The sequence below is a fragment of the Lygodium microphyllum genome, chromosome 6, assembly GCF_053477565.2.
Source record: "Lygodium microphyllum isolate KBCC chromosome 6, Lygodium_microphyllum_v1.1.10, whole genome shotgun sequence".
Taxonomy (NCBI): domain Eukaryota; kingdom Viridiplantae; phylum Streptophyta; class Polypodiopsida; order Schizaeales; family Lygodiaceae; genus Lygodium; species Lygodium microphyllum.
Window position 1 is genome coordinate 25,228,649 of NC_141140.1, and position 72,089 is coordinate 25,300,737.

At 38.9% G+C, this 72,089-nt stretch overlaps 1 protein-coding gene across 1 annotated transcript; it reads right to left on the minus strand.

Moving 5' to 3' along the window:
• Positions 1–23,946: 23,946 nt before the first annotated feature.
• LOC148034388 (uncharacterized) lies at positions 23,947–49,406 on the minus strand. The gene is made up of 7 exons (XM_087679334.1): positions 48,889–49,406; positions 33,427–33,510; positions 33,210–33,284; positions 32,765–32,845; positions 25,577–25,744; positions 24,782–24,919; positions 23,947–24,693 (listed from the first exon to the last, which is right to left on the minus strand). The coding sequence occupies exons 1-7, from the start codon at positions 49,345–49,347 to the stop codon at positions 24,082–24,084; spliced, it is 1,617 nt and encodes a 538-aa protein (XP_087535460.1). The 5' UTR covers positions 49,348–49,406; the 3' UTR covers positions 23,947–24,081.
• Between the last annotated feature and the right edge of the window lie 22,683 nt (positions 49,407–72,089).

Here is a 72,089-nt window from a genome sequence, read left to right on the forward strand (position 1 = left end):
GCTCATCGTTGGTCACAACCTAAGGAAAATAGGTGCCATGCATCTAGGAGGTTTTTCTGATACCTTTTAATTATTATGCTTAATGCAAATCATGTATGTCTATGTGCTCAGACAAAAGAAAGATCAGCATCGTGCATGGTGCATAAAGCATTCTTCCCATGAATTTTACTAGCGCGTGCTGCGTTGAAAGGAGGCACCAAGCCATATGCTCATGGTACCATCCTCTTTATTCAAATTGTTTCCTATATGCCAAGTGCAATGCATAAATCAAATTTTTTCTTTATCTTTCAGTGTTTCAGCCCCTCTTCATCCAATTCTTAGTATTTTGCATCATTGATCGATTAGATAGGGTTTCTATGCATTTTTCCCTTTTCAAAGAACAATAAATACACACAAAATATAGAAACGGGGACAAAACGAGGCCAACCTCGTGCTTTGCCATCGTTATACATTGCACAAACATAGGTATAATTTTTCCTAATTTTCCTCAGTCCATTTCCTATTTTCTCCTAATTTTAAACCCATTTTTGGGCATTTTTTCTATTTTCTTTAATAAATAATGACTAAAAATGAAAGTTGATTGTGGGCTGTGGTCCTTAGGTTCATTGACAGCAAAAACTCAGATTTAGTTTGTGTGACATATCATATCTCTCTTTTATATAGCAAAACCCCCAATTTTACCCTTAAAACGTGTGTTTTTCATGTATTTTGACACTAATTCCATCCATGTAGCCTTATATTTTTCTGATTTTCAAGTTGCAAACAGTTGAAACTCATGGCAAAAAATATTATAATGAACTTTCATCCCATATGAACAAGGTTTCATAAAGCAAATAGCATAAAAAGATCATTTTTCTTTATAAAAATAGCATTACCGCTTATTTTCAAGTCTCGATTTCTTGGTCTTGATTACGAGATTGATTTCCAGCATGTATTTAATGCTCAGCATCTTCAAGAATAGCATCTTCGAGTCTTCTTCTATCCGGAAGCAATCCGGTCTCATCCGGACAAGCTTTCCTCCACCATTCTTCATTGTCTTCTTCCACACAAGAACAGCCCCTTAAGGGAGAGAGGAGGAGAGAGAGAGAAAGACTAGAATTGGCTCTCTTCATTCAGGCCACCATTGTACGGGTGAAGACAGGTGATAAGATCGGCCAAGAGGGAGAAGATCACCCCCAAGATCGATTGTATGGGGTACTCACAGCCTGCCATCTCCATCTCCATCCATGGAGGCGCAAAAATGGGGCTGAAGATGGCGCCTTCATCCCTCATTCTCTCTCCACGTTTTTTGATGTAGGATGCTTAAAATTTTGAAGGGAGGGGGTCCAAACTCAAAAGGCATGCCCAATTTTGGCCTCCCAAGTGTCCACCTTTTCATATCTTGATCATTTTGTGGCCATTTCCCCGTCCGGGCTCCAAATCAAGCTCTGAAAAATCTTGGGCGTCCGGTTTGACATCCCTCATTGGCTAGAAACTCCTAACAACCCGCACGGTAGTCTAAAAAATTATCAAAAATCAACAAGTGTCGCTCGAGCACCTTTAGAGCACTTGACACTTAAAATCGTCCTAGCTGGAGCCGTCGCCTTCGACGTTGAATATTTTTCCCTTGATATTCGTACTTTTTAGCTATTTTTAAGCACTTCTCGGCATCAAAACTCCGCTCTCAGATAGGTACAATCTCTTCTTCTTTGCTGAACTCGATAGGAATACTTGTAAATAATCCTTTGACAATGGTGGCAGTAGACCTTAATATCCCACGTAAAAGATCCCTCTTGCCACTTAATAACCTAATAATCTTTACTTGACTGGATCACTTGACCTTAGTGATAATGTTGCTCTAAATGCAGATGTTCAAGATAAGGAATGATCCTTTCCATCCAACCATCATGGTACCTATTGCAAGTTAAAGCTAAATCATGAAGGACCTACATGGGCACTAAGTCTGATGTCAACACTTACACGTAATAAGGCTTTAGCTTATTAAAATTAACTTTATTCTTAAACTCTATCCCCTATAAATTTGCTAAAAGGTTTGTAGAGACATTCTTGCCTATACGAACAATTTTATATTGCCCATCCCATTTGGGGTCTAGTTTACTAGAAAATAGCTCATGATAAGCATTATAGTATAGCACCATCTGACCCTTCACAAGTTTGTATTTCTTAGCTTGAAGGTTGTGGAGTGCTTTCATGATCTTTTCCCTACCTCTTGATGTAATAAAGCCTATAATCGAATTTCATCAAGATGCACAAGAGAAATAAATCTTTCATGCAATGCTTCTACCTCGCCCAATGAATGATTGAGAGCAAATCACATAGTGGGTAGCTCTATTTCCAATGGTAAGGCACACCCTTTCCCATACACTAGCTTGAATGGGGTGTAGCTTGTAGCTCTCTTAAATGTTATATTGTAAGCTCCAACCGCCACATACAGTTTCTTATCCCGGTCTCGTTTACTTTCAAACACTATCTTGGATAAAATCCCTACAAACTATTTATTCGTACTCTCAACTTAACCATTTTCTTGCATATTTTATAGGTTAGTTTTATTGTGTTTAATCTTCAGAGCTTCCATCAAGGCTACTACAATCTTATTCAAGAAGTGTGTCTGTCAATCAAACATTATCTCCTTAGGTGGACCAAAACGAAACACAATTTGCTCCATAATAAAACTGGCCATCTTCTTAATGTTCTCCTTCATCATTTCTCGAGTCTTAGATCACTTTGTAAATTAGTCTGTCGCTATAATAATATAACGTTTTCGTGTAGTCCATGAAGGGTATATTGGTCCAAAAAAAATGATACCCATTTTTTGAAGGGTAATGTAACTAAAATAGGATTTAGTAGCCGCTTACAATTCTCTCTAGCATCATGTCTTTGGCAGATATCACATCACTTAACATAACTGATAGCATTGTGGAAAATGGATGGCCACTAATATCTAGTATGGAGAGCTTTTTGGGCGGTAAGCCATCTAGCAAAATGTCCCCCACATGCTAAATCATGGCATTTCTCAAGAATGGATACCTCATCATGTATTATGCATTGATGATGAATCTCGTTCACTCCTTTTCAATATAAGACACTTGCTATAATCGAAAAGCATAGTGCTTGCTACTTAATCTTTCTCTTCTCACACTTTGATAGTGCAGGCCCAACCTCTCCTGTAGATAGATAATGCATTATATCTACATATCAAGAAGGAATGGAAGCTCTATTGATTTTGAATAGACCTTTGATGTCACTTCTTTTACCCAAAGTTTCCTTTTTGGCTCCCCAAAATTCACAAGATATTTCACAATACCCTGCAGCTTTCGTGGCTTACTTCTATTTTCATAATCAAACTCCTGCAAAGTGATTAACCACTTTTCTATACGGTTAGGTGGCTGCAGCTTGTTCATCAATAGTCTAAGTCCTTTCGCCTTTGTAAAGAATACCACCTTCTCATAGGGAATATAGTGCCTAAATTTCTTTGTTGCGAAAACCATTCTAAGGCACAATTTCTCCATATAATAAATAGTTGACTTCAAATATTTCCAATTTACAACTAGAAAAGGCTATTGGATGATACCATTTCTCCTCCCAAATTTAGGCTAAACAACAGCTAATACTATGCATTGTTGTTATTGAAAATATATAAAAAACTTCACCTCTTTTGGATGCTTTTAGGTTTGGTGTTGTAACGTGCTGCCTGAGCTATTCCTTGGAGGTACATTCTTAGTATCCCATCATCAAGAGATGTCTTAGAAAGTGCCCTCCGGGATTTTAATAAAACCCTCAGAGTTTGCTAACTAGGCTCGCTTGAGTCTACCCGCAGTGGTAGTCTCGGCCGCTCCCATGATGTCGACCTGAGTCTTTTTGGTCAAATCTATTACTAGCAGCTAATTAATATTAGCAAATTCTAAAGTGATGTGAGTCAATTTTCTAGTTTCTAGTGGTCCATCAAGTGTGATTTTTATTTCTTCTTAGGAAAGCTCTCAGCTTACCGAGACCACCTAGCCATAGTTCTGGATCCCATCCTCTCGCTTTCCTCGATAGAGTAGTTTTAGTTATTTAATTACCTACCACTTTAAGTTGAACATATAAAATCAACTTCCTTGAATTATCTCCAGATACGAAATCATTACATGCCTTTAATTTATGACACAAAAATAGAGTAAAGCAATTTCTTCTTAATAGTTCCTTTCAGAAAAATGACTTTTACAATGTTTTCTATTCAAAATATTATTCTCTCCAAGTTTCGTTCCCCAACTAGTATTGAAACTTCCATAAAAAAGTTTGAAAATCGAAGGGTAGTTGGTGATTTCTAAGAGCCTAAGGAGTTTATGATCAGAGCCCCCTGGTATCCTCACCTCCTCCTGTCAACTAGAAGTCCTACGACAAGACCGTTCATATCATGATTGGTCTAAACTCACTAACACGAAACAAAATAAGAAAAACCCCTTGAAGTAGATTTTAATCATGCTGGCCTTGGGGAGGTCTCGCGCCATCAAGAACATTGCCTTAGTCAGCATTCTATGTTCACCAGAATACTAGCTTAGTCGGCAATCTAGACTCAGTCATCCATCTTTTAGCCCGATGATTTTAGGAAAGATCGGTACCTAGCTTACAAATCACAAACATCTTATTTCAAATGCATTATACATAAACTTTTAACAAGTTTATTTCCAAGACAAATCTTTCCAAGCTATCAGAGATTGTTAAGAGAAATTTCCATCAAGGATTCAAATTCAAAACTCAATACTTAATATTAAGATTTTTCCATAAACTAGAAGCTTGCCTATTGCAAGACAAGACTATGTATTCCTACAAGTCAAGCACTTAAAAGGAAAATACTTTGGGAGGCTCATGATTCTCCATTTTCGGGTCATCCTGGTTATGCTAAGACTCTTAATACAATCAGAAGAAGCTTCTACTGGGAAAGACTCAAGGGTGATGTACTCAAGTATGTCATCAAGTATCTAAATTGGCAATGAATTGAGGCCGAGCGGGTCAAGTTGTCGGGAAAGCTTCAGCCACTTGGACATCCCTAAAATGAAATGGGAGTATATTAGCATGGACTTCATAGTTGGATTACCCCTAATACAAGGAGGATATAACTCCATAATGGTAGTCATTGATATGCTAACAAAAGTTGCACACCATGTTCTTGCAAAGACCAATTACAAGGCTTCTAATATATCGCTAGCCTTTTCATTAAGGAAATTTTTAGGTTACATAGATTACCCCAAAGAATCATCAGCGACCCCGATTCTCTCTTCACCTCAAAATTTTGGAAGAGTTTGTTCGAAGCTTTAGGAACCCAGCTCTGCTTTAGTATTGCTTACCATCCCCAAACCGATGGTCAAACAGAGCGGGTCAACTAAGTTATTGAAGACATACTAAGAGCTTATTGTAATAGGGAGCCCAAATGGTGGATCCAATACCTACCCTTAGTTGGATATTTGCCTATAATGCATCATACCATCAAAGTATTCAAATGACTCCTTTTTAGACACTACATGCGCAAGATTGTCTTACACCATTAATTTTTTCCGATCCTACCCTACGAGTAGAAGCATCTAGGCAAATGTTGGAAGAAATGGATCAACAAGTGAAGACTATAAGGCAAGATATTCCAGCCGCCAAGGATTGAAAAAAGGCATATGCCGATCAACGAAGGCAAGAACGCATTTTCAAAGAAGGTGACATGGTTTTCATACGAGTTCGTCCAAAGAAAAGTGCCTTGGAAATAAATTTGTTAAAAGTTTATGTTTAATTTATTCAAATTAATATTTTTGTGATTGTAAGTTAGGTAGTAATCTTTCCTAAAATCATCAGGCTAAAAGATGGATGACCAAGTACAGATCACCGACTGAGGCAGTATTCCAGTGAGCATAGAAGGCCAACTGAGGTAGTGTTCTTGATGGCGCTAGAACTCCCCAAGGCCAGCGTGAATAAAACCTATTCCAAGGGGTTTTCTTTTGTTTATTTTGCATTAGTGAGTATAGACCAATCATGATGCGAAAGGTCTTGTTGTAAGGAGCTCTAGTAAGCAAGAGGAGGTGAGGATACCAAGGGGCTCTGGTCATAAACTCCTTAGGCTCTTACAAACTGTCAACTACCCTTCAAATTGTAGACAATATCTTGGAAGTTCCAATACTAGTTGAGGAATTGAACTTGAAAAGAATAATACCTTAGAGTTGACATCATTATAGTTAGAACAGAAACCATTATAAAAAGTTATTTTTCTTAAAGGAGCTATTGAGAAGGGATTTCTTTACTCTATTTTTGTGTCATGAATTAAAGGCATGTAACGAATTTGTATTAGGAGATAATCCAAAGAAGATGTTTTTATATGTTGAACCTAAGGTGGTAGGTAATTAGGCAATTAAAAATACTCTCTCGAGGGAAGTAGGAGGATGGACTCCCAAGGGATCTGGACCTATGGTTGGGTGGTCTCAATAAGTCAAGAGCTTTCCTAAGAAGGAATAAAAATCACATTTTTGATGGACCATTAGAGATCAAAAAGCCTAACTTGCATCACTTTAGACTCATGGGTAGAAGGGATCAGAGTGCCACACTTCCCTTCGTCTTTGATTCACTTTGAACCTAACACAATGTAAGATTGTTTTAGGCAGTAGCTTCTATAAGGAGTGGTTACTCAAACTGCTGATACTAATCAACCGTTAGTAGTTGATTTGACCAAAAAGACTCAAGTCGATCCTCATGGGAACATTGCATAACCACACACCATTGCATTAAAGGTGATTACTATGAAAAGAGAGGACATCAATCGGAGAAAGCCCCATTATCTTGGCACTAGTTGTGAGATTGATGACTTGAGCAGCAAGAGTAGGCATAGGAGGGTTTAAAAATGGTTACTAAAAGAGGAATTTCAATAGATCCCCCTCCCTCGAGGAGAATAGTATAGTATTACAAATGTAAGGAATGTGAGTGCTTTGCTAGGGAAGAAAGATTGTTATAGAAGAAAAGGTAGGAGCTTTAGGTAAGCTACCAACTCCACTAGTTAGAATGGCCACATAAATCATAAGATAAGGAAGAGATGGGCATTACCAAAATTATTGAAAGGGACCCATAGTTGGGAGAACAAACAAATATTGGTGGCAGGGGTAACAAACCAATTGGTATTCAAATGACTACTTTATGAGATGGAGCCGAATACATCCATTGCAACAAAATATTCAAAAACCTTATTGGGCATTCAAAGAGACCAAATTGGTTGGAAAAATATAAAATAGGTTAGACCAACCACAATTAACAACCAATCTAACAAATATTGATTAGGAAAATTTGTAGAGGACACCCAATGAGGATATGAAGAAAATGAGAGTGGCATTAATCTTTAGGTTCCCGCCATTGCAGAAGGAAACATCTCTTTAGAAGAACATTCCTTCCAAGACTTGAAACCTTGTACGATAGTCACGTCACTTTCCTCTCTCCCCCTCAAGGGAGAGGATATTACTTTTCCTTTCCAAGCCATGATAACTCATTACAATCTCTCACCCAATTAATGTCCCTTAGTTTGGAATAGTACCTTTAGAGTGATCATGCAACACAGTGGCTTATCATATCACCACAAGTGGGTGGGACTACTAGATTCATTAAGAGCATCTTATCATGGAGCCATTGCCAATACACTATAAAACCAACATATATTCCAAAATGCCAACAGGGTCATGGCATAGTGGATCAAGTGTGGGTTGAGTTCTAGGGGTGCATGAGTTTGATCCTTGCAACCCACATCCTTTGAGACACATTACCAATACATTCACATCAAAACTATATTCCAAAATGATCAGGTAAATTTGAACCTTCCCAACCCTATCATTTGGTAAAACGTTTCATCAATTTCCAAAAGGAGAGAGTTGGGGACTTGTCCCTAGAAACTAGGGCATGCAAGAGCACAACGTCTTAGTAGAAGGACCTAAGCACACTAAGAGGCCTCAACACTCAAGTACCACATTGCAAAGGGTCAATTGCAACCCTCACATCCATCCCCATGCTGCACCAATTGGAACTTAGTTAGATGCTCCTGAGTAAGGCAAACAAAAGATTGAAGGTAGAGTGGTGAACGGAGGAAACCCAAAAGAATCTACATAAACTCAAGTCTAAGGTAATGAAGAAACTATAATAGCATTTGTTCTAGTAAAAATCTTCATATGTGGAACAACAAATATGAAAAGTATGCATTGATAGGATTATGCCACAAAGCATTCCACCATCTAAATAACTTATGGCTTAGAGTAGAAGTAATTGGGAGTCATCGGGCTATAGGTTTATAGAAATTTAGTAAATGTCAAACAATGATTACTCTTTCTCTTTTTGAAACCAAGGAAATGATGCTCAATACACTTAGTATTGGATAGTGGATTTTGAAAAACTCCCTATTGTCTTTGTTCTGATGGAAAGACCACTTTAAACCCCCAAACCAATAAAGATGCCAATATGGGTCAAGTTGATAGACCTCCCTAGAAACCTTTTTCTAGCCATTTATCAGATTACTAATTGAATTCTAGGGAGAAAGACCCACAAACTTGACAAAACCTAGGTGGTGCTACTACCTAGTATTAATTGAAATGGATATTAGTTTCAAATTGCTAGATTTCTTATTTATTTTGAACTCCAATGGAAGGGTTCTCATTAAGTTTCATTTGATATACAAGAATCTCCCTACTAATTCTTGCTTCAAAATATTAAAAGTAGGCCATCCATGACTACCCCAAAAAAAGCCAAAGGTGGCTATGCCAAAGCATGACAAAGAAAAACTGAATGCAAACATCTTCCAAAATGTTAACAAAAAGTATAGAAATAATAATACCAACATAGTAACAATAGCAACCAAAAAAAAAAGTCAAACAATAGATATAATTCCCTATTGTTTGATGTTCCCAAAACAAGATTGAGGGATCAAGGATAATTGAAGAGAACTTTAAATTGGAGCCTCCCAAGAGGTCAGTCAAATCATTTGAGGAATTATGTGATAGATTTTTGAATGAATATGAAAATAAGGTCCCCATGACTTAGGTCTTGGGACATCTTATACACATTCGAAAAGAGATATATATCTCTGTCAAATAGTACAGGAGAGCTTTTGATGACATTTTGAAGTTTTGACCAAGGAAAGTCTGTCAATTATTAGAAGATGTGCTTGGTGAACTCTTTGTTAGTTGCTTGGAAATAAATACACAGTTCCAGGTTGGGATGAGAAACCCAAAGTCATTGAAGGAGGCAAAGGTTCAAGCAGATGATTATGAGAGATATGTTCAAAAGTGTTGGGAGAGCTATTGGAGTTTTCCCCACACCCTTGAAATCCATAAGGATTGGCAGCATTTACTGAATGTTATTCATGTCGGAGGTGCAAACGACATGTACACTAGGGAGCCTAGCATTAATTACAATGATCCTAAGACCCAAGAACCCTGGCATCCTAGTGCATCCAATCCCATGTTCCAAAGCCATAAGCTAGATGGAAATCAATGTAGACCTAATGGGGGAAGCGAAGTGGTTAAGCAACCTCTCAATGGTCTAAGTTTGAAACAAAACCATGCCAATGAGATGGCGCTCTAAAATATAGCTAATATATGTTACCATGTGGAGGCTACCTCAACTATAGAGAGCCAAGGTGATAGGAAATCTAGGGTTTACAATGGTCAAGATCCACCTAGAGTTGAATCTAGTGAAAGGATCCAATTTAGAGAAAGTGATAGATAGCAAGTGAGCCACGACAGATCGGTCATCATGAAAGAATATAAAAATAGGACTGGTGGGAGCCAATCAAGCCATGCAATGATAAAAATGAGATGGATTTGCAGGCCCAAAATCTGTAAAAGTGTGGTTGGTGTGCTAGATGAAAAGTAAAGAGTTCCAAATGGATATACTAGGATCAATCCCTAAGTGGATGAGAGCAGAGGCCATAATGTTACATCTAACAATATGCACTGCTTTGGGATACATCGATATGATGGACCTAGGATTCGAACCCTACCTAGTTTGGGTGGTAACAATGACGCATTCAAAAATCCAAATAAGGAAGGGTCAAATGAGCCAAAATCCATGGATCTCTCTATAGGAGAGGCCTTTTTGGGAAGCTAGAAACAACCAATCTATTTGAATGATATGCACTCGAGCCTAAGGAGGCCATTCATTTAGCTAATAGCACACAAACAAGAATAGCCCATACTAAGGTTATATCAGTAAGGAAGGCTTGGACTTGTGGATATACAAAAAATCTAAGTTTAAAACTCAATAGTGGAATTATAGTGAGTTGGCATGCATATGTGGTATGATGCTAGTCTTCACACCTTATGTCACTTTGATTTAGCTTGGTTAGTCTGATGCAATGCAATATACATGCCAAGTACACCATATTTGGTTAGGGAAAAATGATTTATCTTTTGTTAGGCCAAGAGGGCCAGTTTTTATGTCGGGCTATCATTTATCTTGTTAGGCCGGGAGGGTCATGTGTCTGTTTGGTGCGGATACGGTTGTCTATTTTAGATATTGCATCAAAGAGGTTTGATGACATGCCTGGTGGAAGCCTTTGTTGCGCATGATCTTCTTATGGCCATTCCAGGTGGTGTCGTCACCTTTTTGAGTTTTCCTCTTAAGCTGATAGTGTTATATGTGTATGTGGGGATTATTTTCTTTTCATTTGTTGGGGACCCGGTAGTCAAGGCATGAAGTCGTAGGGTTAGATTAGGTCTATTTGGAAGAGATTCGAGTAGTTGTTTACCTCCTGTAACCACATTGTCACAGGCATTAAAGATCTCTTTTTAGAAGACAATCCTAGTGACCCTATTGTTATACTAGCCTGCTAGGCAAAAGTTCTAGGAGTCCCTGCTAGTGTGAGGCTGTTAGAGAAGCCTACCAAAGTATAAAGAAGAGACAAATCTAAATACATCTTGAAATAAAACAATACAAAGGTGTGCAAAAAGGGATTCTAATCCCCTAAAATAGAAAAGAAAAGAAAAGAAAAAACCTTAAGAGCAGTTGATCATCACCTTGTGAAGACCTGGTAGGGACGAGCCAAACTTGAGGCCGATGTCTTATCTTCTTAGGAGCCAAAATAAAGAAATAAGGATTGTTGGAGCGAAAATAAAAGTGAGCGGGAAAGAAAAGGATTAAGTCTTGCCTCACAAGAGCTTGGTAGGTTCTTAGGTACCGAGCCAAGACCTAAGACCGATGCCCTATTCTCCTTACGTCACTCTACACTCAACTCCCTCCTTTTTACATGTCCAAGTATGGAACCTTTGAAAGAAATGTGTGTTAAAAGATAATATATATTGACCAGGCTATAGGAGTCCTCACCTAGTAGGGGGTCCTGGTTGAGTAGTTCTAGTTGGGTAGGTAGTTTAGACCACCACTCCAGACAACTTCTTTGATGGTTCTTTTAGTCAGTCTCTATGTTGGAGCAGTTGGGTAGTGACTCACTCTGGATTTCTATCAAAGTATGATGGGTCTATCGCTTGAGGGTTTTCATGCCTTGATTTTGTCAGGAGGTAGGGTGTGAGTTGTTCTTGTACTTTGTTGAGTATTTTTGTTGTGGCAACTTGATGCTTTTCTTATTGTTGTTTGTGCAGATTAGTTCATGGGATTTGACAAGCTGAGTCACCCTATCCCGTGGTTGTCAATGAGAGCATATTTTAAAAGCTTGTTTTTGAAGCGAAAAAGAGCCCGAGAGGTCGTAAAAGACCAATTTTTCATGCAAATTGAAATGGTTGTGGATCAATGAGATGGAGTTCGATGTCAGGAACCCAATGCAAGTCTTCGTTCATCGATTGGATTTTTTTTTTACCCTCCATTTAATCATCGCAAGGTTTTGCATTATGAAGCAACTCTGTGATTCAGGAGTCTGAAAGTGCATGATGGAGGCCAAGCTTATAGATTTCAATGTTGTGAAGCTGACCATCTAGAGATGGATCTTGAATCTGACCTCATTTGCCCTACCAAAATATAAAGAATACAAAAATTTGAACTAGTTTTTTTAAACCAAAGCCTAAGCTTGTTTAGTGGGAAGAATGAAGAGACATGAATTTTACGAAACATTGAGGGAGGATATATTTTTTCAATGCCCCTAAATTTCAATTTTTTTTAAAATGATTTTGTTGTTATTGATCATCAAAGGAATGCTTTGGGTAACAAGATCTCTGATTTCCTCGCTCTCTATCGTCACAAAAATGAGCAGAAATGATGCATTGAATCAAAAGATCTGATTTTAGTCTCTCTCCTCTCCTCTCTCTCCTCTTATTGTTTGTTCTCATGGATTAGTGCAAGAGTGCAAAGGGACGTGAATCAAGGTTGGACGAATCGTCAACGAATATAAAAGAGCATCAATGAGCCTCGAATTTTGAATACATACGTCATAAGGCACGATTTTATCAGTGAGTCATAGATTTCATCGTTTTATGATTAATTTTGGTTGAAAATGGTTACAAATGATTGTATTTAATTGCCAATGTTTTAATTCATCAGGCATGTTGAAGAAATCACAAAAAATCTATCGTATAATGATTTTATACTAAACAGACAAAACCCAAGACTATGCGGTTTAAGGGAAAATATATGATTTTTGGGTTTTTGTCATGCATATACTATTCTTATGGGTTGAAACATGATAAGAACATCATTCTCAGTAAGGCCAATCAATCTAAACTAGTAAATCAATAAATATCACTAATTTTCTATAAATAAATAGCAAAAAATAAAAATATAAAAAAATTAAGTTTTTTACATCCAAAAAATAAGCAAACATAAGATTTATGTTTGTGAATGTATGGTAGAGTTGAAGCATGAGGTTTAGTATCAGTTCAACCCTATCTCCATGTTAAAGTGGGTTTTTATTGCTTTTGTAAAAAAAAATTACATGAAAATATGCCTTAAACCTACCAACGAATGCATAACTCTAAACGGTAGGAAGAAGGGGATTGTTGAGTGTTTAAAGTACACTAAATTCTAATATTTCATGATGCATGTCATATAGGATGCATTTTTTTCTAAAGTTAAAAGGGTCTAATAGCACAAGAAAGCTTGGTACTAGCTCTAAGCAATGAAGCAATTGCGTATTGGAAGAAAAGCATGAAAATAATTATTTTCACACTTTCACGATATTGATTGTTAATGAATAAACTTGTTAGAGCACGGTAGTCATACACAATTGCATTGTACACACCATATGGTATCATATCCTGGATACATATCGCCTATTTATATGAGAGATTCAGTTCCTTGGGGAATATTCAATGAGGACTATCTATTATCTCTAATCCATAGTGAAGCCACGGTGATCAACTGAGGAGGTGTTCCCTTTGTGTGTGCGTACATGGTATATAACACCAATATGTTTAGGGACTCCCTCTGAGGAGTGTGGGAAAAGAATTATTCATTGCACTACAATCCGTACAAACACAAAGGTTCTGTAAATGCTCCTAGTTGCGAGGTCATGTGGGGTGGTTTGAGGTGAGTAGCAGAGGAGCCAGTGTCAGGCCCATTTTAGGTCCCAACAACTGCTTTCATCAAGGAGAGAGAGTTCTTCAAGAACTTGGATTTCAGGGTCAACATACTTCTTGAGTTGAGATATATGAAAGGCATTGTGGATACACGTAGTTGAAGGCAAATCAAGTTGATAGGCAAGATCCCAAACTCGCTTGAATATTTGGTATGGACCATAAAACCGATGAGAAAGTTTATTATGTCCTCCCTTAAGAGAAGCATACCGAGATCCATCAAGAAAGCCCATTCACCTTTGTCAAACTCCACATGCCTTCTTTTCTCATCCACACAGGCTTTCATTGTCTCTTGAGGTTTTCTAATATTCTCATTGCATTGCTTAATAAGAGCCTCCATCTTTTCCAACTCTTCACGAGCATGAGGGTTCACATCATCATGAAATAGTGCGAAAGGCACTTGAACTTTGTAGACATATAATGTTTAGAAAGTAGACATTCCAATACTCATGTGATGAGTATTATTATAATAAAACTCCACAAGGTGAAGCTAGTGATCCCATGCATTTTGTCTATCATGAAAAAAGTGATGCAAGTAGACCTCTATCCATTTATTGACCCATTTGGTTTGCCCATCTATTTGTGGATGATAATCCATACTAGGAGTCGAAATAATTCCCATAGAAGAGAAAAAACTCTTCCAAAAGCTATCCATAAATTTAGTGTCACAATCCAACACAATCTTCAATGACATTCCATGAAGCTTAAAGACATATTCCATTAATTGATCAATCACTTGCTTTGCTATAAATTGAGCCTTGGTTGGGATGAAATGGATTGATTTAGTCAACTAGTCTACCACCATATAAATGCTATTCCACACAAGTTTTGTTGTAGGCAATCCCGCTATGAAATCCATGCTAATATCAGTCCACTTCCCATAAGAAATAGGTAGTGGTTGGAATCCACCGGGTAGAAGCCTTGAATTCTTATTTTGTTCACACGAAAGAGATCTCATGGCATAGTCTTTAACATCTCTCCAAATGCCCTTCCAATAAAAGCTCTTATGGATATTATCAAATGTTTTGAATAAATCATGATGTCCCACTAAAGGTGAAGAGTGCATCTCTCGCAAAATGAGGTCTCTGAAAGACAATTGAGGAGTTAAGAAGACATGTACTTGATACCATAAAAAAACCATTGTACCATTTATAATTGGGATACTCTTCTCCTTTGCCTTGCTATAATTCCTTCATCATTTTGGGTGCTTACTCATCAAGAAAATACTATTCTTGAATGTCATGGATCCAATCCTTATGCACCATTAAAGTTGTAGAAATGGAGCATGCCCACATTCTTGATAAGGCATATGTTACCACATTTTCTTTTCTAGCCACATAGCACATCTCAAAGTCATATACTTGAAGAGTAGCTAACCATCTTCATTGCTTTTAGGAGACAAATTTGGTTGTGAAATAAAGTATTTCAACACACGATGATCGCTTTTGACTTTGAAATGGCTACCATAGATATAGTGATATCACTTTTTGATAGCATGAAGTATTGCCAACATCTCTTACTCATAAACATGTAGTTGACACTCCTTGTCATCAAGATTTCAGCTTTCATAAGCTATGACTCCATAATCTTGACACAAAACAGTCCCAACTCCTCTTCCACTAGCATCCGCACATATGATAAACTCCTCAGAGAAATCTGGGCATACAAGGATAGGTGCTGAAATTAAAAGAGATTTTAGCTCATTGAAGATTTTGTCAGTGAATCCCCAAAAGAAGGCTTCTTTTTTAAGCATATCCCTGTCAATGGAGCCACCATATGAGCATAATTCTTAATGAACCTCCTATAGAAAGAAGATAATCCAAGGAAACCTCTCAAAGATGTCAAAATTCGTAGGAGTAGGCCATTATTTGACGCATTTTACCTTGTTGGGATCCACTCTAATGCCTTGCTCTCCCACAATATGACCTAAGTGTTCCACTTCATCTTCCATGAATAAACACCTTGCCATCTTGGCAAAGAGTATCTTCTTAATGTGTCATAGACCTCTCGTACATGCTTTAAATACTCATCCTTAGATTTGCTATGCATCAGGATATTATCAAAAAAACAATGACTATTTTGAACAAGAAGGGCTACAATATTTTGTTCACGAGAGCATGAAAAGTAGCGGGTGCATTGGAAAGCCCAAATGGCATAACCAAGAAGTCGTATAATCCCCTTTCTGTCCTAAATGTTGTTTTGAACTCATCTTTTTCCTTCATTCAAATTTGATGGTAACCCAAATGAAGATCTATTTTGGTAAATACCTTTGCATCTTTAAGTTTGTCCAAGAGATTGTGAATGCAGAGAATAGGATGCCTATTCTTGACTATTGACTTGTTTAAATCCCTATAATCAATGCACATGCGAAATGATCTGTCCTTCTTAACTAACAGCACAGGAAAGGCAAACACTGATTAACTTGGTTGAATTAAGCCCATTTGTAGCAACTCTTTGACTTGTCGCTTTACCTCTTCCCTTTCAAACTTAGATAAGCAATAGGGAAGTTTGTTGATCGGCTTTGTGTTAGGCAACAAGTCGATAGGATGGTCAACCTCGCTTTGGAGGCAAGGATGATGGTGGCTAAAACAAATCCTTATATTCCTCCAATAGCTCTTCCAATCTTGGATTCCTTTTCTTTGAAAAAGGAGATGGTTGATTTTGTGGTTGGTCTTCATCTACTTTTGCAAGCAAAAGAGTGAAGATGCATGACTTGGCATTGATTTTCTTTTGTAATTTCTTCATGGAGATGAGCTCTATGTGTTTGTGGTCTATGCCTTTCAATTCTATGTGTTGTCTTTTCTCATTAAATTCCATTTGTATTTGTTCCAAATCCAAAGTAAATTTGCCAAGATTTTTTAGCCAATTACAGCTGATAACAATGTCAATAGGTCCCATATCCAAAGTAATCAAATCCACTTGTATTATGTAAGAATGTGATAGTTCAATTGGAGTACATGAACACACTTCTTTACTAGACTCATATGCACCATTTGCAACTTGTATCATGCAAGGATGATTCCATGTCAATGGATAGCACCTTCAGCCCCTGCTCAAAGATTTTGTGTTGATGACGAAGTTATGAGTGATATCCATATCTACTAAAATATGTACAACCTTACTATTAATGATACCTTTGAGTCTAAGTGTACTTTCTCCTTCTCATATCCTCCATGCATCATGTGAAATAGCACACAAGAAAGAATGAGAACCATTGGTGCTACTGAGATCAAATAAAAACACGTCCATAGGATCATAGAATCCTTCATTCGTGGCATTCTCTTCTTCATGAATTTCTTCCACCATTGGATAAGCATCAACATGCAGTAAATTGCCCTCTTGTTCCTCTTCTTCTTCAACTTCCACATCTTGAGTGATTACCATATTGATTTTGGAATTTTTAGCTTTGCACTTCAGCTTATGGTCTTGGGATCAGTTCCCCCCCACGTTTAAAACATAATCCTTTAGCGTCCATTTCCCTAAGCTTATCATGAGGAAGGAAATTGCTATTAGAATTGTTTTGGAAAAGTATTGAAGAACTTTTAGCCCTTGAAATTTTACATTTTGTCTCAGTCATATTTATGAAATTTTTCCCTTACTTTGTCCATAATTCCCACCTTGTTTTGAGGCATAAATAGTAGGGAAAGTTGGCACTTTGTTTTTATAACTGTTATGACTGTTATAACCATTGTCTTCTTGCTTGAAAGTCTCTTAACTGGTTGGAAACTTGGCCATATTTTATAGGCTAATTGAAAAAGTTATTGCCCAAACTCCTTTGCTAGAAATTCCTTGAATCTCTCTTGTACTTCAAAGAATATCTTTTAGCCAATTGTATGGCCTCATATAAGGTTTTCTATTGTTGAACTCCCCCCTCTAATGACAAGGCGGGGTGAAGACCAAAAATATATTTATTCAGCTTAGCAAAGTCTAAAATGCCTTCAACATACATAGAGAGATTTAAGTAGGTATTTTAATCATCTCAACAGATGTCCCTCTTTGAGCACATGTATATCATCTTCTTTGAAGCCTTTCTTTTTCCAAAGAGAAAACAAAAACATCAATCATTGCTTGCTTGAACTCCTCCCAAGTGAGAAAGGCTTGCCCAATCTTATGCATGTATTACCACTACGTATGGGTGCAGCCTTAAAGATGAAGAGCCACAAAATAAATATTGGCTTCATCACTTCAAGGATAAAGGGTGAAGTACAATTCAAGCTTATTAATCCATTCGTCCCTTTCCAAAGGTGAAGTGTTATCCCCCTTGAAATTAGTGATACTGATCTTTTTCTTACACTCATTTTCATTGTAAGATGGCTATCCATAAGAATGTTGCTTCCATTAATCTTCATTCCAAGAGAGTGCTGCCTAAAATTAGGTTGACCATTTGAAACATACTCTTTATTTGAGAGATCATGGGCTAATATTTTTCCATCGTTCCTTCCACCTTCATGAACTTGATTGTCAATTGCACCCCCTTTTTGCACATTAGAGGGCTGGTGGTAAAAGATTTGTAAAAGGGATCACATCCATGATAATCAGTATTCCATCTATTGTTATCTTGTTCCCCTTCATGTCTAAGACCATCTTTTGGGTTGCTGAACTAAGGCCTTATGGTATGATTACCATGAGCTTGTGAAGAGTAGCAGTTACCCCTCACCCCTTGAGGGTTCATCTCTTTTAAGATTTTACATAATAGCCTGAGAACTTTCTTTATTTGGATGGGATAAGTTGTCAACATAAAGGACTACATGTGTGTCTTCAATAGATTGAGGTTCCCTTTGTGGTTTGCTACTAATTTCTCTTATGGCTTAAATCAGTTCTTAAAATAAGGATTTGTTACTTTGTTACACATTAGTGATACCCTTATTTACTTGTGTCATGCCTTGCAACAAACCTTGATTTATATGTGTCAAACCTTCATTCAATATCTTCAAATCCTTGAAAATACCATCGTTCTCATGCCCCAACTCTTTTAACAGTAATAAGTAGTGATTGATTATATGTACTTCATGTGTATCCTCCATTTCTTGATGTGTGCTATATACAACTCCAATGCTTAAGTCTTCATCTCTTTGCTCAAAATTATTGGCTTCATTTGTGTAATGTTGTTCCTCTTGAAAGTCTCTAATATCATCATTCATTGCTTCTATAATAGGGCCTTTCTTCTTGTCCTTGGCCATTGGGAAAAACATGATGTATTAATAGACTGTTTGTCAGTAAATCCTTGTTTCTCTCAAAGTATAGCTCTAATCTTGATGCTAATAGCTCAATAGAAATCTTATGATGTGGAAAAATACCAAATTTGAAAATATTTTAGCTTGGGTTGAAGGCTTTAGGTGAAATAATGACAAAACAGTGTTACCTTGTATGCTATCTAAGTGTTGTCTCACTATAGCTACTATCAATAAATCTGTAATAACTAGAGCTTTCAATATTGAATTGATAAAAAAAATTTATTCAAAACGGAGCCTAATATTCCCTCTTTGTAAGGAGCTATCAAGCTCTCAATATGGATCGGTAGATAATTTTCTGTAATAAGATCTTTAGTGTTGTATAAAAGCTTCTTGCACCCTGTTCATAACCTATAAGTGCCATGTTTGAACCTATGGGAGTTTCCTATGTGAGAATAAACCCTACAAACCCTTGTACCAACCTGGAGAGGGTTATGGGATACCTCTAGGGTTCAAGAATGACCTATACAATGGTGGGTACATGCTGTATAAACCTATGAAAAATTGTGACCGCATGTAGGTATCAAGAGAGCATAAGATGCCCTACATCTCTTCCACTATTTGTTCCCATGGAACTTCAACCACTCCTAGCTCTCTGAATTGGACTGAAACACTATTGTACCACTCTCAAGCTCTATCAATGAGCATGTACATCCACCTAAACTTGAAAATTACATGGGCTCCAACACTTGAGGGGTGTGCAAAGTTCCACCTCAAGCCGAGTTGTGCACCTCATCATCAGGGTCATAATCAAGAAGAATCACCTCACTATTGTCTTCTCAACTCACTTGGCTTTTGATTTTTCCTCGCATGAATCGACATGGCAAGTACATGCTATTGGCTAATCAAACAAGGATGTTATGCATTAACTTAAAAAAAGTATTTGGATTCTTTAATGAAATGCAAGTGTGGGAATTAGGAAATGACTGAGTTGGAAAGGGCTAAGGATAGGGCATTACCCTTTTGAGTGACTCACTATTTTTACAAATATCCCACTTACCATTTTCATCATTATTTCAGTCCTATAGCATCAATGTTCAATCATCCAATCAAATTCCAAGTTAGGTAGACAGTAAATAGCACTTTGCAATCAAATTGCCATCAATTTATGAATGGGCAAGAAAGGAAACTCATAGAGCAATCACAATGAGCCCTAAGTTGAATCCTACATGCTCTTCAATAGCAGTTTTAGAGTATCTCTTACACTCAATCTCTCTTTATCAACAATAGAACTAGTTCAACAATAGGATGAAAAGAGAGATTCAACTGAAAGCAATAGGATTACCTCTTAATGTTGATGAAGAGTAGGAGATGAACCGCAACCAATCAAGTCTCAACACAATCCATTACCAAATGGACCAAGATTTGAAAAACATAAGGTCAGCTTTAAGAAAAAATTTGCCCCATGATGATTGCTTTCATGCTACTTCAGCTTCTAACCATAAAGAGTGCTCCAATGAATCAAGGGAATTCCATGCTTGAGTAGAGGTCCACAATGATTATTGGAGGAGGCCCTTTGAGCCTTGAAGAATCCAAATTCTTGATAGGATCAAGAACTCCAAGAATTTCCATACATTTCCATATTCAAGAGGATTAAAGTACCATCAATCTTGATGGAATGCTTCAATGTAAGCCAATCCTTAATGAAGTAGCTTCAATCTAGCCTTCTCCGAGTCATAGACAACAAAAGCACCATGGTTTAAGCCTCAATCAAGCAAAATTTGATAAAATTGATGGCTGCTTGTTTTGCCCCAATTTGAAATGAAGATAATGCTTCCAATCTTACTATCAAGCTCCAATGTAGGCCAAATGTCAATTAAAGATGCTTGCCTTTCACTTCTTAAAGCTAAAAGGCATCAAAATAGACTCAAATCTTTAAGAAATCTTTGAAATTTTCATACTGTCTAAGATATGTCATATCTAGGGTTTTGATGAGAGCCCAAAGGTTCAAGAAGAGTGAAAGATCAAGTGAAAGATTATAAGTACTCCATATTAGAGCTTCAATTGATCAAGCAAGTGAGAGCATAGCTTCTTGACAACAACGTTTTTTTTTTTTTCAGAGTACAAGAGACTGTAAATAGTGCAAATAGTCCAGAAACATCCTCTTTTACCACATGGATAAAATGAGATGAAGATGAAGCATATATGTACTCTATAGCTTACTCAAGACCCATACAATAATCCTCAATAGGTCACATGAAGAATAGAATCCATGGGAAAGAGGTAGGAGAAAAGATCTCCATGGAAGCTCTCACAAAGAAGGTTGGAAAGAGGAAAGAGAAGCCTGCTTCAAAAAGAAACCTGAGTTTAACTCTTCCAAACCATGCTTTACTTGTGTTGTCCTATGACTAATTATTGTTCTCCAGTTACCCTGTTCCTAGTCTTGTAACCAAATCCACCATGAAAATGATCTTCCTTGGATCAAATATTTGCTCTAATGCCAATGTAAAAAAGCTAATTCCCACAACAAACTATAAAACTGAAAATACAAGAAAATAGAATAAATTACCAAAAAACCATAATCAAGGTGGCTAGGCTAAAATCATGTTACTATTAATGATTAGGAATATATTGATAAGACTTTGCAGCATGGTATACATCCCAATGCCATGTTGGCTAAGAATATACACCCTCTTAGATGGTGGGAGGTTGAGACCTCAAATATGAAATGTTAGAATTGGCCAAAAAGATACTTTGCAAATTACACCTTAGCCTTTTATACTTAACCCTAGTAGGCTAAAAATATTAACTAAGGCCATTCTACTTCATTACACATAAGGCATAGCCAAATTGGTGCGATACAATTGTAATAAGTCAATGCTTGAAGATAGCGTAAATAGACTATCAAAAAAAATGGATTCCCAGAAGCATGGTTTATTTCAATCCTACGTCAACGACCACTTTGTGGAGTTTCATGTCTCCAACTTCAAAGATGAAAAAAGGGTTTTCAATTTTGCTCAAATTACTCCATGGGTTTGTTGGGATTCGTTATAGTTTTCGATTGTATTCAAGGATTGCATCTCAAGACATAAGTTAAGCCATATCCTCAATCAAGCCTTATCACAAAGGAGATACTAGAGGTTTTGGTCACCAAACATGGTCCTTTAACAAAAACTACCTAGCCTTCCATAAGGGCAACAAACAACTTACACTTTAAATGAACCCACCAACGAACTTACTACCCATTCTACTTCAAATTGTCTACCTGTGTTTGGCTATCCAAAATAATAATAGATGACACCTTACTTCATGGATAATGTGGAAGCTACAATTCTACATACCAACAAGATATATGCCCATCAAGATTATCAATATTTTGTGTCTTATTCCCCACGAAGGAAGATGTTAGCAATATGGGTCCATTTTAAGTTGCTATGTATGAAGAAAAAAAACATAAAGCATGTGGCTAGCATTCTCAAGCATAACTAAGTTGCAACGTGTCTTCTATGTTTCACAGTCTTCTTCTTGTTTTTAAATCATTCTTCTAGGATTGGATGTGCTCACATAATAGTGCCTAAAAACAATCAAGGTATAGCAAGTTGAATCAAGAAATGCATGACTATTCCGCCATAGGACCTAAGGATTCATTAGGCACCAAAATAAACAGCTTTGTTTTTATCAAGGCCACATGTCTAGGACGATAAAGTTCTTTAGTGTCCATTTCAACATGTTCTCTTTTCAATTCAATGCATTCCCAATGAATCATTGTATGATTAATAGCTTAATTAGGGTGACTTATTTACAAGCTTGTGTGGAATGAGAAAAGCACTTACCAATGCACACACCAAAGAATGTATACTAAGGATGTTATCTTGGAAACTCTTCGCATGCAAGCTAAGCAAGCCAATGAGACCCTTCTCTAAGAGTCGTGAGTGCAGTGTAGAATATTGTTCAAGAGTGAGCAATGAAGCATCATAATTAATGGCATGGACCCACGTGAAGAGATGATGGGTAACACATACATCATCTTCCAAAGTTGAAGAAGCCCAGATCACCACCTTTAAGGTCATGAATTAATGGATTCTAGAATACAACCTTCTGAGCCCCAATTTTCATGTGCTAGTAATTTCTTCAACAAAATCATATTTGTACACGTAAGAGCACTAAGTGGGTAAACCCACAATATGTAATAGTAGGGTAGAGGGGCTAATAGTATCTTTAAAAAGGTGGAGCTTGAATCTTGAGATTATGAGCATCAATGGAGGTCGCAAATGTCTATGGTCAGGTGAAGGCAAATGATATATCACCAAAAAGATTTGGTTTTGCATAATTCAATGATCAACATAGCAATAGCAAAAAACTGCAAAGATCAAAGAAAAAATGCTCATAGATCTAAAACTTTTTCTACGACTGTCCAATGAAGTGACTATACATTTTGCCAATACCCTTATCAATATGTTCAATGTTTAGCGCATCAACAAAAGCCAACCATCCACCACTCATATGTATGACTCTTCTAACTCGGTTTTGGGGCGCTGTCACTTTATTGGCCCTTGTGCCCTAGAGAGGAATATTTCAGTGATCTTACACAACAATTAGTAAAATAACAAGGAAAACAAAGCATAGGCCTAGGAGAAAACCTAGTCCTTCTAGACGGTAAGAGTTGGGTTGCGCCTGGCTCTAGTGGGGGGGGAAGAAAACCCAAAATAAGGGGGAGTGGGGTTTCCATAATCCTCCACAACCCCCACAAGCCCATGGAAAAATGGGAGTTTCATACGAGGCCTAGCAAGGTTTGTAGTAAGCAATGATTCCTACTGGCCTGTTCAAAGGTCTTTCGGTCAAGCGTACTCAGCCGACCCAATTGAGTAATTTTATGCTGCTCGTCGGCACCATTATTACCTATTATCATTCCTTGCATTTTCCCCTTCAAGCCATGGCGTGACCTTAACATTCGTTGGGCATGAGTTTTCGGCATTTGCCCACTCGCTCGGGGACGACCCAGCTCTTAATAAAACAACAGAAGACCTAAAGCCAAGACCCTTGGAGAAACCCAGAAAGGACCCAACATCCTTCAAAAACTCAGTGCTTACCAGCCACTGCTATACAAACCCTGACGAGTAATCTCCACGACTTTGGCGCAATAAGGGGCATGCAGTGCCTTTATCCCGCCTCTTTGACAGGGCCTAAACATGAGTAAACATACAGAAATCAAGTAAGCTGATTCCATTCATTTGAATAACCTTGATTTTAATGCAGGAGAGATTCCCAAAACAAGATCAAACTATAAAAACTGGGCAGAGAACTTCATTGAATGTGTACTAAACAATATTCATTTGCATGAAGAAACATGTGCAGGAACGTGGAACATCAGCTGCCCAAGCAATGGTGGAAAGGCTCATTCATGATTAGCTTGAATTCTTCACGTTGACCAGATCAGCTCCGCTGACATACTTAGCTACAAACGTGAATAGGCGAATAGGAGCACCCATGATTGGGGCATCTGAAAAAGGCTTAGGCTCAAATTGCTTCACAAGAGCATCATCACCTTGTTTCGCATCGTGTAATCCCTCATCTTGGGAGGGAGGAACAGAAACAATCTCGTTGCTGGACTCAATTTTAGACCGACGGTCCAGGTCAACTGCAACCACAGTGTCTGCGAGACCATCACCTGCTAATGAATCATTTGAACTACTTTCAAATGCTGCAGAGACTGCATCTGCAGCATTGTTGTTGGCAAGCACAACATTTGCAACAGTTTCATATGGCTCTGACCTAAGGACTTCCTCCTTCACTATCTGGGACTGCTCCTCCAAAGTCAGTCGAGTCACTGCTTCTCCTCTTGGTAATTCATCAAGCAGCTCGGGTGGTTTTGGGTCCACAGTCATTTGGTGATTTGCAGAATTCATTTCCTCACATTTGTTACCTTCAATGGTCATCAGACTACCATCCTTGTGCAACTCCATGGCATGATTGTCACTGCTACTTAGTCGATCAATCAAAGCACTCTGCTCATTTACCTACAAGCAGCATATCAGGTATCGGAATCAGAGAATTGCCAAGGAATTCACTGTTTTCTTCCTTTTTAATCCCTTATAATGAGCTTACTTTATCAACTAAAGCTGCATTCTCAGCAGAAAGCTTTTCAATCATGGTGGCTGCAGCAGCCAGCTGTACACGTGAGTCTTCTGCAACAGCTGCAGCCTCTGCAATAGAGTCCTTTCTCGAAGACCACTTTAGCCAACCCTGTCAACAACCAGCACAAGGTAAGGCATGAACCATTGCAAATTTCAGATATAATTGTGATTATGCCATTACTAAATACAGCCCTCTAACAAAAGCATAAAAGTCAGATCCTGTCATGTTTGAAGAGTTTACTATGTACTGAGCATTTATTATATTCATGTATCCTACCATATCCAGAAGGCTCTGTATTTGTCAATACCAACGCTACTAAGTGGCAACCACTAAAGAAACCCTAAACGGGTCAATTTAGACCCCATGAAAGTTGAAGCACAGATGAGTAACCAGCTAGCATTACATCAATAACCATCAGTCAATGACGCTGATTCCATACTAGAGCGATATATGCTGGGTGATAACCTCTTGTTCAAATGTCAAACAATCAGATAACCAAGCATACATTCTTATAGCTCAAATATATACACTAGATTTTGAGGTCGATTGGATGGTGATCATCCAGTATGAGTAGATATGAAAAATAATGATAATGGCCACACAGAGCAGTTTAGACATTAGTTCTCTTACACAACTTGTTCAATAGGAGAGGAAAAATAGAGATTGCATGTATCTTGAACCTTCACACAAGGATCAAGTAGCTTTGGTGTAACACACAACGATCACAATCAAAAGACAATTCGGGAAAGCCTCAAGAATCAAAACCTTTGAAGATGTTGTAGCCACAGCCTCAGCAAGCTCATTCCCAACACGGGCACGGATTGCAGCCTCTCGTTCCAGCTGGTGCATGCCTGTTTGCAATGCTGCCATCTTAGCTATCAGCTGTCTACGCTCTAGCAAGAGTTGATCGATGTGCCTCTTCATCTTTTCAACCTGTCAGGCTTCATGAATCATACCCACCATTTTCCATCAACTCCCTCTATGCATACATTCCAAATAAATGACACATGAAGGACATAATTAAATAATGGGGACCAGCACTTATTAGTTGATAGTGATTAAATAGTACGTAAGTTATGCACACAGCAAATAACTGAAGTTCAAAGCACAGATAGCAATACAAAGTCTGTACAGAATGCGAAGTTGCTTTCAATACCAGGTAAAGGGAGGAACATGGTGTCTGTAACAATGCAAAAGAGTGTAAACAGAAAAAACAAGCCACTGATGATGATGATGATGATGAACCAAAAAGTGACGGCGATACAGAACACCAACAAAGCCCACACCCTTTAACAAACCTTTCCACTCAACCAGATCACAAAGAGACAATCCGTCCAACAACACAGGCACTTGACAAACTTTTAGATATCAGTCCTTTACATGTACAAAAGATCCTAACGAGGCTGTGAGCTGATAGCAGTTCCGTGCAATCGTGAGAACGGTAGCAAGTTGGTGTGAAGATGGAACAGCAAGGACAGGAAACAGCAAGCTAACGTAAGTAGACAACAGCACCTTTTTCTTTGAATTGTCCTACAGCTGTGGAAGCAATTCCTTGAGGACCAAGAATGAACAAATAATAAAAATGAGCTAACATTCATACCCTTTTATTCACCCAACCTTCTAACCCACTACGGTAACTCTAAAAAGTCAAAATCAAAGTTCTAAGTTCTAAGCATTTGGTTACACAAGTTCGTCATTACATGTACCTCCACTGCAGCAAAATGAAAGCAAGTCCCTTAAATGTTGGGTGTAAAGCCCCTTCGTCTCTGTGTATAAAGTTATACGGGTGTGAACACACCCTTATTGTACCCTAACACATAAATACATTCTTTATTCTTTGTGTACCATCACCATCTAATACACCTATCTCTACGTTCACTCTCTCTCACACTCAACACTGCTGCTCGTACATCTGACCTGCACTTTTATTGTGCGCACTCCACTTCAAACCAGTAGCTTGCACTTATTTCGTGAAATTTTGGGCTGAAATTAGCTGAATATTCAGCCTGTTATTTGTTGTCATAAAATACAACATTGGTACTTGGCACTTTGCTGAAAAATGGCCACTAATACTTCTAGCAGCAGTGACACAAAATCCCTTCTTGAAATCAAGAGGTTTGATGGCATTGGGTTTGATCTATGGAAGGACAAGATGCAAGGCATTTTACTTCTTAAGGATTGCGAGGTTGCTCTCTTGGAAACCAAGCCTGCAGCTATGACAGATGAGAATTGGGCTAGACTTAACAAGAAGGCCATTACATACATTAAAATGGTTGTATCTGATGATGTACTTACAGACATCAAGCGTCTTGATACAACTTATGCCATATGGAAAAAGTTAATGGATACTTATAAGAATACAACTCCATTAAATCAAGTGCATCTCATACACAAGCTTGTGAACATGGAGTTGGATAAGTCTAAGCTAGCATCTGAGCATTTGAGTGCTTTCACAAGGATTTTGAGTCAGTTGCTAGGACTTTGGTTTGCAGCCCTTCAATGATAAACTGCAGGCTATTTTCCTATTGATGACTTTGCCTGATAGCTGGGAGTCTTTGGTTGTTTCACTTAGCAACAACCCTGCTTTAACCTTTGATGATGTTAGGGGCTCTATCCTCAATGAGGAGATCAAAAAAAAGTCCAGTGGAGAAAGCAGTGGTTCAGCCTATCATCTTAAAGGCAGGTCAAAGAAAAGGGGTATTGCAACAAATAAAGGCAAAAGCAGGAGTAAAAGCAAGGGCAAACAACAGGATGTTACTTGCTATTAGTATGAGCGTAAAGGGCATAAAAAGCCCAATTGTTGATACTACAAGAGAGAGCAAGAAAGAAAGAAACGGCAAGAAAAGAAAAAGAAGAATGACAAAAAAGATGATGATAGCTCTCCCTCAAAAGAAGTTGCAAAGTCAAATGTTGTATCTAGTATAGTCATCGAAGAGCTCTCTGACATTGAAGAGATACTTGATACAACCTCATGCAATGATGTAGATATTATGGCAGTAGGGATGATATGCACATCACCAAAAAGGAGATAATTGATACCTTTCTTTCAGCTCATGATGGGCTGTCCCAATCATGGATAGTGAACAACGATTTCATGTCACTCCCTCTTTAGAGTCTGTTTTTGAATACACTACAGGTTGCCTAGGCAAGGTTTACTTGGGCAATAACTACGCATGTGAGATAGAGCGTGGAGGTACCATTCACTTGGCCGAGAGCTGATTTTGCAGGATGTCATATATATATCTGGCATAAAGAAAAGTCTATTGGCAATTGGGCAGCTTGATGCAAGAGAATATTTTACTACCTTTGGTGATGGATCTTAAAAGGTCCACAAGGGCTCTATGCTAATTGCCAAAGGCAGCAAAAAGAGGACTTTATACTATTTGCATTGTAAAGCATTATCTGGCAAGTTCTTGGCTATGGGTCATCCACAAATGGAATTTTGGCACAAAAGACTTGGCCATATGAGCCAGAAAGGCCTTTAGGTTCTCTCCTCATTAGGAAGATTTGATGTAAAAGGCTGGAGTCTCAAATTTGTAATGATTACATATATGAAAAACATGTGAAGTTTCCTTATTACTCTGGTGTCATTAAGAAGCCCAATGCTCTTGATTTAGTACACTTTGATGTGTGCACTATACATGTTAATTCATATGGGGATACACAATACTTTGTTACTATTATTGATGATTTTAGTAGAAAGTCATGGGTGTATGTGTTAAAGAGCAAAAAGGAAGTGTTGGATACTTTTAAAAGGTTTCATGCTTCTGTTACTACACAAAGGGCTTATGTTAAAAGCTATAAGAACGGATAATGGGGGTGAGTATGTTTTTAATAAGTTCAAAAAGTTTTGTGAGATGCATGGCATTAAGAGGAAGTTAACAACCCCTTATAATCCTGCATCAAATGGCGTGGTTGAAAGATATAATCACAAACTTTGTGAGAGAGTCAAATGCATATTGTCCATAGCTAATCTCCTACAACAGTTATGGGGAGAGGGTGTCTTAAAACTGCAATTCATGTATGCAATCGCTCTCCAAATCGTGCATTAGAAAATGGCATTCTTGAAGAGGTTTGGTCTGGTAAACTTGCTTCATATGACCATTTGTGTGTCTTTGGTTGTGATGCCTTTATGCATGTACCTGTAGATCAAAGGACCAAACTAGACATGAAATCCATTAAGAGTATCTTCATGGGATATGGAGATAAGGGAGAGATGGGTTATAGAGTTTGACTTCCTCAAAAAAATAAGGTAGTACCCAACCGAGACATAGTATTTAATGAGGCAAAGTTGTTGAAACATGCTACACACAGTAACCTTGACAAAAAGAAGGTCAAATTTCAACATGAACAGCCAGCCATTCAACAACCATTAGCTGAAGATTCTGTTCCTTTTGATGCTGAAAATGAGCACTAACCTATCGTGCTACAGCCAAAAGATAATGCACAGCAAATAGAAGCATAGGATGGAATAGGACAGCAAGAAGAACATGTTGAAAACAAGTTACAACAGCAAGGAAATGCTAAAAATCAGCCCCACTGGGTGATGGTGTGTACATACCTGAGGATATAGGCCCATTGCCTAACGATACAAATCATTGGGTAAAAGGATATAGACCCATTGCCTAACAATACAAATCATTGGGTAAAAAGGTCTACACGTGTCAGAAGGCAACCACAAAAGTTTCAACCATCTTTGGATTGCATTTTGTTGATTGATGAGGGTGAGTCTCTGACATTTAGAGAGGCACAATCATATGAAAACAAGAGAAAGTGGGAGCTTGCTATGGAGGAAGAGATGAAGTCTCTATATGCAAACAACACATGGGAGCTTGTACCTTTGCCCAAGGATAAGAAAGCTATCCCTAATAAATGGATTTGCAAAGTGAAATGTATTATTGGAAAGCCCAAGTACGATGCATGTTTTGTTGCTAAGGGCTATACATAGAAGAAAGACATAGACTTTCAAGAGGTCTTTTCACCAATGGTGAAGATGACTACGCTCCGTGTTTTGTTTGGTCTCACTGCATCCTTGGATTTAAAGTTGGATCAGATGGATGTGAAGACTATTTTTCTTCATGGTGACTTAGATGAAGAGCTGTACATGAAATAGCCACATGGTTTTGCTATTTCAAGGAAAGAGCATTTGGTTTGTAAGCTGAAACGCAACTTATATAGGGGCAATGGTACAAAAAGTTGGATACCTTCATACTTAACCATGGATTTAAACGCAATCATGCAGATCACTACTTATACACTAAAAAAGCTGATGATGGAAGCCTCATTGTGCTCGTCTTATATGTGGATAACATGCTGATTGCAAGAAAGTATAAAAGTACTTTGAATGCTCTTAAAAGACAGTTGAGTTCACCCTTCTCAATGAAAGATTTAGGGGTAGCTGAACACATTTTGGGCATGTGCATTAAAAGAGATAGAGAGTAGCACTTGTTATTATATTCACAAGACAAGTACATTAGCAAAGTACTTCACAAGTTTAAAATGGCTGATGCTAAGCCTCTTGGTGAGCCTTTACTGTCACATACAAAGCTTAGCAAAACTAATTGCCCAAAGAATGATGCAACTGCTAGTGCTATAAAGTGCATACCTTATGCAACAGCTTGTGGATCTTTGATGCATGCCATGGTTACAACTCGCCCTGATATTGCTCATGTAGTGGAAGTTGTTAATAGATTCATGTCTAACCTTGGCAAGCCACATTGGGAAGGAATGAAATGTATCTTCAGATACTTAAAAACCACACAAGAGAAGTGTATATACTATGGAAAGAGTACACTAGAGTTGCAAGGATTCTGTGATTCGTACATGGCAAGAGATCTTGACACTAGGAAATCTACCAATGGGTATGCCTTTACTTTGGTTGGTGGGGCTATCTCTTGGTGTTTAAGGTTGCAGAAAATTGTAGCACCGAGTACTAAAGGCTGAATATATTTTAGCCATAGAAGCTTCTAAAAAAGCTATTTGGCTTGGCCGTTTGGTCAAGGATCTTGGTTTTTCTTCACGTACTCCATACTTCGTTGTGATAGATAGAGTACAATATGTCTGGCTAAAAATCTCCCATCTCGAATCTATTCCACCTTCTCAATCTCGAGTTTACTTGCGGACAATGGCCTCCAAGCGAAGAATGTCGCATGAGGATGACAATCCTACAACCAGCAACAGAGCTTCAGGCGAAGGCATCACTATCATTCCAATTGCGGTACCGGTCGTAAGTAATGTATTTTCAAATTGATAGATGCTTGTTTTAATGCTCGCAAGAGATGCATTAGGCTCTGTACCTTGTGGTGCTAGAATAGGTCATTAAAAAGGCTAAATCGCATCTCAAATATTCAAAGATGAAGTTTGTGAAGTGCTTGTATCAAAAGGAGTTAAATTGCACCTAGTTGCTATGTGATGAATCCATGCATAGCATAAGCCTAGGACAAAAAGCCCAAAATTTGCACAAATGTTGATGAAATTGTGCAATGTTGACATTTCCAAAGAGAATTCCCATATGGGACTGCAAATCGGGCTGAAATTTCTTCAAATTGGTTGTCAATTTGAACTCCGGAGGCAAAAATTGACAAAACCCCAAATTTTGGATGGTGCGAGCTGAGATTCAAAAAGAGAGAGCCAAAATGGATGAGGAATTGTAGAAATTTCAAAAAAAACCCAAATCTGAGGATTAGGGTTTCTGCACTTTTTAGAGTTTGCAAAAAATCACACGTGTAGGACTGAGAATATGGCAGGCAGAGGTGAGAAAATAAGGGGCAAAGCTGAAAACAATAGTAGCTCCTATAAAACAATATCTCCTCATACGGGATTGCGCGCAGGCTGAAACAGCAGCAACTCATCCTTCTCTTCCTCACGCAGAGAGCTAACTGACACAAACAGGACCTTGGGCAAGGTGGAACTGGCTAACGGTAGCTGAACTGAATCTGTGCGTAGAACCTGCTCTGATACCAAATGTTGAAAAATGACAGCCAGCTATGGAGGAGAGAAAAGAGAGAGAATGAGAGTGTGCTGAAGCAAAAGAGTAGAATGTACTTGCTGAACTAAAAGAATGAGAATGAAAGATACAAGATAGGTCTAAGGTAGACCTAGCTCTAACTCAACTAGTGTTGACTGACTCTAACTCTAACTCTAAGAGTGGTGACACAACTTATAACTTTAGTTGTGTTCGCACTAAGAACTGAAAAAGAACTAAAGACTAAAACATTGGGCACTGCCCATAGAATTTGCAAATTCTAACAGAAACTTGACACTTCACTCGTAGTAAATCTTTCAACAACTAATGAGCCGCTAGAGATATACACAGTTCATTGGACTCACAACTCAGTGTTCATAGATCTTTTCATAGCTCATGTTCCAACAGATAAAGCTCCTGCTAAAAGACATACGGATTCTAGTGTTCATCTCAGTATCAGCTTGTGTGTGATCAATCCTCAGAATAGCGAACTCCTGCTAAGAGACATGATGAGCATGATAACAATCACCATTCTAAATCTTAATATCTGCCTGAATTCCTTCACCGGCAACTTGCAAAACATGTACATTGAAAGCAACATTGTGCAGTGAGATACAAGCCCATATAGACCCTGTTTTCAACTGTTGTCGAAGAAGACTGTTCAGATGCTACTACGTGTCTACTTATTATTTTTTTTTAAAGGTTGATGTAGGGATGGTCAACATTTCTTGCATCAAAGGATGGCTTACAGTGCCCTGCTAATAAGCTCATGGATGCACCTCAAAAGTGACCTCCAACAAGGATTTAAAAAACCAGTTCACATCAAATAACAAAATCAATGATGTGATATCATATTTAGACAAGTTCAATATGTATTATCCAACTCTCATGAATGCTGTATTGTCAGAACTATTGCATGCAAGTGCATCACAGAATAGCTATCTCAATAAAATTACAAGCAAACCAGATAAAACAGACTCAGGTTTTACCTCCTCCATCAACTGAACATTTTCTCCTCTTAATTGAGCATTATCATTTCTGACCTGTCGAACATCTTCTTGCATCAGTGCCTGCCAGATTTGAGAATATTCAGCACAGGTATACACAGGTATACCTTGGAAGGTGAAGAATGCTGAGCTAGATGACAAGCTATAGACCATGCCTGTGAACACTCAACAAGTTTCAGTCAAAGAAGACAAGGAGCACAGGTGACAGAGGTTAAGCAATCTTCACCTCCAGATAGGTGCAGAGGTATACTAATATATTATGCCCTCTGCAATCTTCATATGTATTTCACATGTACAATATCAAATTTATGGAATGCCAAACATTAGTTAAGAGTCCTCCATGTCATGCAATGAAACAATGGCTGTGGCATTTTTAAAGGAGATGGTGGGTTATTTTTCAAGCCTCAAAATGTAATGATCCATGCACCTCTTTTTTCTCTTTTGCGGCTCTCAGCTGCATGACTTCACTGCTTAAAGACAGTATCTTCTCTTTCAGCTCAACCTGCATTCAATGAAAGAGGAAATTTTTTCAGAGCCGCAATATACAAGTCAACTTTGTCCCTAGCATAAAGTGTTTTATGATTAAGCTCGCACGAAGTATCTTGCTGTTTGCTTTATCAAGTCTCCTATATAAAATCCATTACCTCTACATCTTTCTGATTGGCCTCCCTTTCTTTCAGCCAGCCCACCTCTAATTCCAATTGGTGGATATGTTGCTGAGAGCTTGCCTGTGTAGAATTCAAATAATCTACTTTTATTGTAAAACAGCATTCTAGCAAACCTCTGAATAGACACCAATGTCAAACTGCAAAGAATCCTAGCCTACACTTTCAGGAATACAACTTTGTTTGCATGGAAGGCATCAAGCATGTTAACTTTTCAAGAAGACACATCATGAGGAACTGAGGAACTTGTCATTTTACAATCCATGTGTTACTACTGCCCTTAGACAAAAACTACAAATGGTTCAGGGGATCAAATTTTGAGCAGATGGAAGATCATACGGCACACATTTCAGACTTCTAACAAGAGAAGGAAAACTTTAAGGAGATGCATCATATGAAAAAAAACACTAGTTTCAGTGATTGTGCATGGGCTCTAGACAGCTGCAAGTTGCAAGCCAACTGGACATGACCAAACATGGGTGAAGTGCTTCACTGGCAGTCATAGGTCTTTCCGCAGCACAAGTGGCACAACAGTGTCTACAGCTGCCAGCATGAGTGACATGGTTGGCTGCAACAACTTGGTGAGACTTAAGCTTCCTTTTCTCCATCCCTCATATACATATGTCATTTGTCCTTATTTTGAGTGGCCCATTTTATATCTTAGGCCGTACCTAGAGTAGTGTATCAAGTTCATCTATGTATGCCTGAAGTATAATACCATCTCATATTAGTCCTTATTTGTACACTGTACTTTCTTGCACGACTTGATTCTCATGTATCAAGCCAGCAAGCCACTGAAGGTAAACGTTATCTTTTTTCTTAGAAGTTTCACATATATCTGAAGATCTTGCAGGATCATCGAAGCCTCCATTAGGGATGGACCCTCATTTTGGAGAAAGAGATCCCAAGTATGTTCCATTCTTCAATACAATGCATCCACTCCAATGCAACATACACAAGTTTCTACTTCTGACCCTTCTTCTTTTGCTTCTACATCCATGCAAGATTCTAGAACACACTATGAGGAAGATAGAATTCAATTTGTTGACTATGGTATAGTCTTGAAGCAGACCAATTTTTGTAGGTCAACACCAAAAGAGGTGTGTATAAGAAAAACATAAATTTTTCCTTCAAGTTTTGTTTTTCAAAGTCACAATGAAGTTGGTACGTCATCATTTAAATACCCATTATAGTAGAATACTTGTGCACCGCTTCCCTAATTATTTCAATTTCCAAAAAAATGAATTTTCATTCACTTCTATTCCATCTATACCACAATTTCCAATGACATCCATCCCACCCTTCTCTCTGCCCACATCTACACTCACACCATTTTCCCCATCACCATTCACCATTCTGCTTGTCCAACCACACCACACTAGGGGGTTCTTCAAACATAGGCACATCCTATCCCTTTAGGTCCTTTCCTTTTGTACAACAAGGTGATAGAGGTGCATCAGAGGGGGAGGATATCCCCGAACCCAACACATGGATATCCCCCCCACACATCTCAAGCCCCACCCTATTTTCCCATCTCCTAGGTGCCCACATAGTTTGCCAACGTTGCAATACCTAATGGGCTTTTCTATACCTTTTCACCATGTGGACCATCCACAAGTCGGTCACCTACTGTGTGGCACACCTCTAGTCACCATGCCACACACTTCAATGCCTCATGTAGCACCTAGTTACCCTCCTCTCTATCCTATGCCACCCACTTATCCCCCTCCTCAAGCCATCTATCCATCTACATCAACCAAGCATATGTTTACAAATAAGACTCGTTTCAACATGCCTTCATGGTCTAATTTGATGTGGCACGTCTTGGAATCCCAAGGCTTGTGGAAACTTGTTCAGGGGCACGAACCCCTGCCCGGCCCCCATTGGATCTCATAAACACCATAGCCATAATCAAGTTGATGCAGAGTCTTATGCCTAAATTTCACTCTCAACTCCAACACTTTGACCTTGCATCTAAGCATTGGTTACATCTCATTGATTGCTATGTGGTTTGCGATCAAGCTTGATGAATCGACCTTGACCATGAGCTCCAAGAGTTCAAAATTACGGAGATGGATGATTTAACTATCAAGTTGTCTGAGTATCAGCAATTGCTCATCGTTGAATTCACCACCATTCATTTACCCAAGTCAGCTAATGATCAAGCCACTTTGGTCATGAAAAAATTACCACAAAGATATTTCAATTTCATCCAATAAGGTACCTAACAGCCCCACTTACCTAGTCATTATGTGTTTTGAGTGTCAACTACTACGTTCATAGAAACAGGGAACAGCCATTCCAACGCATAGGAATGGATTAACGTGTTCCGGGAGGTCCGAGGCCAGGAAACGCCAACGGAACATTCCAGGCCGTTCCATGTCCCGTTCCATCCCATTCCAGGCCGTTCCCTATTTGTTCCAGGCCCGTTCCCTGTTTGGAACGGCCGTTCCAGCAATGGAAATTAATTTTTTTGAAAATTGTTTGTTGTTGGCACCCGTTAAGGCGATTTGCTACCCGACGACTTCACCTCTCCTCTCCCGCCTATTGCACCTGTCACCTACCTGCTTCGCCTACTTCGCCTGGCCTGCCTGGCTCGCCTACATATCCCGCCAGCTCTCGCCTGTCGTGCCAGCTCCCACCTGTCCCGCCAGCTCCCGCATGCCCCGCCTGCCCCGCCTGCTTACTCCCGCTTGCCTCTCTCGCCTACCTAGCTCCCAACTCCCAATAGGACCATTATCTCCCCCAAATTTGGAGCATTTTGGATCAATTGTCAGCAATTGCCCCAAAATTTGGAGCTTTCTCAAGGATTGGGGTCCAAATTTGGCTACAATGTCCCCAAATTTGGGGCATTGGGATCCATCATCCCAAGATCTAAAAGAGCCCCCAAATTTGGGGCATTTTGAATCAATCATTACTCCAAATTTAGGAGCTGAAAATGCGCCAAATTTTGGGGCATTTTCAACAAGGGAATGCAGGCTAGAATGCCCCAAATTTGTGGCATTTTGAATCAATCATTGCCCCAAATTTGGGAGCTGAAAATACGCCAAATTTTGGGGCATTTTCAGCAAGGGAATGCAGGCTGGAATGCCCCAAACTTGTGGCATTTTCAGTAGAAGGAATGCAGGCTGAAGTAACACCAAATTTCGGGCATTTTTAGCAAACATTTAACACATGCATGTTGAAATTTTGGTGCAAATTTCTGCAATTTCATTGAACTTTACTAATTATTTGTCACTTTTATATAGATGGCAGCATTGACATCTATGGGATCTTCATCATCCTCAGCAGGTACTTCGTCAACAACTGGACGAAGTCGAAGCACTACTTGGTCATGGTGGGATGAGGTAGATGCAGAGGTGCCATTGAGAGGTGGAGGGGCTCGCCCTTGGAAATGCAAACTTTGCACTTATGCTCGCACTAGTGGGGCTGATAAAGTGAGAGCCCATCTTCTACATGAGGAGGGGAAAGAGGTGCGTTTTGCACTAATGTATCAATTGAGAAAAGGCAAGAGTTACTTGAAAGCATAGCCACTTCTACGGGGAATTCACATGCCAGGAGGACGCCAAATATAGCAATGGATCCAACAACCTGGACTCCAAGGCCAACAGGGCATGGTGCTTCATGCAGAAGACCACCAGGATTAGTGGCTACGCAGCCTTCTCGTGGGCCATCAATGGCAGCAGGTCGTGGTGTTAGACAAAGTTCATTGCACACTTCATGGGAACCAAAGAAAAAAGAGGAAACAGATGCAACAGTGGCACGCTTTTTTTACCATGACCATATTGCATTCAAATCAGCCAGTTCACCTTATTTTTTAAATATGGTGACAAAGATTGCAGAGTATGGACCCACATATAAGCCCCCTTCATCAAAAACTATCAAGACTACATTGCTTCAGAAGAAGAAAGCAACCATAGAGATTGCAACAACAAATATTCGTAATCAATGGGCAAGAAATGGAGTGACATTGATAGCAGATGGATGGAGTGACACACGCCATAGGTCCATACATGGTGTTGTCGCATATTCTCGTGGGGATGTATACTTCATTGGTAGTCATGATGCTTCAAAGACTGGAAAGAGTGCAGATGTATTGGCATCCGAGTGGTGCGAGGCAGTGTAGGCTACTGGGGCAGAAAATGTAGTGCAGTTTGTGGCAAATGGTGAACCTACAAACAGGGCAGCAAGAAACATTTTAATGGCAATGTATCCACATATCACCTTTAGTCCATGCATGGCGCATTGCTTGAAAAACTTGTTGAAGGATATTGGGGACTTGCCATGGATTGCATCTCTTGTTGCAAAAGGCAACAAGATTATCACATTTATATGTAATCATCAGTACTTGCATGTTGAGTTTCGCAAAAGAAGTGACAAAGAACTTCTCAAAGACTCGGATACACGATTTGCATATAACTTTCTTATGCTTGGTCGATGGCACTATTGCAAAGGTGCAATTAGGGAGCTATTTGCTAGTGATGAGTATGAAAATTGGACTGGGGCTGCCACTGCTACTGCTGTGTTATGTAATGCATATGTCTTTGATAGAGATTTTTGGGATGAAGTGAATCGCACCAACCAAATGGTTGATCCTATTATGCACATGTTGAGACTTGCAGATGGCATGGATCCATGCATTGGGAAGATCTATGAAGGTATGGATCGCATGATTGAGAAGTTGGAGAGTTTGGAACCAAATGCAGACAGGTATGAGCACATCAAGGAGTTATGCATTAACAGATGGAATGAGTATGACTCTCCTATGCATGCTGCAGCATATGTGCTTGATCCTGAGTTTCAAGGAAAGATGCAAGAAAGAGACCTTGAGGTAGTCAAGGCTTGGAACACATTGCTTGCAAGGCTTTATCCTAGCCATGAAATGCAACGCAAAATTAAAAATCAGCTCTATGTGTATCGGCAAACATTAGGGATGTTTGGTACAGAGGATGCACTAGAGGACAGGACAAATATTGGGGCTGCTTTATGGTGGGAGGACTACGAGGCAGAAGCTCCAGAGTTGCAGAGTTTGGCTATTCGTATTCTTAGCCAAACAACTAGCTCTTCTTGTTTAGAGCAACTATGGAGCTCATTCAATCACATTCACTCAAAGAAGAGAAATCGTCTTGGTACAATGAAGACGAATGAGTTTATGTGAGCTCCAATCTTCGCTTGCTAGCTCGTACATCAGTTGCAAAGGCTGATTCTTTTATACATTGGGAAAAAGATGACGATGATGGTGATGGTGATGGTGATGGTGATGGTGATGGTGAGGATGTTGTTCGGCAAGATGAGAATTCAGGCACAGTGGAGCCATCTTCCATGAATCAGAGCACTTAGTGGCTAGCCTTTTAGAACTTTAGAGTATTGACTTAGAAATTGGAGCTCTTGTAACTTGGATCTTTAGCCTTTAACGTTTAATGCATATTTTGTGTCTTTGCAATGTACACTTGTTGGACTTATGCAACATTGTTGATTACAATGTTGAATCATGAATGCGACAATCCATTGCTGATTACAATGTTTTGAATCTTTATTATTGTTGAAACTTGATTATTATGTCTCTAATTTCACGAATTATGGTTAATATGACGGCTAAAGTGGGGGATTGATTAAGGATGTGGACTGTAGTAGCCATAGCCTCAGCCCAAAAACACTGAGGTGTCTATCTCAATCACACTTCGGTTCTTCCGCTCCAATATGCCATTTTCTTGAGGCGTGTTTATGTTTGCAAACCCTGATGAATACCACAATCTGCAAAAAACTTAGCAAGCTCATTAGAAACAAATTCTCCTCCCTTATCCGGTCGTAATGTCTTTAATTTCCAGCATGATCGGTTCTCGTCAAAGAGTAGCCAATCCTTGAAGTGAGAGTTCAATCAGTTTCGTGGGACATCCTCCATAGAGGGGGTCTTAGTTGCACCTTCTCCGAAGGGGCAACAAGGGAAGGGCAAGCAAACTCGACCTTCTAATCAACATCCACATCCAAACCAAGCTTGTGAGTCACAAGGCACTTCTCCATGAAAACTCAAACCCGGGCAGTAGAATGTACCAAAGATAGTATTGTCACATGGTAGCTAATTCTTCTACTCTCTCTTCATTTGAGGAGTTGTCTTATGGACTTCAGTTATCCTCAAGCATGTGTTGCCTCTCCTGAGGACAAACTTACTGAGTCTCTTTCCCGCTCGGAGTTGCCCTCTCTTTCGAGTTTGTGGCCAGAAGCACTTGAGCCCACTTTATCTAGAGACCATTTGACCCAGTAGATTGTGAAGCCTTCCTCCGATTAAGCTCTTTGTGATACTAACCGCGATTCCTTTCCACTCCCCACCTACACATCACTTGATCCTTGTAGGGCACGCTCTAGTTTGTCTTCTCTTGTCCACTGCACATTTGTCCTTTTACTTTCTTACATTCTTAGCGTGTCTACCTTTTACTATGAGGAATCCCATTCACCTTTATCCATAGAACTCACTTGCACTTAACATTGAAGTCGAGATTTGCATGTTTTATGATCTTATGTAGTTGTTTTCGCTTCCTTTTGTAGGTTGACATTTGCTTCTATAGGATCTACCACCTAGCAAAGCCTTGGATCCTTCGGCACTCCTTCCCATGGTTGCATCTTTTGGTGGCGCTTCTTTCCCAAGATTCGGCATTGCCTCTTCAGAGGCCACCTTGGAGACTATTCATTCCATAAGTTTTCAGCTCGACATGTATCCCACTCTTCTTCTTTGGGTGCTACTCCTTTTCCCCATCGACATCAACATTTTGGGAACAAAGGGGGTGCTTACTTCTCCTTCCACCATCCGATGGTGAGAGAGGACGGTCTGTCAGTGATGAGTGCGCAAGGATTGAGACACAATGATGAGAAATGTACACTGAGAGAGTGTGCAGAGGAGAAAAAGAGAGAGAGAAAGAGGAAGCAAACGACTTGATGTGAGTGCAATCACTTAGTGTACCACTTTAGGTTTTTGATAATATATATAAAGTACATGTGTAAGGGTGCATGCACACCCGAACACCATAAAAAGGCACAGTGACCCTTTATTCCCAACAACCTCCCACCTAAAGGCAACATGCATGAAGGTAGAGAAAAGAATCAATTAAGTCTGTATGTACAAAGCTGAAATACACATATACTATCCCATCCCCATTATCTAGCAACAATGAGCAAATTACTCTACCGAAAGATCCTTTGGGAGGTCTACAAGGTTATCATCGGTATGTACCTTCATAAGCTCAATACTCTTGCTGTCAAGTACATCCCTGATAAAATGATACTTCACCTGTATGTGCTTTGTCTTTAAATGAAAGTTAAGATTCCGTGTTAGTATGACAGCACTCTCACTATCACAATAATGGAGGATAGCAACCTCTATAATACCAAGCTCTCACCAAACGTGAAAGCCATAAAGACGCCTTGCATGCCTCAGTGGTGGCAGTCACATACTCTGCCTCTGTAGTCGACAATGCAATACACTTCTGCAGTCTAGATATCCAAGAGATTGCTCCCCCTATGAACGTGAACGCATATCTTGAAGTAAACTTCCTGCAATCAGGATGACCAACATAGTCTGCATTCGTGAAGCCAGTAACAAATGACTTTTGCTTCCCAAAGCAAATGCACAAATCCTTTGTGTCCTTTAGGTATCTTACGATACCCTTAACTACTTCCCAATGCTTTATGCCAGGATATACCATGTACCTGCTAACCACTCCCACCGCAAATGCAATGTCGGGACATGTAGCAACCATAGCATAGATCAAGCTACCAACAGCTGAAGCATAAGGGATCTTAGCCATCTAACCCTTTCCATCATCAGATATAGTGCTATCATTTGTACTAAGTTTCACATATGGAGGCAACGGTACACCAATGGCTCCCCCCCCCCCCCCCACATATTGAAACACTGCAAAATCTAAGTAACATACTCCTATTGTGATAGATAGAGAAGACCCTACGATCTGTCCTTGAGTATACGAATGCCAAGAATATGATTGGCCTCACCAAGATCCTTCATATCAAAGCTACCGTGTAGGCTTTGTTTCAAGGAGTCCAAAGCATAAACATTCCTGCCTGCAATCAACATGTCATCCACATACAAAACCAAGAGAATAAGGTTGCCATCTACTGCCTTCTTGGTATATAAGCAATGATCAACTTGAGATCTATGGAATCCTTGAGATTGCATAAATGTATCAAATTTATGATACCATTCTCGTGGTGCCTGTTTCAGCCCATACAAACTCTTGTTGAGTTTACATATCATGTGCTCCTTCCCCTTTGACAAAACCCTCAAGCTGCTGCATATACATCTCCTCATGTAGATCACCATGTAAGAAAGCTATTTTTGCATCCATTTATATGAGTTCCATATCTTCACATGCAACCAAGCCCTAAATGGTTCGCAAAGTGGCCATTTTGACTACAAAAGAAAAAATTTCATCAAAATCAATTCCATGTTCCTACTTGTATCCTTTAGCAACCAAACGTACTTTGTACCTTAACAAAGAATCAAAAGTGACTTTCATTTTGTAAATCCATTTACATGTTAGCACTTTCTGCCCTTTAAGCAAATGGACCAAATCCCAAGTGCCATTTTTCATGAGAGATTCCATCTCTAACAACAAAGCCTTATGCCATATCTTGCTATCTTTTCTATCCATTGCTTCCTTAAAGCATGACAGCTCACCACAATCTATCAACATGATATAATCAACCACATAATTGACACTACGAGCAAACCTATCCAACTGTCTTTGCATTCTAGTTGACCTACAGACCCAATGATCAAGATTTGCTCGTTGTTCAGCCTGTAAATCTATATTAACAACTTGTCGTTCTGTAAGTTCAGTATGTTGTACAGCTGGTTTTGGTTGTTCCAAAGGCATCTATTCTTGTTGAAATTGTGGTACATTATGGGCAATATCTTGTTGATCATTTTCAACATCATTCCTTGCATTTTCAAGACCACTTATAATAGGTATTTGTTGCTGTCTAGCGGGCATTCTTTGTTGTCTTATCAATACACCTTCCCGAAATACAACCCTTCTGACTTCCTCAGTCTTTTCAGGCTGTTTGTGCATGCGATTTTCCCGAAAGATAACATTGTTATTGCGTACAATTTTTGTTTGTTCGGGATCCCATAACCTATACCCCATTTCACCCTCTCACTATATCCTAGAAAAATACATTTAAAGGACTTTGGCTCAAGTTTGCTACGTTTTTCCTTGCGAATACTTTGCATGTGGCATCATTAACAAAAGTAATGAAATACTTCTTTCCCCCTAGAGATACCTCTGACATCTACCATACATCTAAAAATACCAACGCTAAGGATAAAGACTTTAGAGAAAGAGATTTTTTATGTGACGTTTGAGCATGCTTACGATAAATACAATGATCACATTGTTCAAAATCAGCATTACCTCAAAGACGGCGAATAACCCAAACAAGGAAGAACTTTCAATTCAATTTGACTCGTGTCCCAATCGGCTATGCCACAAAGAAACACTTAGCTGCTCGATTATGGTGACTACATAGTCACACACACTAGATACATACAAAGGATACAAAGTATCACTTTTAGAGTCCTTGACAACAATGCAAGAGCCCTTACAAATTTTCCATTGGCTATCCCCAAAGGTAGTATGATAGCCTATGTCATCTAGCTACCCTATGCTTATCAAGCTCTTCTTGAGCTAAGGTACATGCCTCACATTATGCCAAACAAACATGAAACCATGTTGAAATTCCAATTCACATTGCCAATACCTGTAATGTTACATGCATAGTCATCTCCCAAGTGAACAACACTATGTATAACTCCACTGTAGTCAAAAGTAAGGAGTACATCACCGTCACTGTCATTCTCATGAGTGACTACATTTACCTCCTCTATCTTCACACTACTTTTCTTTGCATGTTGCCTGTCCTTTTTCTTAGCCTTATTGTCTTCAACGTTTTTGCTTTTGCCTTTCTTTCTTCGATTGAAAATAATCCCCTTTATAGTGCCCTTTCTTGCCACAATGATGACACTCCACATTTAGGCCACGAGACTTGCTACGTGCTCTATTTTCAAAACTTTCCTTTTGTTGAAATTTGCCCCTAGTGTGCAATGCATTAGAAGACTTGTTCGTTGAATTATTTTGCATGTTGAGTTCTTCCATCAGCACCACATCAGAATATAACAGCTGAGCACTTAAGTTACTTAAAGCTGTCCTAAAAATATCCCAACTTTCAGGCAAAGTGCATAGCAAGAAAGTAGCCTTGAACTCATCATCAACGTGTGAAAATCCAAAGCAATCAGCTGACTGAAAATTGAGTTGAACTTGTTCAAATGTACAAACATGGCTGTACCTTCCTTCATACGAAGGTCCATCAACTTTTTCAAGCAATAAACCTTGTTGGCTGCACTTTTCTGAGCATATAGTTCCTCAAGTCTTTGCCACATTTCATATGCAGAATTCAGCTTCTCAATGTTAAAGAGCAAGTTGTCTAACACTAAGAGCTCTATGGTAGGGCATGCAAGCTCATCCAAATCATCCCACTCTTCTTGTTCCATACCTGCTTGTTTTATTCCCTTCGCTTTGATGGGCTTCACCTATTTCTTTTGCACCAAGACATTGTAGCACTGTTTTTGCCATATCGCAAAATTGTGTGCACCCTCAAGCTTCTTGATGTGCAAAAGATTGCTGATGTCACTGTTTCCAACCATGATTTGTAGAACTAAATTGACTCAAATATCAGCAAATTGCAAGCCCAAATGTCACACAACTGACTATAGCACGCTCCAAGTACCAATAGGTAGTGAAAAAACAAGAAACTACAGAAATTTCAGATCTGCAAATTGATTTCCAGAATTAGAGAATGTCTATTACTGCACTCCACAATCAATTACAACCACATTTATAGGCCAATGCACCAATTGCATGTGAAATCCCCAAAATTCTGCTGCAATGTCTGCTCCAAATGCATTCTTGGGCCCAAATTTGACGATTGCAATCAAAAGCCCCAAATTTTCAAAGTCAAATCTGCCCAAATTGCATCAATACATGTACCCAAGTGCATGTACCAAGCAATTCTTGCATAAATTGATGAAATTCTGCAAAAGCCCCAATCTTCTCGGGTCCAATGTGCACAAATTTCAATGAAATTGACAAAATTTCACTAAAATGTGAAAAGCCTCAAATTTCCCGAGCAAATGTGCACCAAATTTACAATTTTTGAGTCAAATTGTCCTTTTCTACATCAAAATCCCCAAATCTGGGAAAAGCCCCAATTTTTCAGCTCAAAATTTTACATTGTGCTTGCACATGCAAACGCCCATCAGTGGAAAGGAAACTGATTTCAAGATTTTTAAAATTGATGGGGAGGAAAAAAAAACTGGACTATCGAACTAGGCGGGATCTCTGCTTGTGCCACATCTTGGCCCCATCACCTGCTCACCAGTTCCCGTCACCTGCTCACTTAACCAATCATGCCTAGCTATGCTCGCTTGGTCACACCTGACCTGCCACAGCTGGCTGTCGCAGCTCAGATTGACTTTCCAGGTAGTCGTTTGCTAACGCCTGACCATCACCTCACACCTAACGTCGCCTACCTCCAGTCAATCGTAGCTCACACCTAACATACACGCCTTTGCCTGCTCTAATACCAGTTTGTCAATGAGTGCGAGAGGTTCGAGACACACCATAAGGAGAAATGCACAGTGAGAGAGTAATAGTAGTGAGTGTGTGTGTGTGTGTGTGAGAGAGAGAGAGAGAGAGAGCAGAAGACTCAATGTGGGTATAATCATTTAGTGTACCGTACCACTTTAGGTTGATAATATATATAAAGTACGTGTGTAAGGGTACATACACACCCGAACACCATAAAAAGACACAATGGCCCTTTATTCCCAACACGGTCTACAATTTTCCCCTCCACTTTGCGAGGGAGCGGCTTCTTCTCTTGATAGTGACAGTGATGATGCTTACAAATTTTTTTTTACTCTCAAACATTTATTTATTTTTTACATTAATGATTATGGACATTTGTAAGTTCATCCAAACTGTCAAGATGACATGATTGTAAAAGGCCGCTTGGGCAAGCGAACAATTTCCTTGTGAGGGCACTGTCCAAGTGGCACCTTTGCATCGCGTTCTGCATGAGCATAACAACTTGCATCTTCCTTTGCATTACCCCATGCATTCACATTTTGTTCATGTAAACATGCATCTATGCATATTTATCCCTTTTCAATCATCCTCGGAGTGGTAAGGATCTGATTTTATTATTCTTGTGCTTTATGTTGATCACATGCTTGTCACTAGGACCAATGCTGGTCAAATTGCAGCATTTAAGGTTGATTTACAGCAAACCTTTGCCATGACAAATCTTGGTTTACTTCACTATTATTTGGGTATCCAATTTACCACCATTGAGGGGGGCATCATCATGACACAGTCCAAGTATATTAGGCAACTTCTTCCATGCCTTCAGTTTGAGGAATGCAAGCCCATGTCTACTCCCTTGGAGCCTAGTTTTAAATTCACGTCCAATGATGGTAGCGAATCCTTTGATGCTACTTTATATCAATAGGCTATTGGATGCTTGATTTAGCGGCCCAATCTTCAATTTGTTGTCTCCTAGTTGAGCAAAATTATGCACAACCCTACAATGCTTCATCGGCAGGCAGTGAAGCATGTCTTTTGGTATCTTAAAGGCACCCAAGATCTTGGCCTTTTCTACAAGGTTGATTCTTTACTCTCTTTGTATGGATATTCTGACATTGATTGGGCTGGATGTCCACATCCTTGTCTCTCACAGTGGCAACTGTTGCTTCTTGAATACATCTCTTGTTTCTCGGTTCAATAAGAAACAAACTACAGTTGCTACTTCCAGTTGTGAAGCTGAGTACAAAGAAACATTCACAGCTACAATGGAGCTTGTTTGGCTCCACAAGTTACTTGCAGATCTTCATGTGCACCAAACGGCCCCAACACTTATCTACATTGATAGCTAGATTGCTTTGGCCATTGCACAAAACCCAATGCTCCATGCCCGCAAAGAGCATATAGAAGTTCATTACCATTATGTTCATGAGTGGATGTCAACTGGAGAAATAGAATTGTCTTATGTATCCACTGAAGGCAGCTTAGCAGATCTTTTCACAAAGGCTCTTCGTCGACCAAAGTTCCAGGCTTTTCCACAAGCATTGAACTTGATTCCATTTGCTCCATGATTTGTCATGCTCTATACTATCATAGGTTGCTATATCCACTTAGATGAACTTGTGCAACCATGAACTTATATTTTCTTTAATTTTCTAGGATTTTGCTATTTTTCCTAGATCAGTCTGCCTATTTTATGGAAGGGACTTTGTATGCCATCTCATGGGCTACACGTTGATGCCCTTTGATCCATGATCCGGGCTCCCTAGGCATTCAAGCTATCATTAAATGTAGTTGTTGCCCCTAGTGTCTCGGGCATTAAGTGACACTAGGGTTAGGGTTTCATTTAGGGTTTCCTATGATAGTTAAGCCGTTAGGGTTTCACTGTATAAAAAATATACACTTTGTGCCTCATTAGCACACAAATGTCACATTATTCATTTTGATCGCCTTTGGCATTGTATTCTCTCTCACTCATTAATACATCACCTCTCTTTTAGTGATTGAGTTATTGTGCATTGATTATCTTTCATTCTCTTTCAATTAATCACACAATTACTTCACACTTGAACCAACACAATTCACCATAGAATATCCGCTCTATGATCCAAAGCCCAGATAACTTATTGTTTGCACAAGTGTGATATTCCTCAATGATGCTATTTAGCATACAACTCCGACATGGTCCTTGTTCATGGGCAGGATATGCTTCTTCTCCTTCGAAGGCACAATCCCTTGCTTCACAAGATGCATGCCTCCCAAACCATCTTCCGACCTTGCTTCATACCCTGTAGAGGCTTCCTACCCATAGCCCCACCTGCATATTCATCACCTGTCCCTATGAGGCTTTCTTTGAGCATAAGCCATCAATTGCTCATTTCAAGGTCTTCAATTGTGCTGCTTACTTGTACAAGGTCTTCAATTGTGCTGCTTACTTGTACATTTTGAGGGAGAAGAGGAGGAAGTTCAACACTGAATCCATCTTCACATCTTCATTGACTACAGCCAGTTCACCATAGGGTATCGGGTCTATAATCCAAACTCCCGACAACTTATTTTGCACAAGTATGATATTCCTCGATGATGCTATTTAGCATACAACTCCAACAAGTGGTCCTTGTTCATTGGCAGCAGGATGTGCTTCTTCTCCTTCGGTGGCACAATCCCTTGCTTCACAAGATCCATGCCTCCCAACCCGTCTTCCAGCCTTGCTTCATACCCTGTAGAGACTTCCTACCCATAAGCCCACTTACATATTCACCACCTGCCCAACATTCTTCATTGGAGGTGCCAGTTATTAATATGCCAAGCCACTAGAGCCAAAGCCATGGAACAGACTGAGGGATGCTGAGGGATGTGATGTACTCTCACAAAGCCTAAATGCAGCAGACCACCAAGGCTCGATGCTGAAGCTGACGTAGAAGGCCCAGAAGCAATGGTGACAGCAAAACACAATCAAATGCAGCAATCCATGAGCAGCAGTGAAAACCGACGCTGAGGAGAGCAGTGTAAACTGCAAAATGCAGCCAGTCCTCTTGTGTCTAGAGTGTGCCACAGCTGGAAATGCAGCAGCAGATAATGGTACCAGGAGCGTGGCAAGGTTGGCTGTAATTGGTTTGGAGACCAACTCAATGTTTTCTCTCTACTCTAACTTTATCTTTCATTTGAAGTAATCAAGCATGTTAGTTGGCCATGAAGAACTTATATGCAAGTTCTTGGGCAAACCTAGAGCTTCTGCACCCAATGACAACTTTGCAATATATTGTGGTGGAAGTTGCACATTGTCAATCAATGAACTGTAGGGATGATGCCATCATTTTCTTTCTCATGCACACCACATTAAGTGCATAAACTTTTGCATTGGATTTGCATTTCATTCTATCACTTGGGATCTACACATTTTGCATTATGAGCTTCACACAAATAGGATTAGCAAATATGGATAACCAATGGATGAGAGCAAATTCAACTAAACTGGTAGATAAAGCACTTCCTAGTAATCTCGAACAAATATAAAGATAAGACTCATAATTCGGAAAGAGTACAGTCAAGGCCGTCTTTAAATAAATCCTTAGAGTACAGTACAGTCAAAGATTTGACAGTACAGCATCCTCGCACAACCTTATCATGAAACTTCATAAGATTGCAACGAAACCTTCCGTCTGACCTATTGTGATGAATTTATTAAGCGAAGCAACACCGATAATATATTCATCAAACAGTCGACAGGCCAACAACTTATATGATAGTTAAGAAGAAGCAATTTCTATGATGATTAAGAAGAAGCTACCTGTGAAGCGGCATGAGTGGTTTTGAGCTCCAAGATGTCCGAGTGAAGCTGTGACGACCGGGCACATTCCGCATCCAAAGCCTCTCTCATCTTAGAGATCGCTTGCTCTTTGGCCTGGAGCTCTGTTCGGAGGCAGGCTTCTTCGACCAGCAAGTTGGTTAAATCCTCGCGAGAGACAGATTCCTTGGCAACAGCTTCAGATACGCCATGGCAAAATCCATTCTCCCGATTTGAACCTTGTTTCTGACTATTGTTTTCAATCTTGGATGTGCATTCCACTCCTTGTTTTTCTTCGCGTGTGCTGCTGTTTTCTCTGTAGTCGCCCGGGGAAGCTGAGATGTTGTTGATGCTTGGTTCCCATTCATGCTGCCTGGAGTCTTCGGCCTTGGAAGAGGAGTCGGAGCTCGCAGGCCCGGATCTGTTCTTCTTCTTGTTCTTTCTGCGCTTCTTCTCGTCCATGATTTCACGTTGATGCAGCAGTCACAAGGTGCAAACTTATATGCTATGGAGTCTGGACCTTTTTCACGACCCGCAAAATGCGTGCCTTTTTTGGGCAAAAATATAACATAATACTTATTCATCTTAATTTTAATATACAATTGTTAATTATTAATATAATATGTATTTCTATACTTTTAAAAAGTCGATTTACCCTATCATAATTCACGGATCTGCCACACTTGACTACCGAGCCTACATGGCCACCATACAAACATCCCGAAGCTAAGGTTTTGAAAATGTCCAAGAGCTAACTTTTTGAAAAAAAATTATTGAGAAATACTTTTTAAAAGTCAATTTACCTTATCTTTTAAAGATATAATTCCAGATCTGCCACACTTGACTACCGAGCCTACATGGCCACCATACAAACATCCCAAAGCTAACTTTTTGAAAATGTCCAAAAGCTAACTTTTTGAAAAAAAAATTATTGAACTCTGAAAAATACAACTCGGGGTCATCATGGGCTTCACTGCAAGACCAACTTGGGGTCATTTACAATTCATGGGCTTGATTGCAAATACCAACTTGGGGTCATTTACAAATCATGGGCATGATTGCAATACAAATAAAGGATAGGAAGTTAATGCAACCAAAAGCTTGCTTCTTTTGGATGGAGGCCACACATAAGCATGAAACTGAGACAACACACTTCATCCTAGCTATAAAATGGAGCAGCCATGCATGCTCATAGTTTTAATGTCCTTCCTCCATCATCAAATAAGTGTTGATAGTATCGATGATTCCATTTGTAATTTCAAAAATGTCGATCAATTGATGTCGATTGATTGATTAACATAGGCTTAGGATTGACCACGTCTTTGTTGTCACGTGTTTTCGACCACTCTCCATAGCTTTCTTCTCTCCATCAGGGTGCCTTCATCAATTGGTACATTCCCAACTTTTCATGTTCTATGCAAAACCATTGATTAAGTAATAAGGATACATTTGCAAATTGATTTAAGTATTAAGGATATTGAGAGAGAAGTTGTCGATGGTAGGCAATAGACAAACTACAAAAGGACAACCACCTTCTTTTCTATTGTAAATATATAGACAGTAAGGATGCTAGAACACACACATGCATGCACACACACACACACACACACACACACACACACACACACACACAGTCACTTTTATGTAACAAATAAAATTCATATAGTCCCACAAAAGCATCACAACCTGAGCATTGCTATCGAGAGTTGCCATCTTTAATTGTTTCACTTGCTACAAACACATTCATGGGCTCGACTGCAATACCAACTTGGGGTTGTTTACAGCTCATGGGCTTGATTGCAACACAAATAAAGGATATGAAGTTAATGCAACCTAAAGCTTGCGTTTTTTGGATGAACACAACTTCATGAGGCAACACATAAGCATGAAATTGAGGCAACACACTTCATCCTAGCTATTAAACAAAGCGACCATGCATACTCGTTGTTTTGTTGTCCTTCCTCCATCATTAGGTGAGTATTGATGATTCCATTTGTCATTTCAACAATGATGATTGATTGATGTCGATTGATTAATTAGGATAGGGATTGACCATGTCTTTGTTGTCAGGTGTTCTCGATCACTCTCCATCACTTTCTCCTCTCCATCAACAACAACAGTGTCTTCATCAACAACAACAAGTACATTTCTAGCTTTTCGTGTTCTCTACAAAACCATTGATTAAGTACTAAGGATACATTAGCAAACTGATTAAGCACTAAGGATATTAAGAGAGAGACTGTCAATAATAGGTAGTAGATAAACTCTAGAATGACAACCACCTTGTTTTTTGTTGCAAATATGTAGATAGTAAGGATGTTGGAATAGAGAGAGAATAAGAGAATCGGTCACTTTTCTGTAACAAATAAAACTCATATAGTCCTATAAAAGTATCACAACCTAAGTACTATTGTCAAGAGCTCCACCTTTAACTATTTCACTTGTAGACATTGTCTACACATTTAAATTATCAAAGGGCAACAAAAACAATAGGAAGGTCAAAAGAGCAGACCCAAAAACAAAAGCCAGGCTTGAGGGAGTGAGATTTTGGACATTAGATAACTAGATTGTCAAGCCTTACAAGCTTCATTCACTAGTCACTATCACAGTAGCGTCATATATAGAACAAGAGGGTTTATAATGGTTTAAAGAGATATAGGGAGGGAGGGAGAGAGAGAGAGAGAGCGAGTCTTTCTCCTCCCCCGCCATCCCTTTCATTTTCATATCTGCAACTTGCATCTGTCCCTTTGGGGATCACAGGAACCCTAATATGTTCCATATGGTGACAAATGGAAGGGGTAACTTGATTTCAAGAGAGCGGACCCAAACTCTCACCTACTACAAAAGGCCATGTTTGTCTACCATTGGAGAAGAGGAGATCAAAAATAGGGGAAAGACTGATGTCAAAGAGTGATTGTTAGTTGGGCCACGAGCAGATGCCAAGCTTTCGAATGTGAGCCTCATCAATGGAATGTTCTATCATTATGCCTAGACCCTCTTCAGATCAACCTATAGGGGCTGTACTTGCCACCATGAAATAATCACCTAGATATCTCACCTACTGGAAAAGGCCATGTTTGTCTACCATTGGAGAATATATGTATGCATGATCCAATCTCAAGAATGCTTTGGCCTCCTTTTCAGATAGAGATATAGGAGATCTTTGGGCCTTACCTCATGGATTTCATGATGGTCTTCTTGGATGATTTTAGTGTCTTTGGAAAGGCTACACTTCACTTGATACACCTCTAGCTTTGCCTTACCAAATGTGCAAAGGTAAGTTTATGTTTAAATCCAGTCAAATGCGTATTTGCTATTCAAGGTGGTATTTTGCTAGACCACATCATTTCGCAAAATGGCATTGTTGTCACCTTCGACTATCACTCTCCAAATCTCCTATTCTAATTTCGCTAAATTGGGTGAGGACCTTTTATGTATTTGTAGATATATATGGCATTGCTATTAGAAGTGTACTTATGTAGCAGGATGCAAATGGATGGTTCAAACCAATGTTTTATTCTAGCAAAAGATTCTTTGATGCCAAGAAAACTATTCAAAACCAAAAGAGAGTGTCTTGGCATGATTTACTTCATCAAAAAGTTTTGGCATTATTTGCTAGGACACGCCTTTGTTTTTCATGTAGATCATTCAATGCTAGGGTACTTGGTCAAGCATCAAAATGTCACGAGGTGACTTGCTTGATGGATTCTCATGCTGCAAGAATTTGAATACACAATCCAAAAGCCAACATATCATTGTAGATTTCCTATCTCGGCCTTGGCTCCGAAGAACCACTGAGTAGTATAGAAGATGAATTCTTAGATGCCCTATTGTTTGCCACAACGATGAATGCACCAAACCCAAAGCCACCCAACTCTCCGTGGTCATGGTACGAAGAAATGACGACTTTTTTGGAAATTGGCATACCTTTGTCTCACCTCTCGAAGGACCGACGAAAATGACCGGCTCTTCGAAGCTAGTGTTTTGAAATTATCATGGGATAGTTGTATTATTGCACTCTCTCTAGAGTGCTGCAAAAAGTGGTTCTCCCTATGGAGCAACCTATTGTCCTAGAGGAAGCCCATCAAGGAATTACTGATGGCCACTTCACTACTGAAGTTACAACCCATAGAATCCGGCAAGCTAGATTATGGTGGCCAACCATGCATGGTGATGTCCGCAAGTAGATCTAGCACCGTGACACTTGTCAAAGACTAGGCCTATTGCCTAGAGCCAGAGATCACTTGCCGCTCTAGCCAATCCTACCTTTGGAACCCTTCTAGATGTGGATACTAGACTTCATTTGTCCTATTTCTTCAACTGTGGCATACGCAAGAAACAAGTATACACTGACGGCAATGGATTAGTACACCAAATGGGTAAAAGCATAGCCCCTATTAGACAATGCCACTAAGTCAGTGGCCAAATGCCTATTAAAGGATACATTCACTAGAAGTGGCACTCCAATCAAACTAGTTAGTGAGACAGAGGCACATATTTTGTAAATAAGGTTATCAAGGAGCTCACATCATTCTTTCTAATTGTGCATAAGAAGAAATATTCCCCATACTACCCACAAGCTAATGGCTTAGCTGAGTCCACCAACAACAAGGTCTTGCATAAAATCTTAACCAAGTTGGTAGATTAGAATAGAAAGGATTGGGACACTAAGCTTCCCGCAACATTATGGGCCTTCCAAACTTCCTTCAAAGTCACCACCGAGATGACCCCGTACAAACTATCATTCAACCTAGAAGCCATTACCACCTCTGGAACTCGTAGTCCCAATTTTCATCACTTCCATTTCGGATGGAAGCCATTGCCCAACTAGAAGACCGGATCCACAACATGTATATTCTATTTGAGATCCAATCCCAATAGAAGCACCAAGTTGATTGGCTATCTAAAAAACCATTGTTTCAAAAGGGCCAACTTGTCCTTGTCTTTAAGACTTGGGTGGGGCAACTCCCTAGCAAGCTCAAGTTCCAATGGAGTGATCCTTTTTGGATCTTTCACGATTCTAGCACTAACTCATTCTATTGGATGAACACAACTTCATGAGGCAACACATAAGCATGAAATTGAGGTAACACACTTCATCCTAGCTATTAAACAAAGCAACCATGCATACTCGTTGTTTTGTTGTCCTTCCTCCATCATTAGGTGAGTATTGATGATTCCATTTGTCATTTCAACAATGATGATTGATTGATGTCGATTGATTAATTAGGATAGGGATTGACCACGTCTTTGTTGTTAGGTTTTCTCGACCACCATCACTTTCTCCTCTCCATCAACAACAACAGTGTCTTCATCAACAAGTACATTTCTAGCTTTTTGCGTTCTCTACAAAACCATTAAGTACTAAGGATACATTAGCAAATTGATTAAGCACTAAGGATATTGAGAGAGAGACTGTCAATAAGAGGCAGTAGATAAACTCTAGAATGACAACCACCTTGTTTTTTGTTGCAAATATGTAGATAGTAAGGATGTTGGAACAGAGAGAGAGAAAGAGAATCGATCACTTTTCTGTAACAAATAAAACTCATATAGTCCTATAAAAGCATCACAACCTAAGTATTATTGTCAAGAGCTCCACCTTTTAACTATTTCACTCGTAGACATTGTCTACACATTTAAAATTATCAAAGGGCAACAAAAACAATAGGAAGGTCAAAAGAGCATACCCAAAAACAAAAGACACGCTTGAGGGAGTGAGATTTTGGACATTAGATAACTACACTGTCAAGCCTTACAAGCTTCGTCCACCAGTCACTATCACAGTAGGGTCATATATAGAACAAGAGGGTTTATAATGGTTCAAAGACATATAGGGAGAGAGAGAGGGGAGCTGCAACTTGCATCTGTCCCTTTGGGGATCAGAAGAACCCCAGCATGTTCCATATGGTGACAAATGGAAGGGGTAACTCGATTTTAAGAGAGAGGACCCAAACTCTCACCTACTACAAAAGGCCATGTGTGTCTACCATTGGAGAAGAGGACATCAAAAATAGGGGAAAGACTGATGTTAAAGAGTGATTGTTAGTTGGGCCAAGAGCAAATGCCAAGCTTCCAAATGCGAGCCTCATCAATGGAATGTTCTACCGTTATGCCTAGCCTCTCTTCAGATCAACCTATAGGGGGTGTACTCACCACCATGAAATAATCACCTAGATATCTCACCTACTGCAAAAGGCCATGTTCGTCTACCATTGGAGAAGAGGAGATCAAAAATAGAGGAAAGAATGATGTTCAAGAGTGATTATTACTTGGGCCAAGAGCAGATGCAAAGCTTCCAAGTGTGAGCTTCATCAATGGAATGTTCTACCATTATGCCTAGCCTCTCTTCAAATCGACCTATAGGAGGTGTAATTGCCACCATGAAATAATCACCTAGATACATACATGTTTTTTATTGTCCTTCATCCCTTCTTTATGAACCTACCAAGATCGAGCAATAGACAAAATCATCAACACAAGATGTTGTGTGTGTGTGTGTGTGTGTGTGTGTGTGTGTGTGTGTGTGTGTGTGTGTGTGTGTGTGTGTGTGTGTGTGTGTGTGCTTCACATCCCAAAGACACATAGATGCGCATAAGACGGAGGTTTCCCAGTCCATACCTCCTTTGTAACTTGGAAATCGAAACCACTAGAAGGTGATCTATTTATGGCATGCATAGCTGTATTGACTGCCTTAGACTAAAAGCTTTGTGGTAAGCTTGCATGGCTAAGCAAACTGCGTACATGCTCCAGGATGGTTCTATTCATCTGCTCAACCAAATCATTTTGGGGTGGGGCATAGGGGGCGGTCAACTGACGCTTAATACACCTCTCATCACATAGTTGCTCAAAAGCACGTGACACATATTCTTCCCCATTGTCAGTCCTAAGGCATGTTAGCCTATGCCCAGTCTGGTTCTCAACAAATGCAAGTCATCTCTGAAATATAGCCAAGACATCTGACTTAAGCTGAATGAGGTAACCCCAGACTTTATGCGAAAAATCGTCAATGAACATCACAAAATACTTTGCACCACCCACAGACTTACAGGGCATGGGCCCATAGACATCGGAATGTACCAATGCCAGGGGCTCACTCATGCGTGTCCTATTAGACTTCTTATGTGTATTCTTAGTCTGTCTACCATAAAGACAATGCTCACATGAATCTAAACATGCGTAGTCAAGGGACGTTAAGTACTGCAAACCAGAAAGCATTTTAATTCCCTTCAAGGACATATGGCCCAAACAGGCATGCCAAAGAGATACATGTGGGATGGAATCCATTGACAAAACATGGTCAATAGAGGACCCATCAACTACAAGAGGATACCGGCTGCTAGCTTTGGCACCTCTAGCAAGCTTGTACAAGTCTGCCAACACTTGTTTGAGGTATGTATTGGCTTCCCTACCCTCAACACTTGTTTTAGGCTGGTTGAGGACCTTCTTAGGGCAATGGTTGAGCCTTGTTGAGTACTTGTTGAGTTGAGAAGTAGTTATTCTATCCATTTTTAGTGGATATAGCGCATGCTACAAAATTCATAGACAACTATAGTAGCTTAATAACACTTTTATATTTTGGCCATAACTTTTTCATACGATATCGGTGGATTGAGATATTCTATATCTCAAAACCAAGAGTGTGATAAGAACTATAGATCTAAGCATGCACGCACACACACACACACACACACACACACATACACATGCACACGCACGCACTTCTATGCAATTTTCTATTCTCTATCCTCTTACAATTGCATAAGCTATTACTGTAATGTGTCATGGATTGACTCTTTAGGGTATAATCTATAAGTAACAACAATTCTCAAACTAGTATTGGGGGTAAAGGCACCTATGTCTTAGCTACCATGTATTTACTATGTATAGTATACCCACACACCTTTACACTACAGATGGCAGGTACCCATTATTGTCATTTTATTCCTAATTCTTTAAATGACAATAGGATAAGAGAATGCCGATCTCACCTTGTGACTATTGGAGTTCCCACATACTGTCTTACTCTCTCTTGCTTGAACTTTTATAGCTATTACTTCTACTGTACTTTTGCTCTTACTCCATAATTCAACTGGTATAAAAGTGGGCATTCAAGGAGCTTCACTAATGTTGCATTCAATATAGAAAGAGAGCTTGACTTATAGCTTTCATAGCAATCCCATTTCAACCCATTTGAGGTATGCATTGGCTTCCCTACCTTTAGCACTTCTTTTAGGGTAGTTGAGGAGCTTATTAGGGCTTAGTTAAGCCTTGTTCAGTACTTATTGAGCTAAGAAGTAGCCATTCTATAGATTTTTAGTGGATATAGAGCATGATACAAAAGTCATAGATAACTATGGTAGTTTGATAGCACTTTCGTATTTTGGCCATAACTTTTGCATACGATATTGAATTGAGATATTCTATAGCTCAAAACCAAGAGCGCAATGAGAACTATAGATTCAAGAGAGCGCGCGCGCGCACACACACACACACACACAATTCTATGTTTAGGGGAGATTTAGACTCAAGTTTACTAAGCCTTTTAGTTTTAGAGAGAGAAAGCCTCTCAACCAATATGGGGAGAGCTGTTGTTATGGTAAAATGGGGGTTTCCAATTTTGAAGTCTTTTATATTTTTTAATATATTTTTATATTTTTTATTTTTAGGTATTTTTGGAGAACTAATTTTTGAAGGTACAAAAAACAGGAGGTGGTACAATTAAACACACCAAATGGAGACACTTCTTGTTAGTCCTGCAGTCTCCTAGTCATTTTCTTATATTCTTGAATAATATACCTTAATGTTTTTTCCTCCATTATACTATCCCTCTCTTTTTCACAAAAATCTCAAATAATTCAATAAAGTACATGTTCTCCCTCCATTTTGGCATAGGATTAACTATTCTCTCTTTTCACTCAATGTTTTCTTCTGCTTCATCTTCTATGTCAATGGAAGCTTCACATCCCTCGAGTCCTTCATCTTCCATCAGAGCAATGGAAGCTTCACGTCCTTGGTGTCCTTCCTCTTCTATTAGAGTAATCATAATATATAACAATTTTGATCTTGACAACAATAGGTGGATTCCTACAACCATCTTTGTCAGTACTTGGGTTATGTTGCAAACAAAGAAGGGAAGAAGGCATGGAAATGAATTCATTGACACTTACAAGGGGTGAGTCAAGGATTTCAAGCTTGAAGGATATGGAAAAAAAATCAAGGAGGTGCTTATACAACATACATATATGCACTCAGGATTTCACTTGCAGAACCTGCCCATTGGCATGCCATGCCATAGACCAAACTATAAGTTCAATAGCCTTCAAACTGAGTTTTATGTTTCAAGAATTTGCTAAAGCTTGTTTATGTTTGTAGATATATATCCATCAAACCTCAAAGATTAGCAACCTATCAAAAGCATAGTTAGAATCTTTGATGCATTTTATGGCTCTATTGGCAAGGATTTGTATAAAGTGACCTCAAACATGTCAATGGCTAAGGAATAGATTTTCTTTTATGAAAAAATTTACAATTCATTATTAAGCATGTCAAAATTTGGATCTGTTATGCCTCTTCCACTCCCAACTTTAAATAGTGTAGAGTGGCCAATTTCAAATTAGAAAACATATGAATCTTTTAAATTAAATATTTATGTAAATATTCAAAATATATATGTGACCTAATGTAGCGAATCGACAAGTGAAAACCACAATCTTCATGCCACTACATGTTTTTGTGGACTTCTTTTATGATGAGGAAGTTTGAAAAACATCTTCAATGTTCATATGCAAATCAAATAAATGCATGGACTTCCTAGGTCAAAGCTAGGATACAAAAGAAGTCTGTGGGATTACGTCCAAAGTGGAATGAAAATCCATTGTTTGTAAATTTATGATTGCATCATAAAATTTTATTATGGCTTTCTATTACATGGAGATGGCATTATGTAGATGGAAAGATTGTAGCAATTGATCAAGACTTACACAATGATGCTTACAATCCTATGACAATGTTAGAGGTTTTCTTAGAGGATGAGCTCTTAACAATACTTAATGTAAGGGAAAATGTCTATTTATGTCAAGTGCGAATGAACCTAGAAAACAAGGACCTAAACATCCCTATTGCTTATTCGCTCAAGTGAAACGGTTACAAGGTAAATGGAACATGTAATCCACAATTGTGGTACAATCATGGTGAACCTTATGTATAGGTGCCCTAGAGAAAATAGAAAAATACTTTATGTAAGGACATTTTCCACTAAACAAGTTTTCCTCTTGCCACAACTTATCCAGAAATATAGATGCAATAGTTGTTTTATTTGAATACAAAAATTTTGCATATTTACAATCTCTGCATTTTCTCTGTATTTGAATTTGGTGCAACTGAAGTCTCTCCTACAACATTCATCAAGTCCAAATCATCTAAGTCTATAGTATTTCGATGGGGTTTTGACTTTTTGCATTCTCTAGGCGTTAGGCACGGTGGTGGAGGCACATAGACAAGTGGTATGGAAATGTCTCGATGTGATGTGTAGTTGATCAAATTTTTAACCATCTTTGCTTTAAACAAAAGAAGATCATCATTTGTATAATTTGCTAAGTGATCACCCTACATAAAATCATACAAAATGCACCTAAGTATAAAGTCATGAATGATATGTGCCATTAAATTAAGAAAAACTAAACTTGCATTGCTTGTTTGTACCCTGAATAGATGCCATAAAAGCAATTTGGCATTGTAGCAATCTCTCCACCTACAATTGTGGCCATCATCCTACTCTAGCACTCTATAATTGATTATTCTTATATTCTCCAACATTTTTGGTCTTGAACCGTAGCCTCAAAGCCCCTAATAAGTTTCTCAATAGATCTATTTTGATCAAGGAAAACAAGATTAGTGCCTCTCTTCCTCCCCCTCTCCCTCTCTCTCTCATGGGCTTAAGAAACTTACTTCTTCACATTATCATGGTACCTGTTTGTTGAATTGGCAAGAAAATATCTCATTTCCTGAATGTCATACACTATCATGCTCTAGTGAGATCTACAAGGCAAGGAGAAAAATAAATTTAAAAAAAAAAGAGATTTGATATAATTTAGAAGAAACACACCAAAGAGTTCCTTACCTCTCATTGTATGCCATCACAAGATACTGAAAGAGATCCAAATTACAATCTTTGTACCATAGGAACATGTCCAAAAGGGATGTTCCCTCCTAGATCAACATCACAGACAAGAGAGAATCCCTACTAGTGCAACCTTCCAAGAGGCAACACAACATTGAAGCATGGGCCAAGCATTTCTAGGGCCTCACAGTTTTCGTTGTGCATGCTAACATGCCTTTCTCTAATCTCTCGAGCCTCTCTCTTCCCCGCCTCTATCTCGCTAGCCTCTGTCTCACCCATTTCCCTTTAGTCTTGGGTTACATAAGCATTTAGCCTTGTATTGTGGGGATGTGAGGGGTCCTATGATATTAGTCACCTTCACCTTTTTGCTCTTTTTCAAGGGAAGGATCTTTAAAATACCCTCCATTTTTCTATTTTGCTAATTCCATCTAGGCTCAACAATTTATCATATCTAAACCTTAGAAGACTAAGGGATGTGAAGTCCCTTGGCATAACTATTATCCTATGTGCATGAGCTACCAAAATGTATGCATCTTGGAAGAATTTGATCAGAAAGTCTTTAGCAGCTTCATGTAAGCAATCCAATAAAAGAGAAGAAACTGAAAAAAAAGAAAAAAGAAAGAAAGAATAAGGAGACACGAAAAAGAAAAAGAGAATGAAAAGAGGAAAAAGAAAGACAACAAGAAGAAGGGAAAATAAGATCTCACTTGATGAGTGCCACAATCACTACACCTAGGGGTCCTCAAGTTAGGTATGTTTGGTGGCCTTGGTTAGCTGGCTGCTCCATGTCTAAACCCCTCGACCCTTTTGTTCTCCACTTCATGCTTATTAGGGCACATCAAGGGTAGGACCTACCTAGGGAGGTCACACTCGCCTATGGTTAGACCTATCTCCCTAAGCTACACTCATCGCACCTCCCCTACACACAAACTGGGTCCTCAAGTGTGGGACAATACCCCAAGCTTTTGAACTAGTTCTCAGTTCCACTAGCATGGACACAATGCACTACAAGGTAAGGTAGGCACACCCCCTAGGCATGCCCTTTTCTTTTCCTTTTCAAGTAAATGCAAATGCGACCAACCATCGACCTAGGAAGCCCTGTGAACCACTCAAATTACCCTCGATCTCCAAAGCCTCGACCGTTTTGACATTCTCCTCTTCCATGTCAAATCCCTGTAAGAGCCCCATCATCAACTACATGACAACCCTTCAATCACTGAGCCCTCACCAACAAAGACCCACAAGTGCCATGGGACTAGCACTCAACTAAGAGGGGAGTAATGTTAACCCCAATGCAAGACAAGGAAAAAGAAAGCAAAATAAATCCAAGAAAATTTAGAAATGTGGACTTAATAGAGGAAACAAGAGAAGAAAAGGTAAAAGGCACAAAGGCAACCTCAAGAAGGCAAAGGGGGAAGGTGCAAAGGCGCCCCCAAATTTTGTAAAAGAGCGCCAGGCTCCCTCTTGTGTAAATTGTAAAGAGCAGATGGGCATAGGTAAGGGATAATGTAAATAGAAGGGAATAGGAAAAGTGGACCCTAGCAAGATGGCCAATCATGTAAAAAGTGGATGGGTGCCCAAAGGAATAAGGGCATGTATAAAAACCAAAAAGTGAATGGAAGAGCTTATTCTTTGTGTATAGCTAAAGTGACTGTCTTCTTCTCTTCTCCTTGCTTGTGGTTGTGCTTGTGTTTGAGAGAGGGAGTGAGTGTGTGAGGGTGAGAGACCATGGTGGAGAAGCAAACCACTATTTAAGCATATAAACAAGTCCCAAGCATCAACTACTCAAATCCAAGACCAAAAAGCATTACAAATGCCCCAATAAATACATGTAAAATAAGTTCTAGTGATATGGCTATTATACATGTGTCTAGTTGCTATTAAATATACAGATACATAATGCACACATATCATACATTAGTTGTCCAGTAAGAAACACTAAAAACAAAGCTGAAACAGTGACCTTATAGTCCAAAAGCATAAAAATACGAGCCAAACATTGACCATTTTTCCTACTATTTTTCTACAATTTTCATGCCAACAATGAAAACTAGGACAATCTCGAACCTTTTTTTTTTGGATAAAATTTTCCCTCCAAATTGGCATCCAAAAGTTTCATAGAAACCAACCTTTTGGTCCTTGAAATAACTAGTTCTTTCTTTGCAATGTGAACACAAACACTGTGAACTAATTCAATCCAAACCAACTCAGCCCAAGCAAGTGTGAAACAAGTCCATCAATATCCAGTTCATCTCATTCCAATGTGAGCTCAAAGGCCAAACTAGTTCTGCTCCAAAGCTAGTGTGAAAAGGGATCAATTGAGAGGGGGATTTATAAGTCTTTAAGCTAAGGCTTAAAAGTCTAAAGGAATAATGACTTTATCGGCTACAACTGCATTGATTTTTATCAAGCCTCTAGGTTGTTTTTCATGCCATCAAATATGACGCCAATGTCCTCTTATTCTCCAAACAAGATTTAGAGCTCAAAGCTCTATTGCGATCAATAGTCGGTGATTAAGAAATCTTGTCTTTCTCTTCTTTGTCAGTGTTAGATATAAACCTCATGCTTCTCAAACAAGCAAGCCATGTGCTAAATTCACAAGCTTCCCTTGTGCTTTTGAGCATGATCAAGTCCCCAACTCAAACAAGCCTCGAGCTTCCAACATGAACACATGTCTTGATTTGACACAAGAAGCGAACCAAACCATACCTGTCATTCATAATTTCTAGCCTTCAATGGCTTCATGAATGCATTCAAAGCTGGCAATAGAACTAAAAATTTGATTTCCAATAATTCTTCCAATCCTCAAGCCTATTTTGAGTTGATTAGATGAGGATTTATACCTAATTTACATGTGGGCAACAAGTTTTGAATTTGATGTAGACCTCAATTTGTCACGCTCCTCAATTTGATTTTTCTCTCCCACACTCCCACTTTAATACAAATTAGAAAGATTTGATTCAGATGCACAATGGAAGGGAGATGGCACAAGAATTGGATGCTCAATCCTTTTGCATCTCCATTCTTCTCATCTCTCAATGCATACAATGAGTATCTCCCAAAGTGGATAGATACTTTTGATGACACTTTACACACAACCTCTTTTACATTTCATACAACCATAGGATATGACTTAGCCTATGTTACATTTCTCCACACACACACACACACACACAAAAGGCAACCCATGTGAATAATGGGTTCAAGGTGAATAGGTTATATTAGTAAGGCATTGTCCCTAAACTTCACACATATTTATGTCTTATCTTTAACGCACTTCCAACCACACATTCATATTACAAGCATATCCTCTATACCTTAGAAACCCAAAATATCATAAGTTGAAAATCCCATATACACATGCCCACCCCTACATATGTATCTACTCCTACTCAACTAGGACCCATACATGTACATTTTGTAAATGCTTTAAATATCGATACCCATGCATCTACACAACAAAATATATGTACGACCAAATGTCAACATCCACACACCTATGTGTGATTCTTTTTGAAATTATAATCTTAATACATCAAAATATAGAGCACATATATACACATGTACACACAAAACCCTAAACAAATGCCAAGATTACCATGGCTTAGCTCATTTTATAAGTAGCACTTAGCGTGCCTACCTAGACTACTTCTAGCTGCATGATTTTTAGTGGTCCATCAAGAGCCATTCCTAAGTAGCATCGTTGAGCACTTGCTAGCGACATGATTTTTAATGGTCCATTAGGAGTCATTCCCAAGTAGCATCGTCGATCACTTGTTAGAATGAAACAGGGTTTATCACCTACATTCTCCTCAGCCCACTTTGCAACAAGCGAGAAGGTTCTAGCCATTCCCATGAGGATCAACTTGAATTTGGTCTCTAACAGTCTTCTATTGGCCTTCTAGTGTCAATCTTCGAGTGTTTGCTTGGCCCATGATCACCCAAATTGAAGTGGAGTCATGGCAAATTTGGTTCAAAGAGAGTGAGAAATGAGGGGGAGTTTAGCGCATTGATCCTCTACCCATAAGGCATAGTCTCACTCTAGTCCCCTAAGTTGGGTTCTTATTCGGTCTCTATTTTGGACAATGTGACTTCCTAATTTGTATAATTCTTAAAGAAGCTCCCAACTTATTGGAACCACCCTATCGTAGGACAAACCCGTTGAGGGTCATACCCTCCTGCTTCCATCGACAGGTTGTTTTGGTTACCTAATTACTTACCACATTTATGTTTGAACAGTTAAAAATTTGCTTCCTTAATTAGCCTTTTATAGCATAGGTTTTGTTCACATAAGTTAGGCCACAACACAAAACGATATCAAAAAATCATTGACAAACAAGTCCTTTATTATTTTGAAAGTTTCTTATTATAATTTCCCTTCTGTCCATACAGAACTAACACCAACCTACAGACTTAGCATCCTCTAAGATTCCACCCTATCAACTAGTATCATGGCCCCAAAAAGACCATTTTGGGTCACGAAGGGGTTAGGTTGTTCCCAAGAGGTAAGGCCTTTGTGAGCCAAAGCCCCGTGGCACCCTTAGCTCCTCCTACCCAACTGCTTCCAACAAAGTGACCTCTTGCAATGGGGTCGCATTTTGAGCTTTCCAAAGCAATAATTTTGACCCCCTTGGAATAGGGTTCATGCAACTAGCCTTGGGGGAGGCCTACTACATCCTTTCTTCCATTAACTTGATCCTTATTAGATTCAGTCAAGATCCTAGCTTACAATCACAAGCAATTCTTTCTTGATCCATCAATAGATCATGGCATGTACAACCAAAAACTCATTTACCATTTATTCAAAGGTTAATTTACCCTAGAAGGCAATCTTTGAACAACCTTGGGTTACTCTTTCCCTTGGATTTTGTTCGAGGTTTCAAGCATGAAGTAAATCTAATTACTAACCGGCATGGGTCAAGTTATCAAAGTTTTTAGGATGTTTGCTCAAATTCTAAGATTGACTCTCTTAGGATAAATAGTCCATTCTATCATTGTGGCACCCATATGATGAATGCCAAATAGCAATCTATCATTGTGTCATCCATATGATCAATGCCAAATAGCAATCTGCATGAAATATTTGTATTGTAGCATACAACTTCATGAATGAAGAAATGACCCCAAGCCGTACATAAATTTTAGGACTTCTCCACATACGTGAAGCATTCATCATAAGCGACTATAGGAATACACTATCTTAAAGATTTTAGGTTACACAATTGTTGAATGAAGAACAATAGCATGGAACATTAGAATTTTAGGCTTATCACATAGGTAGGTAGTTTACATCATGATTAATGGCAAGAACATACTATCTTGAAGATTACATGTCACATAGTTCCTAAATGAAGAATAGTAGCATGTAGCATCAAATTTTTAGGATTATCATATACATAGGTAGCATACATCCTAATTAACCACAAGAACACACTATCCTAAATATTACAAGTCACACAATTCCCAAATGAAGAATAGTAGCATACAACATCAAATTTTCAAGATTATCACATAGAGAGGTAGCATACATTTTGATTAATAGTAGGAACACACTATCCTGAAGATTACAAGTCACACAGTTCTTGAATGAAGAATAGCAACATACTTCATCATAATTTTAGGATTAATTAATGATAGGAACACACTATTCTCAAGGATTTGTATTTTGTATGAGAGAAAGATCCCAAAGGATGTATACTTATTGAGCTATCCATGAGACATGACTTATAAAAAACCCAAACATTACCTTTTTCTCACCTAGAATACAGATTAGCTACTTATCCTAACATGCATTCATTAAGGCATTATTGGATTGCCAATGCTAAACTTGCTTGAATCACAAAGTCACTATCCTTTCAAATAATAGAACAAATTGAATTTGTCAACTTATATGGTTCAAGGAAACCTGGGTTTTTATGGCAAGGATTGAAATATTATCTCCACTTATATTTGCTATCGTAGTTCACGTCCTCCTATGGTTCCTGCAATGCTTGAGATTTTCTTATTTGGAGCCATAATGGATGCATGGTTCTATAGTTTTAATAGTCTTGATGAAATTCAACCTAGATAGGAGAAGAAGAAAAAAGATTTTCCTATGTCTCTCTCCTCTTTCTCCCGCTCTTTTTCCTTTTTTATATATATCTCTCTTCTTCTCTTCACCATCTTTCTCTTCTAGGGCAGCATATATTCTCTTTTCATTGTCCAAAATGCAACCTTTTATAGGCCAAGGGGGGGAAGAAGTATCCCCTCTCCTCTCTCCTCTCGTACATTTCTTCCTAGAGCCTCCAAGCAATTGGCACAATTTGCATGGCTGCCACATTGGGAAAAGAGGAAGAGGCTTCATTGTCCATAATCATCACAATGACGTGACGATGTTGATATCGTGGATGATGATCTGGCATGGAGAGCACATGGAGTGGCAGCAACTTGTGATGATGGCAACAAGTAAGATTAAAATTTTCTCTTCTTTATAGTTTAGTTATTAAGGTTTTTACTTTTTATTTTTTTAGCCATTGTTCTTATCTAGGGCAAATGAGAGATGAAGAAACCGAGGTCCTACTTCACTTGCAAGGCGATGAGAGAGAGAAATAAAGTTCTTATGCGCTTGGTCATTTTAAGCTGAGATGTGGTGTCTTTGCACAATGTGTGGTTGAGAAACTTGTTTAAAAACTTGAGGAATATTACATCCTCTTCCCCTCAAAAAACTTGAGATGACCTCATCTCAAAAGAAATTGGGGATATTGCTTACATAGTCAATCCAAGTGGCATCTTCTTCAAGATAATCTTTCCATAGGATGATGTATTCTCTAAGAGTTTTGCTTCTCATGATCCTTTCTCTCACATCAATTATTCTATCATGTTGGAGCTCAAGGAATCCTTGGCTCAACATTACAATTTGTTGATAATCAAGAATGTGATCAAGGTCTGCTACATAAGCTTTCAATAGTTTAACATGGAATACATTATGAACCTTCAAGTCTATCCATTCAACCTAGACACTTGAGAACCTTATAGGGTCCACAATACCTTGGACTCAGCTTCTTGAATTCTACTAAAGACAAGGAACTCTTCTTTGGATGCACATGGAAAAAAAACATGTCTCCTTCCTTGAAGATCCGTTCTTGTCTCCCTAGATTAGCATATGCCTTTTGCCAATCCTTGGTAGCTTGAATGTCTTGCTTGATAGCTTTGACTTGATCATCCATTTCTTCTAGCATCTTCCTAGAAGCTTTAACCTTTAAGGTAGGATTGGAGAAGTTGAGTAGCATGAGAGAATCTTGCCCATACAATGCTTGAAATGGAGTCATTTGGATACTCTAATGTAGGACACATTGTAGGCAAACTCAACTAAGGGTAGATATTGTATCCATTGCTTAGTATGTCCCCAATGACTTGATTTACTCTATCTATTTGACCATCAATTTAAGGGTGATATGGCATGTTGATGAGTCTCAATGGCCTCAAACAAGCTCCTCCAAAAATGAGAACTGAAAAGTGTGTCTCAATCACCAATAATTCTCTTAGGTAATCCGTGAAACTTGAAGATTTCTTTAAAAAATAAGGGGTACCGACCAAGTAATGAACTAGTGTCCACAACACTCAATGCAAAGAAATGTTAAATGAAGTTGACTGCTTGGATAAACAATGCAATAAACTCCAATTACAACGCGCTAAATATGACATATATTAGTAGAAATCAATGTGAAAGAGAAGCAATCATTGATATAAGACAAATTGCAACTAATACGGAATAGCTTCAACTAGCAGTGAGTGAATATATGACTAACATTGAGAACTATCAAAGAATCAGTGTGTTAGAGAATGAGATACATTCCATAGGCATAACCATCATGCATAGAGTGGGTCTCATGGGTACTAGAAGAGACTAACTAGAGGCAGAACAGATTAAGCAATGTAACGGAAGCTCAATGCATAACCAACCGAGATTATACATCATTAACAACATCGTGACCGCCCATACATAGCAAATCTCTTACTGGAGCATCAAATAGCCATACATAACAATGAATGACAAGCAATGTCAAGATTCAAAGCCAATCTCAACTCAAAACCAATTTGGAAGCATGAAAAAGCATGTAACATGAACCATAAGCATCGGTATATCAACCCTGAATAGTTAGCAAGCACCCATGAGCAACGGGTATATGCTTTCATTGGTAAAATAACATTTAGTTCTACTATTGTAGCAATAAAAAACTCTGTAAAACCAAGCAAAAGAGTGCTCAAATCAATCCCATAACATTCCAATAAATTGGCATAACATCCCCAAATAATCCAGCATCATATACATATCTCGGGAAGCATAACTAACCTTTAGACAATGAATGAAGTGATGTCTTGAATTGTATGACAATAAACTATCACAAATTGTGAATCAATGGCTGATCCTGGGAGCTTCAAATGAGGTAAAAGAAGATAAGACCGATGTCGAGGAAGTTTCCAAAGATTGTCGGGAGGAGTGCTAGGAGAGCTAGAGGATGGAGCTGAGATTGTCATGGATGAGGGGCAGCAAACATGCACAAATCACGTCGATGTTGTTGTTATTGCTACCTTTGCTACCCACAATAGGGCTCACAACAATGATAAATAACCCCTAGCAAGGTCCTAGATCAGGCCTCAAAAGGGAGGAAGAAGCCGAGAAGCTCAATGCATACCTCGGGGTGCAGAATTCATGGCTACCATTGAAACTATGAACTAAAGCTTTTCTCCACAAGTCGAAGCAATGTTGGGTTGAGCTCCTCAATGCCAGTGCAATGGCTCTGATACAAGTTGAAGGGAGGTGAGATCTAAAGTGGAAGCACGAAATGAAACCAAGAGCTATGGTGGAAGGAGTAAGACACAAAGAGAGTGAGTGAGTGAGTGAGTGAGTGAGTGTGTGTGTGTGTGTGTGTGTGTGTGTGTGTGTGTGTGTGTGTGTGTGTGTGTGTGTGTGTGTGTGTGTGTGTGTGTGTGTGTGTGTGTGTGTGTGTGTGAAGATGTGGAAACTCCAATAGTCATAATGTGTGACCGGCCTTCCCTTTATTCAAACGTCAATGAAAGAATAAAGAATGAAGTGACAATGATGGGTGCCTGCCACCTGCAATGTACAGGTGTGCGGGTATGCGAGTAATATCAATGTAACTAATACATGGGTGGCTAGGCATATGCATCTTTATCCCCAAAACTTGCATCTGCAAAAATGGCAATTAACAACCCTTATTGCAAATCATAGGTTGCTAATCATCTACTTGTCCCCAAAACATGTTTCACATATCATTTACCAGTACATTGGTCAATGTACTTGTCTCATAAACAACTCTTGAAAGAGTCTTTACTTCAACCCTTAGATCCATTGGGACTTTTCGAAGTACACTTTGTGTGTGCTTTGTTTCTCACACAACTTCATGCAAATATTTGGCTTGTTCATTCAATTATGTTGAAAACATTCCAAGGGCACCATCAACATGTGCACACAAACTTGTCTATCTATCAAACAACTCTTTTATCTTGTTTTCCAAGGATTTAAAATATGTAGAAGTTGGAGTTGCATCATCTTTCCTCCTAGTTTTTATATTTTTTGTACATTTTGCATGAAAGATTTCTTGTCTCCTTGATGCTTCTTTCATATTTCACACATTCACTTTTTGGGAGCCTACATTTGGACTCGCATAAAGCATAGAAAATATTCAACTTAAACATGCATAGTAAACTATGATAGGAGTATGGATAAGGAGGATAGAAAATTTGCATATCATATCCACTCAATTCACATGAATCAGGCAAGTGACGAATAGATGTTGGCATCATTGTCTCATTTGATTTTAAGTTGACAAGAGGAGTGGAAAGTACTGCTTTTAGAAGATTCACCATAGCATTTGTAGTATTGGCTTCACCCCACTCCATTAATATATAAGGTCCTACATTAGAAGAGAAAACTTCATGACTTACACAAAGAATGTACAAAGAACAAAGTGACAAATCCTTAGTAGGTAGTCTTCAAAAGGCAATCAAAAAATTCATGAGCTATGTGACATGAAGGGCGCAAACTAGCCATAAGGTTGTATAGGCTATGATAATTGTGGTGTATATAATAAAATCTAAATTAAAAGGAGCCTAGTAATTATAGGGGTTTATGATGTAAGTGCCTAGGGTTTAAAATGTAGAGTAAGAAAGATAGGGCCCATCTTTAGGTTATGGAGGAAAGTAAAGCATCTCTCCCTCTCTCCAGGAGACCAAATATACTATCTCTCTAAGAGAGAAAATATACAATTTGATATTGATTTCACATGAATCCATTATAATATGAACTTCTACACTAAAAGAGGCAACTCATAGTGCCGAAGGCTAAATAGGGTAAGAAAGATAGGGTTCATGTTTAGGCCACAGAACCAAGTAGAGTCTAGGTATCTCTTCCACTCTCTAAGAGAGCAAATATACCAATTGAAAAATTGATTTCACCTTGCTAAATTAGAAAATGAGCTTCTATATTAAAAGTGAAACTTGTGCTATCGAGGCTAAATAGGATCTATGGTTCTCTCCCTCTCTCAAAAGAGCAAATATATGATTTTGAAGGGAGTTGTATGGGATTCTCTACCTTTCTCCATGCGTCTATATGTTATGAGGTATAGGCTAGAATAGCTAAACAGAAAAAGAAAAAACTTCATCACTTTTACAAGAACAATACACAAATAAGCAAGTGGTCGAAGAATTATAGAGGGAATAGGGTCATTAATGTCTCGCATATAGCAATGTATTACTCTACCCTATGTAACCACATTCTCAAAGTGCATGTTTGAAAAAGGGAGTGAGAGAGAATTGAAATTTCCGAGAGGACATAGGATTGGAGAGAGAGAGAGAGAGAGCTTTGAAACCCAAGAGAATAACATCATGTGTGTGAGTGTCAATGTATGCTTGTGTGCATGTGTGTAGTGTGGGATGTGTGTGAGTGTTTGTAGAAATAGAGAATGAGAGAGGAATTGTTGCAAATAAGCGAAGACTTAGGGTTTCATTGCAAGGGTACTAGATATACATGCATTCTTATTCTTGTGTGCAAAGAGACATTCATGAACACATGCACTCACAACCACTCTACACATATCAAAGAAAACTTCATCACTTATAGAAAGAATATACAAATAATTATGCGGTGAAATGATCAAAGAGGGTATATGGTTATTCATGTCTACACATATTCTCAAGCATAGGTTTGAAAGAGGAAGAGAGAGAGGACTACACACTCCTATAAGATGAGAGAGAGAGAGAGAGAGAGAGAGAGAGAGAGAGAGAGAGAGAGAGAGAGATAGAGAGAGAGAGAGAGAGAGAGAGAGAGAGAGAGAGAGAGAGAGAGAGAGAGAGAACTGTAAACCCCAAGAGAATAAGGTAACATGGGAGTGTCTATGTATATATGAATGTACATATAGGGTAGGTTGAAATGGCATGAGAGAAAAAGGAAAATCAAGAGAAAGATAATATTAAACTATCACTAAATTTAAATAATTGCTATCTTAATGTATTACATGTACTAAACTCTTTTCACATCGAAACAAAACAATAGATGTATATTAGGAACCTTATATTATCATTTTGGGATTAGGATAAGAAAAAGGGATCCTCTCACTTGCTCGATGTATGAGTGTGTGGGTGTGTTTTGAGGGGTAGGTTAAAATGGCTAGATAGAAAAAGAGAAAGAGAGAGGGGATATTGGACTTTTGCAAATAAGTGAGGGATTAGAGCTTCTTACATGGTGAAAGAGTACTAAATATACATGCATTCTTATTTTTGTGTCCAAAGAGACATCCATGAACACATGCACTCCCACCAATTCTCTCATAATCTCACACATAATGTCTAAGCTCAAATTTACATACCTTGATTGATTCATGTGAGAGTCTACGTTTAAACAAGCTTATCTTATCTTCTCATACACTCTGTGTGTGTGTGTGTGTGTGTGTGTGTGTGTGTGTGTGTGTGTGAAGCAAGGGTTAGAACAAAAGTATTATTCAAAGTATTATAAAATAAAATCCTATAGGGGGTAGCATTATGGTGCAGGGTTCCTGGGCATAAGCAAGGGTTAGGGTCCCCT

Bases quoted from the DNA above. Each gene is read 5' to 3' on its own strand.
- LOC148034388 (XM_087679334.1), bottom strand. From the start codon at position 49,347: ATGGACGAGAAGAAGCGCAGAAAGAACAAGAAGAAGAACAGATCCGGG. The intron at 33,285-33,426 runs GTAATGGATTTT...CATTGAATGCAG, and splicing joins CCAATCAGAAAGATGTAGAG to GTTGAGCTGAAAGAGAAGAT. The intron at 24,694-24,781 runs GTAAGCTCATTA...TGCTGCTTGTAG, and splicing joins ATGCAGCTTTAGTTGATAAA to GTAAATGAGCAGAGTGCTTT.